We start from the raw sequence: 72,089 nt of genomic DNA, 5'->3' as shown, positions 1-72,089 counted from the left end.
ATGGTGCTTGGGTGTAGATCAGTTTGTGTGTGGGTGTTTTTTCTGCTTTTATGGGGATTTTTCCCACCCGCCAGGTGTGTGTTGCAGGCCTGGCGATGCTTATCGCTGATTTCCTCATCCCGCTTTGGCCCATCGCAGGTTTTTTGGTATTGGGGTTTGTGTTTTTATCTCCATCGAGGTGGTTTTATCGCAGACATTGTCCGCGGTTTCGGCAGACTATCGCATGCTGCCAGCCTTGTTGTGAATCCCACGTTGTCACGGGGTTATTTTCACCCGATGGGCTCCGATATTGGAAGTTGCGTTACGCTACTCTTGCGGTAGTTATCACACGTTCTTGTGAATATACCCCTCAATGCATGTACCTGTCGCGTACACAGACTCTCACAGCATACACTTGAAATGTTACTGATAGAACCTGAGTTAGTGCATCGAGGTGTTACTTTACATAAGTGGCCTGTTGGCCTCCACTCCAGTGGGCCAGATAAAGTTATCTAGTCACAGCTAGGGATTCAAAAAACACAGTACGATAACACCACCTCTCTCCAGGCTAAACGCACATCAGGGACAATAGTCCAATGCCAGTAAAATAAGGGCACATGGTAACACTTCTCCAGGTCATAGGACAGATCCAGGACCCCATTCATATCAAATGGCACGCGTAGGCATTTGCACGTACTTTAGATTAGCGCAAGCCCACCCTCAAGAGCAAAAACCAGGATATCAGATACTTGCAGTCGGGCACTCAGAGCACAGAAACACCAATGTACACCATGCAGGGGACATTCCCGTTGAGATCCTGCAATGGATGAATAAGCAAGAAATGAGGCGAAAGCTGAAGACTTTGGCATGAACGCAAACACGCTTTCTCATCTTCACTACTGTAGTCCTTCTAGTTACCACAGCAAGCAGAATCCACTTCCCAGAAAGGCTCTTGAGCCTGTAAACAGCAGATGGTGTTTGCTCCATGAGCCCTCATGGTTGAGTTAACCTTTAATTGGAGCCGGGCCTGCCCTTGTTGACTTTGCTATTTTCAATATTATAATTTAGACATGAGACTCTATCTTCAGCTTCACCTATTTGGGCTCTGCAAACACAGCTCTCACACTGCCAGATGTGGTTTGGACCAAGGCTTTTTTGGTCCCTTAACAAAACAGCAAAACAAGATGACTAATGCTACTGTCCCCAGGCTAACTCGAGAGCTATGAAAGGATCTTTGCCCTTTCCCTGTGTCACTGATTGTGATTGGAATTGGATTTATAAAGCACTTACTACCCCTGACAAGGCATTGAAGCACGCTACTCAGGAACCCAAAAAGGATTAGTGGTCGATTAGAATGGGGAAATATGTGTTAATTTGAGCGGTGGACATGTGAGTCTGTTACTTGGATTGAAAAGGATAGTGGAGGGATAGAAGAGGGAAGTCTAGAAAGTGTTATTTGGGAGATCACAGTAGTAAGATTCCACATCAGCTCTTATGTTATCTAGCTCCTGTAGAGCATGTGGCTGCCGCCAGTGTGGCATCAGAGTGCTCACATTTCAGGGAGAGATTACTGTAGGATTGGGTGGAGAGGGGTGTGGTTGTAGTATGTGCTACGTGGGAAGAGTATTAAGTCATGACACCTGATCTGCTTGTGTTGTGGCAAATGCTGAGGCGCCTGGAGTGGGACAGAGCGAGCTTCAAGCTTCATTTGTTCTGTATGCCTGGTTGATGCATCACAGCAAATCATGGAAGAGCATCCTCAAGGTACAGCATTGCCTGTTACGGACATGCTTGCAATATAGTATTGCCTGCTACGAACATCCTTGTAATACAGCATTGCTTGCTATGGACATAATTGCAATATAGTATTGCCTGCTACGGACATACTTGTAACATAGCATTGCCTGCTACGGACATGCTTGTAATATAGCATTATGCAAAAGAAACAATTGATGGACGGAATGCTGGACAATGCGAACATTCACCCCCAGTCACAAGGATCTGGGTTTAATCCATCATTCTTTTGCTCACCGCACCACCCCAGGTTGGACCCACCCAAATGCAAATCAGTCTTGACCCTGTTCCGTGTGGGAACAGTCCAGCCCGAACTGCCAAGCCAGGTCCTCCCTGGACTGGAAACAAGCATCCTGGAACCAGTTTCAGGGCATTACACTTCATCATCCAGGCTAGCTTGAATCCAGTGGTGTAGTGAGCACGGGACCCACGCCTGGGCATACACTTCCCACTTAGGGCGACAAATGCAAAAGAAACAATTGATGGACGGAATGTTGGAAAATGGAAACATTCACCCCCAGTCACAAGGATCTGGGTTTAATCCATCATTCTTTTGCTCACTGCACCACCCCAGTTTGGACCCAGCCATATCCAAATCAGTCTTGACCCTGTTCCTTGTGGTCAAGATTGATTTACATATGGCTGGTTCCAAACTGGAAGGGCATGGTGAGCAAAAAAACGATGGATTTAGGCCCAGATCTCTGTACTGGGGTGAATGTATGACATTGTTCAGCAGTCTGTCCATCAATTGTTCTTTTTTTAACCTCTTATTTAAATCATGTTTATGAGACTAGAAGAAACATTTTTTGTGTTTTGTAATCATTTTATTTACACATAATATAACCTATCGAAGACATGACAGGATTATGCAGAACGGAAGAATATTAATGGACCGCATCAAAATATAGTAAAGGGACAGAAGATAGTTAGGACCTATTTTCCATAGGAAATCTGCAACATTCTATTCCCAATAACTTTGGCGCCAGTTGATGAATCTTCGCGAAATTTTCAAAACTTTTGGCCAGCTCCGGTCCGCTCCTATCCTGAAAGTCTCGGGGTGATTAATCAAGCGGGGGCTGAGAAATAAGGGAGTCCCAAAACGTGTTTTCCCCATGCAATTTTCCATAGGAACCTTTAGTCGCAGCTACAGACCGAACTGCTGAACGGAATTACACCAAACTTGGCAAAACGGTAGCCCTTGGTTCAGAGTCATGCCTTTTGGTTAAATGGTGTAAATCCGTTCAGTAGTTCCTGAGAAAATCAAAATCACATATATATCTGGGCGGAGCTTAACCACACATCTCATAGTGAGGTCTGATTGGCTGTCAGCACTTTTTCCAAGAAGTGTTGGCAGCCATTTTGGGACCAATATACATGATAGCACCTCATTAAAAAGCATTGCAGTTAATAGAAGGTTTTAAGACTTTATTTACATTATAAATCATTTGCTGAGGATACCATACTCATTTTAGGAATTGTGGTGTGTTCTAAAGTGATTTTACCATGTGAAAAAGCCTTCTGCTGGGATATCATGAATCATGTTTGAGAGAAAACTATTTTCTCATGCTTTTCCCACAGAGGTTTGGAAGGTGATCTATAAGCTAAACTGAGAGCATATTTTCTGTAAATTCACATTATCTTTCTCAGTCATGTGAGAATGAAGTCTGACAGTCTGACATTCTCAGTAAAACATGTACATCCAACAAGGGCAGAGACTGTCAGTTGATTCCTTTGTGTTCTACTGCAGCTTCCCAGAGTGTTCTAAAGAACAACTAGAGCGCTAACAGTCCTACTTATGACAAACGTATTGCACACCTGAAGTCATCTTGATTAGAATAAAGTGGTAACTCTTAAAACATTTAATTTAAAAAGGAACAAAATGAGGGGGTTCCTTTTGCCATAGAAATTATGATTAGTGTTGAAGAAAGAAAAATTAGGGCACATTTTGAGTGACTTCTCAAATCCTCTTCTATTTCATTAAAACATTTTGACATGCAGACTTAAACATGCACTTTTAATACCAGCAGCAGACTTCCGTGGTGAGCAGTAGCTTTACTACAGTGATCTAATGAGCAACTATAGTGCTAACATTCAGAATTTATGGCAAATGTGTTACATATCTGAATACCTTCTTGATGGAAGCATTTCCTACTGAGGAGACTGCAGTAAATGAGGAAATTAGGAAACTTCATAACAAATAAAACTCCCAAGATGGCCACCAGAGACAAAAGAGCCCAAATGCAGCACAAATATCACCCAGATGTAGCCCACATGTAGCCCAATGACAGAAGTGTGCAAAACACTTTTTATTTTTTGTGTTTTTGCAGTTTTATATAGTGCAGACTTGTCAGGTATTGGAGCGCTTTACATGAGCATTGGTTACATCACACAAGAACAAATTCATTTTCGTTGTAGACATGGGGGAGATTAAGTGATTTGACCAGAATCACAGAATGTCGAGCTGAAGCAGAAACTCCAACTTGGTTTCCCAGTTGCAAAGTCTGCAGCTCTGGAACTTAACACCACATCCTCTCCCCTAAGTGCAACATTTAATCAAGTGGTCAACTGGATAAAAAAACATAAAGATAACAAATAATTTAAAAGTGCATTGTCGCTATTTGAAAACTCAGAAAATATGTCCTTATTTTAGTTTTTTAGAGCACTAACTATCATTTTGATGCAAATAAGACCCTCTCATATATGTCATTTCTAGAGGAAATGCTCTAGGTATTACAGTTTTGATTACATCAAGATGACGTCAGGCGTTCCACACTTTTGTAATAAATATAGAATGTTAGCAATCTAGTTGTTCATTAGGATACTGTTGAGAGGCAGAGGCCAGGGCACGGACTCTGAAAATTGAAGGCAGGTAGGAGGGTGCAGAGGCAACAATTTGACCACACTGGGCAGGCAGGAAGTGCAGTGGCAGCACAGCAGACTATGGAGGGCAGTGGAAAGGAGGGCAGGGGCAACAAACCAACAATACAGGACTGGCAAGAGAGGCTGTGGAAATATAATAGACCATTGTGGGCAGAAGGAAGAGGCAGTGGTAGTACAACCATACATGCCACCAGACCCGATTCAGGCAGGAAACGTCCAATGTTTTTAAGCTCAAATGGGCTTTTTTTGATCTGTCTCCTGTCTACAATCTCCTCTTTTTCAATGTACCTCAAAGGGAAAAATAAATACCCCAGTTTTTTTTCAAAATCTCCCTCTTACCAAGTTCAAAATGTTCGCAAGTATGGTACATTGGATCATGGAAGGCAGGAGGAATTGGGGTAGTGTGGTAAATAAAATTCCTTTACCGGGACTGAATTTGATACAGAAACATTATAAAATAGCTCAGTAAAATGAGAGGCAGAATCCGTGATATTAGAGTTTCGGAATGGGCTTTATTCCAGTAATCGATTATAATCGGATGCTTCAAGTTCCATCACCCCGGAGGTTCAGGAAGTGAATTACATACTTTATTGACAAGAAGTAACTTTTATAGGACATACATTACAATGAAGCGAATGCAGTAGGCGTAACAATTGATAAGGAAAATGACGAGTTGTCTGCGTAACCGAAAATGGGTGGAACAAGGAGTAAAAAGGAACATAATTGGTTATGATGTCATACATAGGTGGATCTATAAGATAATACTTGGCCTAGATGCGCGCGCAGCAGCATGACGTGTAATTGACGTGTAACTAGGGGGTGAAGGGGACTTGACATTTAGCTCTACATGTGGAGACGAAAAGTCTGGGGGGTCAAGTCAACCTAATCCCAAATCATATCTAACATCCTATGTTTAAAGAACTATGTTATCCAAGAAAGAAGGACTCTCGGACAGAATCTATTCTATACTGACTGTGCGTGCATGTACAAGCGTCTAAGTGTCTACACTGAATGCGAGGGGGTAGGAATATTCCATGGTAACAGGGCTATGAATTACTTGCATGAGGACAGAGAAGCCGGCCTTTTGCTCGGTAACTGGAAGAATGTTTACTTAAGCTACTAGGCAGGAATGCATCGGCTGAGGGGGAAGCAGATAATTCGAAGGTGAAATACAGTACTTGGCAGAGAATAGGCTGATGTCAGGCTTCGTGAGCCGCGCAGAGAATGAGACAAAGTTCATGGTCACAGATGCAGGCTCAGACTGGAGCTTTCAGAGGCATAAAGCAAGAAGAGTTTTGATGACAGAATCAGGGCCTACTTGTCTGGACTGTAAAATGGCATAAGTGAGCCATACAAAGCCGGTGGCCTTTCATATTTAGGAATGGAATATCCGGCCTATTCATGGCGGATCTGACAGAGGACATGTTGACGTTGGACGCACATGTATTTGCGTCTTCATAACTGGAACTGGAGGGAACATACATGTACTTGTGACACGCACACAGAACCGTTGGGGTCCAAGATAGGGGACATAACTGACCAGAAAAATCCATATTTCCACATTCCCTCCTTGTCCCCTACTTGCCCTTCAAGAGATATCAATCTTCATCAATCCATTGATCTGTTCATATAGCATCATTTGTTCTTCTTTCTTCTTCCGTGACGAATGAAATCTTGGTGGTGGAATACACGATGTGGCACACAGACCACAGATCGCTGGTCCACATTGTAGACATAGACAGCAACTGAATAGTAGGAGAAGGCCAATACCTAGGAAGGATAAAACTCTCCATCCCCAGGCTGATATCACATTCCAAAGCCAACTGGACCAAGTCCAAGTCCCTGGGTTCTGGTGTATCTGGCTTACAATCTTATGAAGGCGAGTGATGGCTTTATATACAGATGGCGAATTTTCTGGTATGAATACGCAGCAGCTTGATCCGATGACCCTACAAGCTCCGCCCCTATCAGCCAGGATGACGTCAAGGACAAGACGATTTTGAAGCACAACAATCCGCATAGCAGACTGCTCTTCTGTTAAATTGCCTAAGGCGGAAATAGTCTCATTCACTACTGCTTCAAGGGTTCTAGTTAATCTACGTATCAGCTTACTATTAGTAACGGTACCTATGTAGGGAAAGATGCCTTTATTAAAATCTACATACTTGTCCCATGCCGTCTCAGTGTAATCGACAATGGGGAGATCTCTCCGCTCTCTGTTGTGTACTAAATGAATATTTCTGTAATAATCAGGAGGAGCTAGGAAAACAGGTGGCAAAAGGAATGCAATGTAGCAGGTACCATCCCAATCTAGAGGTAAACGCATATATGCAGTCTGACCACATACAAAATAGGAATGGCGAGAAGCTCTAAATGAAGATTTGCCTTGATCACTGAATTCTACTGTAGTGGTGCATTTACTATGGCCCATATGTGTGGAACCAACTTTTCTTACACATAATTCACCCTTCGCTGGGAATACTGACATGGTGGGTAAGACTAGTTCAATTTCGGATACGACATTTAGAATCATGAGATTAGGTGTAAAATTACCTAATCCATATACTTCATTTTCTAGATCAGTTCCTGTTCTTTTGGGGCGACCCTCCTTGTCGCGGTAACAGACCTTGAGTAAAACTAGGTTCAGGTTTCCCCATACCCAATGATCTTGGTAAACTGCTGTGTCTGAGTCTATGGAATTGATTAAACTAAACCATGCTCCACAGGAGCCATTGTGTGTAAATGGGTGTGGAAAGAATGGCAGGACTCCTTCATAATTCTGATAGGGAGGGAGCCGACCACACACCCAACAATTAGTAGCATTACTAGTCTGATGGGAATGATGTAACATACTAATGAAAGTGTTATTGCGCAGCGCAAGTCTATAAGACAATTCATGTGGAGGTAAGTCACTAAAAGAATGTTCAGCAGCAATATTATAAACATGTCTAGAAATAGGGTAATATATGTGCAACAACATACTTGTAATAATTATTAAAAGACTTAATAAAAACAAGATTAATAATGTCACTATGCAGTGGCTACGCAGTGATTTACAATACGCCTGTCGTTTCAACATTTTCCGGGTATTTTCTCTACTCAGGTCCAAGGGATACATGTCAGAGACAATTCAACCGCTTCACCTTGGAGAGGACTTAAACAATCAAATTGCTCGACTTGTTGGGCCTAAGCTTTAGTTTGTAAAGTTCTGTTTCAGTCTTTTCAACCAAAGGAAGTTTTGAATCAGTCTGTGAGGGAGTGCAGGGCACAATGTCTATATCCGAGGATAGTCCATGAAATTTCTTGATATGACTTGAATGAATCCAGCCCTTGCGGCCCTCGATCTTCACGGCTGTCCTTGTGGTCAGCAGGACCAACTTGGGTGCTTTCCACCTGGGCTCCAGCTGAGTCTTTCGGTCGAAATTCCTCACAAAGACCAGATCCCCTGGAACCACGTCATGGGGTTTCACCTCGGTGTTGTCGGGAAAGGCTGCAGCTACCTGTGAACGACAAGATTGTAGTGCAGACATCAAGGAAGCCAAGTAATCTGTCAGTATATTACAGTCAATATCAGTTATTTTGCGTGGTACAGGCGTCCCCCACATATTTGGTGGTCTACCGAAGATCACCTCATACGGGGATAGCCCTGTTCGAGAGTGTGCTACCATTCTCATGTAAAAGAGTGCAACTGGTAACGCTACTATCCAGTCGACACCTTTCTCTCTGCATATTTTGGACAATCTGATTTTCAGTATCTGATTATGTCTTTCTACGAGACCTGCTGCCTCGGGGTGTCGGACACAGTGGAATTTCCACTGATAACCTAACAGAAGTGAAACGTGTTTCATTAATTCGGATGAGAACGGCTGGCCGTTATCTGAGTGAACAACACGTGGTAAACCGTATCGTGGGAAAAATTCTCGAACCAACTGTTTGGCAGTAGTCGGGGCAGTGTAATCTGAAACCGGGTACGCCTCTGTCCAACGGGACAGAGCGCAGACAACTACGAGAACATATTTGAATCCTCGACATCGTTCCATCTGGATGTAATCCATCTGTAGGACTTCAAAAGGGTGATTAGGAGGATGAAATCCACCCTGTTCTACGGGAACACTTTTTCCTGGGTTAAACTGGCAACAGATCATACAGGTACGGACCTTTTGTTTGGCTGCTGCTCGTAAATGTTTGTTAAACCAAATGTGTTGAATGCTGTCTAGCATAGCTTTTTCTCCTAGATGTGCTGGACTATGTATTGTGTTAATTATAACTTGGACCATTGAATCAGGAAGGAACCACACAGACTTTTCCTTCATCATCCATCCTTGGTCCGTTTGGATCCCTCCTAATTCAGTCCATTTCTTTATTTCGTCTGGTGTAGCATGTGTCTGTATGTCAATCACGTCAAAAGTAGGATCTTTAACTGTCATACAATGTGTCGGTGTCGGGACTATTGTCTTCGTCATGTCGGGGGTTTGAGTTTGAGCAGTCTGTTTAGCTGTTCTGTCGGCTAGATCATTGCCTTGGGAAATGATATCAGTAACCTTCGTATGAGCCTTACATTTCATAATTGATATTGCAGTGGGTAGATGTATTGCATCTAATAAGGCATGAATGAGGGGTCCGTGCTGAATGTGGGCACCGTGGGAAGTTAAATAACCTCTCTCTCGCCACAGCACGCCGAAGTCATGTACAACTCCGAATGCATAACGTGAATCAGTGTATATGTTGACTTTTTTATTCGTGGCTTGAATACAGGCTTGTGTCAGAGCGATGAGCTCTGCGGCTTGAGCTGACAAAGTATTTATACGATTAGTTTCAATGACTTCAGTATCTGTTGTGACTGCGTAAGCGGCCACTAATTCTCCTGTACTTGTTCTCATACATGAACCATCTACATACAACGTCAGGTCTGGATCGGACAATGGAACATCGGTCAAGTCTTGTCTGGGTTTTGTCGTTACAGTAATAACTTCAATACAGTCATGGGCTAGTGGGTGTGTTCCGGTTACTGGCAAAAGTGTGGCAGGATTCAATGTGTTACAGCGTCTGATTTCTATATGTGGCTGAAACAATGTAAGTTCGTATCCTGTAAGTCGCGCTATAGTCAAGTGTTGTGTTTGTGTTCTATTTACAAGAACCTCTACTGCGTGTGGCACTTGAACTGTCAATGGATGTCCTAACACTATGGCATCGCTTTGTCTGATTGCTAAAGCTGTCGCTGCTACTGATTTCAGGCATGCAGGCAAAGCCTGAGCTACGGGATCTAGTGTACTAGAAAAATAAGCACATGGTTTGTGTGCTCCTGCTTGATCCTGTGTGAGTACTGACAAGGCAGTACCTTCGCGTTCTGTAACAAAGAGTGTAAACTGTTTTCTGTAACATGGCGTTGCTAAAACAGGTGCTTGACATAAAGCTTTCTTTAGGCTTTCAAAAGCTTGTGTATGTTCCTGAGTCCAAGGGAGAACAGTCGATGTGGCTGCCTCCTGTGTGGTTAACTGAATGAGTGGTTTTGCTAGAAATGCATACTGAGGGATCCACTGCCTACAATATGAAGTGAGGCCTATGAAAGCTCGTACTTCCTTTTGTGTCTTTGGCATTGGCATGTTAGCTATTAACTGAATGCGGTCGGGTGTAAGCTGCCTTCCCTCCTTGGACAGCGAGTGTCCAAGATAAACAACTCGCTGGACACAGAATTGCAGCTTAGAAGGGGACACCTTGTGCCCCTTTTCGGCTAGAAATTGTAAAACTGTCAGTGATGCTTTTTCACATTCTGGTTCGCTTCTCGCGGTGATCAGCAGATCATCGACGTATTGAAGCAGAGCAGTGTTAACTGGCATGTGGATACTGTCTAGTTCTCTTTTCAGTGCTTGGCTATAGATGCTGGGGCTTTCTGTAAATCCTTGAGGTGCGCGTGAGAATTTAAAGCTACGTCCATTTAAACTAAATCCGAACAAATATTGGCTTTCCGGATCTATTGGGACGCTGAAAAAGGCATTCTTGAGATCAATTACAGTAAAGAATGTTGCTTCGGAATCAATAGCTGTCAGTAATGATGAGATATCTGGGACCACAGGAAATTGTGGCACAATGCACTTGTTTAATTCGCGCAGATCAATAACCAATCGATATACTGGCGGGGCCTTTGGATCTGTTCGTTTAAGAATCGGAATTATCGGTGAATTACATATATTGGAGTCTGTTTCCACAACTACTCCTTGGGCAATGAGCTCGTCAATGATTTGTAGTAAAGCCACTACAGCATCTGGTGGTAACTTGTATTGTCGCATTCGTGGTAGCACCACTCCTGCCTTTAATGTGACTCGATATGGTGTAATATTCATGCAACCAACATCAGTAGGGCCTTGTGCCCATAGACGTGTAGGTAAAGTCTGCAGTCGGGGATCCATGTCTCTAGACACATAGTGACCTTTAAAATCACGTAAAAACAACCTTACTCCTTCCGGAGAACAACATATTATGGCTCCTAGAGCTTTCAACGTTTTAATTCCTAACAGATTTTCTGGACATGATTTAGTAAGCAATAAATCTGTAGTTCGGGTCAGAGGTCCTATCGTAAGTGGCAGAGGTTGTGACACTTCATTAACAATAGGTTTTCCTGAAAAACCAAGGGAAATATTCTGAGAGCCTGAGAGGGGTGCCCCTGGAACTTCACTACGTTTTATAGTTGTTCGACTTGCCCCTGTATCGAGTAAAAATTTTCTATCTTGACCTAATAATTCACTATGTACATAAGGTCCTTCTTGATCTACAGGAATCTCGATAAGGGGTAAATCAATTTCCCTCTCTAGGCTAGTTCATGCGTAACGCTGATACTCAGGATATTCATACTGTGCGGTCTGATACATTTGTCGTGTTGTTGTCTGTGTGGCAGCAACAGGCAACGGTGGTGCAGCTGGCACAAACTGTATTGGCTGTTGTGCGGCTGGCATGGCCTGGGCATGCTGCATAGCTCCTTGTTCATTCTGATCTTGTCTGAGTGGCCGTGATCTTTCTTGTGTTTTACCTATGGCGATATTATGTTTTAAAACTGGACAATCGTGTACGTAATGACCTGGCTTCTTACAATAATTGCATGTCCCTTTTACAGGTCCTGCTGAATCGGAATGTGTCATACCCTTTTTATGTCCTTCAGCTGGAACAGTCTGGGAAACTAGCATTTTCATTTTCGTGTCTTTCATGCGTCTGTGTTCATGTTCTTGTTCTTCTCTAATTCTATTGTGATGGTACTGTAACATTTGTAACATTTGTGATGGAGTGTTACCTTGCCAGGTACTCTCGAATTTTAATACTCTATTCTTTACTGGGGGCAGGGCATTTTCCACTAACTTTGTTACAAACAGATGTGGGTATGATTCGCTACTTGCTTTTATGCCACTATTTATACCAAAACATTTTTCAAATCGGGCATAGTAATCACTAGTGTCTTCATCTTGCTTCTGCTTACAGGCTGAAATCGTTCCCCAATCTTCCTTTTTCGTAGTTAATAAACGTGGCAGTACCTGTACTAGTAAACCTGGTAATGCTTTAGTTTTATCCCCAAGTCCTGCTCCTGCAGTTCGGGCCTTTTCTTCCGCTTCTAACACTGACCATTCTATCTTTTGGTCTCCTACCTCCCACTCTTTTTCCTTGAGTTTTTCATAAATGCCAGCAGGCATCAACACCTTTAATATTGTCATAATGTCGGGATAGGTATACTCTCCCATGAGTAACATGTCTTTAATTTCTCGGTGAAAACCCGCTGGATCTTTGTCATGACTGGGTACCACTTTCTTCATTTGTAACAATTCTATTTTTGATATGGGCGTATATACAAATACGCGCCTAAACTCGTTGTCCTCGCCTCTTATTGGGTGCACTTCTCGTAAGGGATTCTGTCTATCCATGTGATACGTGGTTCTTTCCTTGACGGGCAATGAAACATGCTCTGAGCATACAAAAACAATATACTGCTTTCTTGATTCTAGAATTTCTTTAATTAATTTAGTACCTGGACCTCTCCATTTATTCATAAGCAATTCAGTCAGTATGTCAGGTAAGGGACCAGGGTCCGAATGCTGACTCCGATATAGTATAATGAGTTGTTGAATCATATAAATCCCAGCTAACCTCTGTTCATCTGGGGTGAGATTCAAAAATGTGCGTACTACTGTATCATCACTATATTTTCCGGGACTGTCCACCCAATGGACAGCTGCCCTGGCTAAATCTTGTTCGTCCATAGAATCGAGAAAATGATAACCCCTTCGTTCTTGGAGTAGTTTGTCGGCGGTTTGGAACGAATGCTCGTTAGACCTTATATTGATTATAGGTATTTGGAAATTCCTGTTATTATCTGGACATATCGGACGTATTGAGTCAGTATGACATCTAGTCTGATTCCTATTACAAGATCTTCCTCTACCTACATAGGCTATGGTGTCCGACTGTCCTGCGGGCAGTCCTGACCCTTCTTCCTCGCTTTGTTCGAACTCGTCTGCCTCTAATCTCTCTTTGTGTAGGCGTTCTATTTCTTTACGGAACTTTCGCCACATGGCTATTATACAATTTTGCTTGTCATGTCTCCCTTCTGATATATTCTGGCTCCATCTGGTAAGAATTTGCATTGCTTCCGGGTCTACCCCCGGTCGGTCTACATTTCTGATCACACAGTTTATGAGGAAACGTAACAGTTCCCCCTGTATCTCTACTTTCTGGTATTCCATAGCTCTGTAAATACATTCTGGATCTCGCCCTGTTTGGACAAAATGATATATTTCGTCTAGATGCGCAGTCATTCCTGGTAACTTCGCTAAATACACTGCGGCTCGTCTGATACGCAATGAGGCCAGGGTCATTTCGTCCTCTATACCGGGCACCGGGTCATATCTACAATCTACGAGAAGTTCTTTAAGTGCACGAGCACTTACGAATTTGGGTGTACGTGAATGCGCTGACTCTTGAAAGGTAAGTTTATTTATTCTAGGTGGCGTAGAAAAGATATTGGTAGCACCTCCCGTGGCCCCATCTGGGGCGTCGGGTGTGAAAGGATTCGTTGAACGTGACACAGCAACTATAGGTGTGGACACAGCTATAGAAGTACCTGTAGGAACAGATGCGGAAACAGATGTGCTTGCCGGAACTTGTGACTCGATTTGTTGCTGTAGGGATACGGGTGCTGGATCTTGGCGTGAGACCTCCCTGGTATGCGGCCTATGTGGGGCAGAATTTGCATACTCGGGGGCTGCGTCATCTAAATATGAGGAAAGAAAAACATCTTCTGCGGTTCTAGGATGCCCCTTAGGATGTACCTTGATTGGGAATAATGGGGGTGGCAAGTCTTTCGGTATCTCTGGAGTAGCCTTAGGTAATCCTTCGGCCAGAAGGGGATACATACCATTCATAAGGGCATTTCTTTGTCTGTCTACTTGTTCTGATTTCACTCGGATACCTTCCTCAATTAATAGATTTTCTTGAACTTTATTTGAACTTTCTTTACTCTTCTCTTCCTGTCTACGTGCTTTTTCTGTGCGTCTATGAGATTCTTTACGCCATAACTCAACGGCGTCCTTCTGTGACTGTCTGACTTTCCTTTTCCATAACTCTTCCTCGACTTTCATGATGCACTCTGCATCCCAGGTCCCCGCTGCGGGCCACCTCTGACTTTCTGGTAATCCCTTGGTGTAGTCTACCCATAAATCAAGAAATAATATAGCGTCTAAGCCATGTTTGTGATACATAAAGTGCCCTGGAGTGTCCCTAGGAGGAATAGGAACGGCTTCTTCGAGAACCCCTTTTCTCGTAGTGATCTGTCTTAATTTCGAAAAGAGCGGCATATTGAGAACTGACCTTATACTTGATTTTGACCAACTGACCTGATACTTGAATTTGAACAGACTTAATACAATAAACACGATAATGAACAGTCATTCATACCACAATATGCAGAACGTTTTTAAACACATTAAACATTAAAACATTAAACATTAAACCTTTAACTGAAACAACAATGATGATCGTCTGCATAACTAATCACCAAGCTTAATTTTTGACAATAACTAGATACTTCGGAATACTTGATATACTGCTAAACAGTACAGATACACTGCTAAAACAGTGCAGACCGGATTTGTGTACCCAAACCCGTCTTGACCGGCACAACCTATGTGCACGTCAGAAATGCCTCCCCAGTAATGGTACTCACCGGGTAGCTTCGGAAACGGAAGGCCTCGGTAACTTGAACTTGAACCGGACTGGACTCGACTCGTCTCGTCGGAAACTGGGCTTGACTTCGAACTGGTGGGTCTCTGTATACCTCGGATCTTGCTCTCTCAGCTAGGCTCTGGTCGGGATACTTCGCACTTCTCACCGCCTCGTCTGGGTGTTGATCGCAGTCTCAGTCGCCCCCGCTTGACCGGAGGGAGATACAGGAAATCCTGCTGGTACGCGTTATTGTCCGTCCAGCTGTGGCAGGAGACCGGGCCTGCAACTCACCGCCGGCGCGTGAGATGAGAAAGTGTCCCTGTTCGGGCGCCATCATGTGGTAAATAAAATTCCTTTACCGGGACTGAATTTGATACAGAAACATTATAAAATAGCTCAGTAAAATGAGAGGCAGAATCCGTGATATTAGAGTTTCGGAATGGGCTTTATTCCAGTAATCGATTATAATCGGATGCTTCAAGTTCCATCACCCCGGAGGTTCAGGAAGTGAAGTACATACTTTATTGACAAGAAGTAACTTTTATAGGACATACATTACAATGAAGCGAATGCAGTAGGCGTAACAATTGATAAGGAAAATGACGAGTTGTCTGCGTAACCGAAAATGGGTGGAACAAGGAGTAAAAAGGAACATAATTGGTTATGATGTCATACATAGGTGGATCTATAAGATAATACTTGGCCTAGATGCGCGCGCAGCAGCATGACGTGTAATTGACGTGTAACTAGGGGGTGAAGGGGACTTGACATTTAGCTCTACATGTGGAGACGAAAAGTCTGGGGGGTCAAGTCAACCTAATCCCAAATCATATCTAACATCCTATGTTTAAAGAACTATGTTATCCAAGAAAGAAGGACTCTCGGACAGAATCTATTCTATACTGACTGTGCGTGCATGTACAAGCGTCTAAGTGTCTACACTGAATGCGAGGGGGTAGGAATATTCCATGGTAACAGGGCTATGAATTACTTGCATGAGGACAGAGAAGCCGGCCTTTTGCTCGGTAACTGGAAGAATGTTTACTTAAGCTACTAGGCAGGAATGCATCGGCTGAGGGGGAAGCAGATAATTCGAAGGTGAAATACAGTACTTGGCAGAGAATAGGCTGATGTCAGGCTTCGTGAGCCGCGCAGAGAATGAGACAAAGTTCATGGTCACAGATGCAGGCTCAGACTGGAGCTTTCAGAGGCATAAAGCAAGAAGAGTTTTGATGACAGAATCAGGGCCTACTTGTCTGGACTGTAAAATGGCATAAGTGAGCCATACAAAGCCGGTGGCCTTTCATATTTAGGAATGGAATATCCGGCCTATTCATGGCGGATCTGACAGAGGACATGTTGACGTTGGACGCACATGTATTTGCGTCTTCATAACTGGAACTGGAGGGAACATACATGTACTTGTGACACGCACACAGAACCGTTGGGGTCCAAGATAGGGGACATAACTGACCAGAAAAATCCATATTTCCACAGTAGGGACATGGACTCGGATAACAGAGGACAGGAGGGACATGGAGAGGTGCACCAAACTGACCCTACAGGGCAGGCATCAGGGTTTGCAGCAGCACAATACACCACACAGGGCATGCGGGACGGGAGTGCAGCACAACAATCTATAGAAAGCAATAGGGAGGGGACAGGACCATGCACATGGACAACAGAGAACAGAGGGGAAAGCGGCAATGGTAGCTAGCTGACTATAATGGAGAGACAGGAGAGAAAGCTGCAGCATAACAGACCATAAAGGGCAAGAGGAACTGATCAGGGGCATTACAATGGAACAGACAAGCCAGGGAGGGAGGGAATAGGGGTCTGCACATGGAAACAGAGGGCTGGGGGCAAGGGGGCAGGGCAGGAGCAGCAAGATGACCATGGAGGTCAGGCAGGATGGGCACTAGAAGCAAAACACACCATGGAGAGCAACATTGAGACTATGATGGCATACACACAGACCATGGAGGGAAGATGGGAGGGGGTCAGGGGCAGCTAGCTGACCACACAGGGAAGGTGGGAGGGGCCGTGGCAGCACAGAAGACCATGCATGGCAAGCGGGAGGGTTAGTGGCAGCACAATGGCTATGATGGGCAAGAAGGAGGGTGCAGGGGCATGCACAAAGGACCATGGAGGATAGAAGGGAGGGTCAGGACCTGGGCACAGACAAGAGAGTTCAGGGGAAGGGACCTCACAACAGACCATGCGGGGCAGGCAGGAGGAGCAGTTGCAGCACAACAGACCAGGGAGGGCAGAAGGGTGTGGCAGTAAAATGGACCATGGAGGACAGGAAGAAGGGGATAGGGGCATGGAATGTGGACAGGCAGGGTGGAGGTGACAGGGACAGGTTACAGTCATCTGACAATGCTAGACAGGTGGGAGGGGAGTGGCAGCTCAACAGAACACGTGGCAGGTCCATGGAACATGGTGGGCAAAAAGGATGGAGCAGGGGCATGCACAAAGACATCGGAGGGCAGGGGGAAGGAGAATAGGGGCAACTGTTCAGAGAAGGCGGGAAGGCCAGTGGCAGAACAATGGCCACATAGGGCTGTAATAAGGGAGCAGGGACATGGACTTGGACAATGGATGGCTAGGAGGAGGGAAGGCAGGAGCAGCAAGCTTGGGTGGGGGCAGCACAATGCCAGGCCCTGCTTCCAACCCCCCACCATCCATTGTGATATGCATCTTACTTAACGTTAAAAAAAAAGGAGAAATTTGCTGAAAAAACTAAGATTACAGGGACGGTATAGTTAGACTCAGATTTCACTCATACACAACCAGTGAAATTCAGCAGTTATAGTTACCTGAGCTAACTATAACTTACGCCCCCGCAATGTACTGCTAATGACCTCAGACATTACATCATTCATGACATGGTCAGTTACAGCATTCATGACATCACTCATGACATCTCAAATGAGCTGTGAATGGAATGGAACTATAATTGCTAGAACTTTATTTAGGGATAGTCTGTGTATATTAACACCCCTTTTTTCCTTTTCTTTCGTGTAAGAACCATTATAATACGCAACGTGCCCAGATTAATATGGCCGATAGACTTTCACTTTAAAGTAATGTGTAGTCCATTGTTTATGTTGATGTTTGCAATTCTAAGTATGTTTATTATGAATAAGTCACGTTGACGAACATACAGGTATGGCGGTCACGGGGCAAGATATGCTGAAATGACATTGTGTGCATATTAACACTTGTTTTCTTTTCTTTATTGTATCAAACCCTGAATTTTCACATCGTGACCAGGCCAATATGGCCGCCAGCTTTTTGGATGAAAGTAATGCACTGCTGATGACGTCACATATTACATCACTCATGACATGGCCAGTGACATCACTGTTGACATCACTGATGACATCTCAAATGACATCACTGATGACATCATCTACGTGATCATCTGATGCACCTCCTCACACCCTAAAATACAGACTACCATTCTCGAAACCATAGACACACCAATACTAGTACAGCTACAATATTCTGTGCACTATGCATGCAGACCTCTAATCAGCTACATACCTTTGATACAGTCTTTTAAATACTCAGTTAGTACCTATGCAGTCTAGGAATCCTTCTGTCTGTCCCATGCACTTCTCCATTCAACCATCCAGCACTATCTACGTATCCTATCACTCTGCCAATACCTAAGCACTAATAAATTTAGCAAGCACTCTCTTTGTAGCACTGAAATTACTCCAGTTATTAGTCATATACTTAAGAAATGGCCTAGCCACTAACACAAGTGCAGGTACAATATTTTGTACACTATGCATGCAGACCTCTAACCAGCTACATACTATTGATACACTCTTCTAAATACCCAGTTAGTACCTATGTAGTCTAGGAATCCATCTCTCTGTCCCATGCACTTCTCAATTCACCCATCCAGCACTATCTACGTATTCTATCACTCCACCAATACCTAAGCACTTATAAATTCAGCACGCACTTTCTTTGCAACACTGAAGTTACTCCAGTTATTAGTCGTATACTTAAGGAATGGCGTAGTCAAAAACACAAGTGCAGGTACAATATTTTGTACACTATGCATGCACACCTCTAACCAGCTACAAACTATTGATACGCTCTTCTAAATACCCAGTTAGTACCTATGCAGTGTAGGAATCCCCCTGTCTGTCCCATGCATTTCTCCGATCACCCATCCAGCACTATCTACTTATCCTATTACTTCACCAATACCGAAGCACTTATAAATTCACTATACACTCTGTTTGTAATACTGTAATTATTCTAGTTACTAGTCATGAACTTATGGAATGACCTAGCTACTAACACAAGTACATCTATAATATTTTGTGCACTATCCAAGCAGCCCTTTAACTAGCTACATACTATTGATAGACTCTTCTAAATACCCAGTTAGTACTCATGCAGTGTAGGAATCATCCAGTCAGTCCCATGCACTTCTTTAATCACTTATCTACCACTATCTACTTATCCTATCACTCCACCAATACGTAAGCACTTATAAATTAAGTGTTCACTCTGTTTGCAGCACTGTCATCATTCCAGTTACTAGTGATATTCTTATAAAATGACCTAGGCACCAACACAAGTACACATAAAATATTCTGTGCATAATCCTACAAATCTCTAAGCAGATACATACTATTGGTCCACTCCAATAAATACTGAAGTAGTACTCATGCAGCGTAGGATACCTCCTGTCAGTCTCATGCAATTCTTCAATCACCCATCCAGCACAATGTTCTTATTGTATCAGTCTGGCAATACCTAAGCACTTATGGGGCAGATTTACAAGCACCCTGCGCCACCAGTACGTCACTTTTTGTAACGTAGTGATGGCGCCAGGCCCTCCTTCATAATTACAAGGAGAGGAAAAGCCACCCTGCGTGAAGGGGCGTCCCATAGGTGTTGCTGTGGGTGTTCCCACGCAACACCCATGGAACAAGACACATCTCCAGATTTATGAGAAATCGTAAATCTGGAGATGTGTGTGAATGCTGCGCCATCCTGGAGTTGGTGTAGCAAGGCGCAACGAGGAGAATTGTTTTCATTTCTCCTCATTTTTTCCTCTTTCAATGCATGCTGCATTCCACAGCATACATTGAAAGAGGAAAATGCCTTTACTGATTGTTTTAGTGCAGGAAGGTGGCCCTTCCAGCACAAAAACAATCTCCACACGACACAGACATCCTTGCGCCATGGTGCAAGGGTGCCTGTGTCACCGCATGGCTGCAGTTTGTGCAGCAGTGCAGAGGGAAGCACTGAGTTGCAACATATTCATGTACATATGTCACATCCCTGTGCTTCGGAAGTGCCACAGTGCAGTGCAGCTAAAGAGTTTGCAGTGTCACGCTGCAGTACTTCCTCATAAATCCTCACCTATAAATTCACCATACACTACTAATGCATTCTTTCAGTCAATCATGCTGTATACATATATTCAACCAAACTTTCACACATTACCTTGTAATTATAGTTCTTTCTTTAACCAGATAAGGTAGTTCTGATAAGAACTTGTTTTTTTTAACAATTTTGTATTTTGTTTGGTTTTTTCAAAAATTGAACAAAAAAAAGAACGAATAAAACAGGAAACATTTGGAATTACTTATCATTCCAAAAACGAAAAAAACTAAAATTAACAACGATGGTTGCGTTGCACAGCACAAACTGCATCCACCGACTGCTCACCGAAGCATATAAGTTTCTTACACTTCACGCAGTGTTTCTCGAGAAAGGCAAATTCTGGCCTAATGTCCATTGCAGGTGTTCCTGATGACGCTCCAGATGTACTTGCCACAGCAGGTGAGGGGTTCAAAGCAGCTCGCCCCATTTCCTCCCGAGCAAGATTGAGAGGATGTGTGGTCCGGAGATGCTTGTACATAGAAGCAGTGCCACAAGAGTATTTTTTTTCACTGCCTCTTGACAGGACTCAGTCACAAATTTTGCATGTCACCTTTCTCGCATTTACTTTCTTCTCTCCAGGTGGAAAAGTGAAGAATTTTCACACGACAGATTCTGGCCTCAGTAGACGTGGTGCTTCCTGCAAGAATTCTTCTTCAGAAGATACTTCCTCCTGCTGCTGCTGCTGTCCAGATGCCATTTTGTTTGATATTTTTTGAAAAACACCAAAAAAACAAGCAAAAAGGGTTCTTGAAGGAAAAGAGATGTCTCTCTAAAGATGCTCCAACAAGAATGATTAAAATGGGTGAGGTCCTTCAATAGTTACAGTGGGAAATGTTATGAACCAATGAAATCTTTTTTTTTTAGGTCACATGGGATCCGCTCAATCTGCGCTCACGAAGCACGCACCCGACGCGACTTCGCGAAAATATATTTAAAAATAATATAAGTTTATTATAAGTAGAAATATATTATTTTTATGAATATCTTAGATAGTCTCTTGCCCTAATATGTATATTAAACACACATACATATCATTTTAGAACATAAATTTGTTTTGCGGGAGTCGCGCACCCAGTGCGCCCAGCACGTATATGACGTCACGCGGGACCCACCACCGTGCAAGTATCGCGTTCCGTAATGCGCATGTGTCGTGAATGCATGGGAGCAGGAGTCGCGGACTGGTCGCATACCACTCGCACACATCACGTAATATTAAGGGGCCGATTCCGATCCTGTATTTTTTTTTCCCGTCCGACTCGTATCGGTAAATTTTTCCATACAAATCGTACAAGTCCCGTCCGACCCGTGAAGTACGATTCGTACGGGAAAAATACAACTTTTCCCGATCCGATTTGTACGGATCGGCCCGATCCTTCCAAATCGGATCTGGAAAAGTTGTACCAGATGGACCCGGACACTTTTCCGTACAAATTGTAAAAATGCAGTCCAACCGTACTAGTACGATCCGGACCAACTTTCCGATTTACGATTTGTACGGAAAACGTCCCATACACGGGGAATGCCATTACCCGCTACGAAGCGAACTTTGTACGACTCGTATCCCGGGAAAAGTTGTTTGCGGGGTGCGAGTCATACAGGGGTACGAGTCGTACAGGCATACACCCCATGCGTTGTGTATGTACGGTGCGTACCCCTACATCGCGTATGTACTGTGGGTACCCCCAACATCGTGTACCCCAACTTCGCATACCCCAACATCGCATACCCCAACATCGCATACCCCAACATCGTGTATGTACGGTGCGTACCCCCAACATCACGTACCCCAACATCGCATACCCCAACATCGTGTACCCCAACATCGCGTATGTACGGTGTGTACATACGCGATGTTGGTGTATGCGATGTTGGGGTATGCGATGTTGGGGTACGCGATGTTGGGGTACGCGATGTTGGGGGTACGCACAGTACATACGCGATGTTGGGGTATGCGATGTTGGGGTACGCGATGTTGGGGTACACGATGTAGGGGTACGCACTGTACATACACAACGCACGGGGGTGTATGCCTATACGACACGTACCCCTGGGGACTCTGCTTTTACAGCTGTTTTTGGCTCCCGTAAGAAAAGAGCAGTACGGAGTGCCGTAGGGACAAATCGTACTTGCTGGGCTGGAAACTGCTGCTTAGATACAAACAGACGTCGCATGCAAGCTGTTCCGGATCAGAATCGTTGGTTTATTTTAGCTGTATGGTCTTTTGTACGATTTGTATGAAAGGAGGCTTTCTGTACAAATCGTACTTCCTAGGTTGTAATAAAAGTTTACCGGGTACGAGTTGTACAGGAAAAACACTCCATACAACGATTTGTACAGCCTTTTTCCAGGATTGGAATCGGCCCCTAAATGTATATGATGTAACTGAAAAACACGCAGCCGTCGCACACCTTACGCGGATCCTTCATGGCGTTTCTAAAAGGGCGGCTCGAATCCGCACACCCACCGTGATGTGTACGCTTTGGGTGAGTGACTCCGAAATTAAAATAGAAATTAATATAAATATATTAAAATAAAAAAATAAAACAAAATAATTAAACACATTTTTTTTGTTGCAATTTTCAGAAAAATATAAAATGTTATTTAATGAATAACATATTTATAAATAAACAGTTAAAAAACTGTAGAAAATCAGTACAAAAAAATAGGTATAACTACTATTACACTTAAAAATTAGCATTTAAAAAACCTTTGAAATTCACTGAAAAAACCATAGGTTTCAGAGACGTTATAGTTTGAAATTAGCATTTAAAAAAGCTTTGAAATTCACTGAAAAAACCATAGGTTTCAGAGACGTTATAGTTAGAAATTAGCATTTAAAAAACCTTAGAAATTCACAGAAAACAACATAGGTTTCAGGGGTGTTATAGTTAGCTGGACATTTTACTCGTACAAAACCATAGAAATTCCTCCGTTATAGTTAGTTCTGCTAACTATAACTTGCGCGCCCGCAATGCACTGCTGATGATGTCACATATTACATCATTCATGACATGGTCAGTGACATCACTGATGACATCACTGACATCTCAAATTACATCACTGATGACATCACCCACGTGACAATCTGATACACCTCATTATACACTAGTATAACCTTTCATCACTCACTGTAAAATACAGTGTACCATATTTGAAACCATTGACACACCAATACTAGTTACTACGTACCCACTCACTGATTCCTAAGTCTACACACACAACTACCCATTCAACAACAGAATCACTTATACAGTCACTAATTAAAAGAACACTATCAAATGCACTTATACACATATATAGACATTGACACATCAGCAGTCATCTTAGTCGGTTATGCACTCATCCTACTCACTCATGAAAAAAATTAATCACACTTACATTTACTCACTTACACAATAATACACACAACACCTCATTTATTCAAACACATAGTAACTCATAGTTAATAAGTTAAAAAATCACCATTACAATTATACACTCATTCATATAGTTACTCTCACAATCACTGACTCCTATATATACTTATTTATATACACTAACTCTCACATACAATGCCTTTTATTTTTTTACTTTGGTGAAGATGTACAACTAAAACATATATTCGCTCACCAACACACAAATAAATTCACTCAGTCACCCAAACAACTGTTTCCACATGCACTCTTAAACCTATACACCTAGTCAATCAACCATTCAATCTTCTATGCATAGAGTTACACACACCCCATCCAACCACACTCAAACTCAGTGTCCCATACAAATACTCACCCAACTAATCAATAACTAATAAACACACTCATGTAGTTAGTGACCAACTGATGCAGCATGTTATACAGCAACACAGACAGTGATGCACACATTCACATAGTTTAGTTACTAATCCATGTATTAAGTGAGACACTTTTAATTACTCACTTAAACAGACAGTCAGACAGCTACTAAATCCTCCATCCAGACAGTTATATATCCACTCACTCTTCAATACAGATTGGTATATATATATCTAATACATATTTAAATTTCAAACTAAACCACATTTACTGGATGATGTCATCAGTGATGTCATTTGAGATGTCATCAGTGATGTCATCAGTAATGTCACTGACCATGTCATGAATGCATTGCATTGCGGGCGTGTGAGTTATAGTTAGCAGAACTAACTATAACGGAGGAATTTCTATGGTTTTGTACGAGTGAAATGTTCAGCTAACTATAACACCCCTGAAACCTATGTTTTTTCTGTGAATATATATATATACTACCCTATCCAAATATGTTCAGTGTGTCCTTGTTTCCTTCCTGAGGTTGGCATTGTCTGCCAGGAGTATTGTTGAGGCACCGGGGCTATCTACTAGAAATGATTATCTCCAAACAAAATTACATATTAGAAAAAGATCAGGTGTTACATTCAGCATGTTGTCAAGAATACAAGGACTTGGGACTTAGAGAGACTGGCTCCCACCCCATGGGTGTGCAGAAGAGCCACCCTCATGGAGGGACGGCAGAACCCTCTGCATACCACTGGCTTCAGAGGCCCAAGTAGCAATGTCTATATAACCTTAAATTCATGGGAGAGAATCCTGGAAGGGCCAATGCAGAGTTTCATCACTCCAAGGACATTGTTAAACACCATAGAGACAGGCTACATTGGCGCTGATTGCTTAAGTCCTAAGTTGGAATCATTTTTGCTACATGCCATTTATGTATTCACTGGACGAACATAACTGTAGAAGCGACATGTTAACCATATAGTTTGAACATACCCGTTTAAAGGACTGGGTGGGTGGCTTTTATGTGCAGTAGGAAAGAAAATCCTTGAATACTTAAATGTAATTCGGTGGTGCTGGAGCAATTTTCAGAGTGGAGGTCCTGTCATCAATGTTGCATCTCTGGAGTCATAGTGTGTGTGAAAAACTCAAGTGTCAAACAAAGAACAAGCATAGAAAACGAGTCTTGCCCAATCAGGAAGAGAGGTAAGGGTCTTCTATGTAACTGATGGTGCGTTCTGGAGCACACGGCAAAAATGTATTAAACCATGGTGAGGTAGTGCCCCGACACTTACAGACACAAAAAGAACAATTTGTGGACAGAATGCTGAGCAATGCCAAACATTCACCCCTGTACAGAGATCTAGGTCTAAATCGATCGTTGTTTTGCTCTCTATGCCTTTCCAGTTTGGACACAGCCATATGAAATCAGTCTTGACCCTGCACCCAATGGGAGCAGTCCAGCCCGAACTGTCAGGCCAGGTCCTCCCTGAACTGGAAACAAGCATCCTGGGGCCTGTTTCAGGGCATCACACTGCATCAGCCAGGCTAGCTTGCCTCCAGTGACATGGAGAGCATGGGACCCACGTCTGGGCATACCTGTCCTACTCGGTTTAAATAATGTAAAAAGAACAATTGATGGACAGAATGCAGAACAATGTCATAAATTCACCCCAGGAAAGAGATCTGGGCCTAAATCCATCGATTTTTGCTCCCCATGCCATTTCAGTTTGAACCCAGCCATATGCAAATCAGTCTTGATCCTGTGCCCAATGGGAAGAGTCCAGCCAGATCTGACAAGCCAGGTCCTCCCTGGACTGGAAACAAGCATCCCAGGACCGGTTTCTACGAATACTAGTAATTTTTACATCACCAAGTAAAGTGTCACGATTTGCTTTGAACCCATTAAAAATGTTTTTTACATGTCGCGTAGGAATTACAAAAAAGTGTCCATGTGCTTTCATAACTGCTTTTATAATATGAAACATTTGTGCAGTTCTTTTATAGGTATTTCCATCTTACAGCCTTTTCTTTCAAAGCAGCAAGATTGTCATATAGTTCACTCCTAGACATTTGACCTTTGCCTCTCAATGTAATGCAAATGTGACAAGCTAAAATGAACATTTAAAGTCATCTTCATTTCTCATCCATCTCCAGAACCCCAACATGGTTATTTTACAGGAGTTGCAGCATCCCTGTACCCCTACTTCTAGCGTCTATGGTAACTCATGTATGGTTTATAGAATGATTCCCTCTTTGTCACGATTTGTTTTATTTCACAATTGACATAAATTGACTTTGACATCACAGACACTGTTCTGAAGTTATTTCAGCAGGGAGCCAAGCTTTAGTAGAATTAGTTTGTTGAAGCTCTTTAATGTCCCATGTCTTCAATCCTAACTTACCTCCTAGTGAGACATGTACATGATGCACATTAAATATATTATACTGTTCGCCAGAGTAATTTGTAAACGAATGAGGTGCCACATAATTGTTGCAGAAACCTCATAATTTAGTCTGCTGCTCTGTATAATTTGTCCCTCCATTGCAACATAATTCCAGTGGCCATGGCTTCAGGGCGCCACTTAAGCAATGATGGTTAGGGTGTATTTACTGGCAGAGCCAGCTCCAGTAGATCCAGAATGTATGGAGAGGAAGAAATGTGAGGCTGAGAAAGCCTCAGCAGTGGCACAACACCCCCTGCATTCTGAGAGTTACAACACTCGCCTGCATTGTGAGAGTTACAACACCCCCTGCATTGTGAGAGTTACAACACCCCCTGCATTGTGAGAGTTGTGAAAGACCTGCTCACTATATGCTATGGAAAAACTAACAGCAATTGTTTGTGATTGAGTGGCCAAATTAGATGTAACATAGCACTCATTCACCACTTACAGACGGCGGCTACAAAGAGCGGGGAGGGCTCAACCAGGACTTTGAGGGCCTCTGATTCTACTCTATGCTGTAGGTCTTCTAAAGCGCATGACTACCAGAAGGCCTCCCAGCACTTGAAAAGTCATCATATGGACGCGATCATCAGAAGTTAGTTGCAATAGAGCCATGTTTTCCAATGACTTGCGAATGGAAAGCTTGCATGATAACTGGTGAATATCAAGAGGTAGAGCGTTGCACAGCCTGGGAGCCAAGTGGGAAATGGAGCGGAAACCCCAACGGATCTACTACATTTGGGAACCTGTAGAAAAAGAGCTGAGGAAGATCTCAACGACCTTCCCAGGGAGTAACAAGAGGTCTCAAAAGGGTGGGGCCTTTCTTGTGAAGAGACCTATGCAGAATGCATGCAACTTTAAATTGAACCTGCTGCTCGACTGGCAGTTGCCGTTCTTCAGGGCAGCTTTTGCAGATTGATGACGGGGAAGAGTCAAAAGAAGCCGAGCGGCAGCGTTCTGGGTAATCTGCAGCCTCTTTATCACATACCAATGAGAGCTCAGATACAGGACATTGTCACAATCACGGCAGGAGATGATAAGAGCCTGAATATTTATAACAGGGGTATGAGAGGCAATATATTTAAGAGCTCTGCAGTATGCACATCAAGTATAGAAAACTAATGAGTCCACGTCGTTGCTTGTATTCCTTAGTTGTTTTTATTTGTGATGCGCTTAAGGTTCAATCAATCAATCAGTCATTTATAAAGCGCGCTACATAACCGCGAGGGTCTCAAGGCGCTGGGGGGGGGGCGCTACTGATCGAACAGCCAGGTCTTGAGCATCCTCCTGAAGGTCAGCAGGTCTTGGGTCTGTCGTAGGCTCAGTGGGAGGGTGTTCCATGTCTTGGTGGCGAGGTAGGAGAAGGATCTCCCGCCAGTGGTTGTTCTTCGGATGCGCAGGACGGTGGTGAGTGAGAGGTCAGTGGCGAGTAGCTGGCGGTTGGGGATGTAGAAGGAGAGCCGTCTGTTGAGGTAGGCTGGGCCAGTCTTGTGGAGTGCCTAGTGTGCGTGGATGAGGAGCTTGAAGGATATCCTCTTGCTGACGGGGAGCCAGTGCAGCTCCCTCAGGTGGGGAGTCATGTGGCTGTGGCGTCGTACGTCAGGGATCAGTCGTGCCGAGGCGTTTTGGATGCGTTGTAGTCGTTTGATGAGCTTGGTCGGGGCTCCCGCATAGAGGGCGTTTCCGTAGTCAAGTCTGCTGCTGACGAGGGCCTGAGTAACTGTCTTTCTTGTATCTGTCGGGATCCATCTGTAGATCTTGCGGAGCATGCGGAGGGTGTTGAAGCAGGAGGAGGAGACGGCGTTAACATGCTTGGTCATTGAGAGCGTTGAGTCAAGGATGATTCCCAGGTTGCATGCATGGTCGGTGGGTGTTGGGGCTGCTCCCAGTGGCGTCGGCCACCAGGAGTCGTCCCAGGCTGAAGGGTTGGAGCCGAGGATGAGGACCTCCGTCTTGTCCGAGTTCAGCTTCAGATGGCTGGCCTTCATCCAGTCGGCGACGGTCTTCATTCCTTCGTGGAGGTTGGCTTTGGTGGGGATGGGGTCCTTGGTGAGGGAAAGGATCAGTTGAGTGTCATCGGCGTAGGAGATTATGTTGAGGTCGTGATGTCAGGCAACGTATGCGAGCCAAATGTGTAGTCTACTATTCATAAAGCACAACTAAATAGTGACTTCTTTATTCAGTGAAAGGTTGGTGAGAAAATATAACAGAATTGTGTGTAAGAAGGAAGGAGACTCATTTATAGGTGAAGGGGTGACTTAATTACCTGGTGAAAGGTTAACGAGAAATCAAAAATGAGGCGTAAGGAAGAAAGAGACCCATTATTTCAGAAAAAGCGGCGAGAAAGGTGAGAGAACCAGTGCTAGCCGGTGGTGGATGAAGAATGTTGTATTTACAGGTACATCTGTCGTTGAGTAGTGCAAAAACAAAAAGTGGTCACAAAAATCCCAAGAATGAGCGAAGGAAGGGCTTAATTAGAAGAGGTAGCGCTTACCAAGGCAAGTAAAAGTCGGAGCGCCTCTGGTTAGGTATACGTCAACGGTTTGTAAGGTCCGTGCCGTGACTGAGAAAGTATGAGCTAAAGAAACCTGATGAAGTATGGGAAAAAAAGATTACATCAGAATAATGTTCTAATCAGTAATCGTGTACGATCATAAGAGCGCAAAAGAGCACACTAACCTCTCAGTAGTATAACTGAGGTGGTCCAAGGTATAGGAGGACACGGTGATCTGCCTCCTTTGGGCTAATCCGTGGTAGGAGTATTAATATCTACGAGGAAAGTGAAGCTATTTAGAAATGAAAAGGACAGGAATGGCTAATATAACATGATATACGAACCGACATGGGTGCTGAAGTGGGTCCCTAGAGTAAACAGTTTCGTGTTCCATAAAAACGGCAGGTTTGCGAAAAATGGAGAGCATCAATTCTGGTTTAAAGGTACTGTGGCGCCAAAGTGAATGGTATTCTACATAACTTCCTTAAAATAAATCAGTGGGTAAAAGTTAGATGACCTGCTTAATTAACGATTGTAGCGCTGGGGCCCTAGGTAGGCAAGCACCTAGCGTGCCAAATAAGTATGGGAAAAGTAAATTCTATGTCGATATTAAAGTAAAAGTTCCCAAAAACAGGCAAAGCTGATTCCCCCTAAAGCGGGAAATGTGCATGGGTACGGGGCTTGGTGTTATAGTTACAATTAGTGCAGTAGCAACCCGATTGAGTAGCCCATAAAGAGTCTAGCACAGGCAGCAGTCCTAAGGCTTACTAGTTTAAGAAGTGAAGTTCTGTGTTCGGGAAGTCATCAGCATCGGTCCTTCCTCGTAGGTAATAGGAGTATGTGTGCAGTGTGTGGAAGCCATTCTTAAATGTTGTCCCGGTTAGGTGCTTCCGGGTTGAGGGTCAGTTTCTGGTGACGGAAGACTAGACCGTTACCCACAGCACCCAGTCTTCCATGTTGCTAACATGCTGGGTCCTAATTGGTTGGGAGTTCCGATGAGGTAAAATGACGTGCTTACGCTATTCACGTAACCATAGTGACAAGCAGGAAACGTATGCTCAATCGTTTCGGGTTAGGAAGGCCATGTAAAAGTCTGTGTCGCCATGTAGAAATAACGCGCGTACTAAGAGCATGTGTTAGCATGCATAATAGTACTGAGAAATAATGTTATGAAGTGAGCTGGCTTACGATCAAAAGCGTGTGCCGAGATGGCAGAGGAAAGAAGGCTTTTAGAATATTCCTGTTAGCAGGATAGGGAGTGGATAGAGGGAGATCAAAGAAAAGGAGTGACATAAGTAATATCAAAACGTTCTGTGTGCCATTAATACGTTTGCGGACAAAAATAAAGATGTTTCTTTTAAGACATAATTGTACTCCATATTTTCTAGTGACATTGTTGTTCCTTCTGTAAATTAACAGACAGGTGACTTAAGTATATTATAATGACAGTGTCGCTAATCATGCGTTGTAGTCGTTTGATGAGCTTGGTCGGGGCTCCCGCATAGAGGGCGTTTCCGTAGTCAAGTCTGCTGTTGACGAGGGCCTGAGTAACTGTCTTTCTTGTATCTGTCGGGATCCATCTGTAGATCTTGCGGAGCATGCGGAGGGTGTTGAAGGAGGAGGAGGAGACGGCGTTAACATGCTTGGTCATTGAGAGCGTTGAGTCAAGGATGATTCCCAGGTTGCGAGCGTGGTCGGTGGGTTTTGGGGCTGCTCCCAGTGGCGTCGGCCACCAGGAGTCGTTCCAGGCTGAACGGTTGGAGCCGAGGATGAGGACCTCCATCTTGTCCGAGTTCAGCTTCAGATGGCTGGTCTTCATCCAGTCGGCGACGGCCTTCATTCCTTCGTGGAGGTTGGCTTTGGTGGTGATGGGGTCCTTGGTGAGGAAGTGGATCAGGTGAGTGTCGTTGGAGATTATGTTGAGGTCGTGATGTCAGGCGACGTATGCGAGCGGGGCCATGTAAATGTTGAACAGAGTCAGGCTGAGGGAGGATCCATGGGGTACGCCGCAGATGATCTCGGAGGCTTCAGATCGGAATGGGGGGAGGCGGACGCTCTGGGTTCTACCGGAGAGGCAGGAGGTGGTCCATTCCAGAGCCTTGTCTCGAATCCCTACGGCGTGGAGGCATGCGCGTAGTGTGCGGTGGTAGACGGTGTTGAAGGTGGCGGAGAGGTCTAGGAGGATGAGTGCTGCGGTCTCACCGTTGTTCAGCAGGGTCCTGATGTCGTCGGTGGCGGTGATGAGGGCGGTCACAGTGCTGTGGTTGCTGCAGAACCCTGACTGGGAAGGGTCCAGGATTCTGTTTTCTTTGAGGTATCGGGTTAGCTGTCTGTTGACGATTTTCTTGATGACCTTGGCCGGGAAGGGGAGCAGATAGGTGGGCCGGAAGTTCTTGAGGTCTCTTGGTTCAATACAACCAACGAGTTTTGCCCAGACATGGGCTTCTTCAGGGCTGTAATGTTTATACAATAAAAACAATTTATTTTTAGTTTAAAGTCAAATGTGTAGTCTACTATTCATAAAGCACAACTAAATAGTGACTTCTTTATTCAGTGAAAGGTTGGCGAGAAAATATAACAGAAATGTGTGTAAGAAGGAAGGAGACTCATTCATAGGTGAAAGGGTGACTTAATTACTTGGTGAAAGGTTCATGAGAAATCAAAAATGAGGTGTAAGGAAGAAAGAGACCCATTATTTCAGAAAAAGCGGTGAGAAAGGTGAGAGAACCAGTGCTCGCCGGTGGTGGGTGAAGAATGTTGTATTGACAGGGACATCTGTCCTTGAGTAGTGCAAAAACAAAAAGTGGTCACAAAAATCCCAAGAATGAGCGAAGGAAGGGCTTAATTAGAAGAGGTAGCGCTTACCAAGGCAAGTAAAAGTCGGGGCGCCTCTGGTTAGGTATACATCAACGGTTTGTAAGGTCCGTGCCGTGACTGAGAAAGTATGAGCTAAAGAAACCTGATGAAGTATGGGAAAAAAAGATTACATCAGAATAATGTTCTAATCAGTAATCGTGTACGATCATAAGAGCGCAAAAGAGCACACTAACCTCTCAGTAGTATAACTGAGGTGGTCCAAGGTATAGGAGGACACGGTGATCTGCCTCCTTTGGGCTAATCCGTGGTAGGAGTATTAATATCTACGAGGAAAGTGAAGCTGTTTAGAAATGAAAAGGACAGGAATGGCTAATATAACATGATATACGAACCGACATGGGTGCTGAGGTGAGTCCCTAGAGTAAACAATTTCGTGTTCCATAAAAACGGCAAGTTTGCGAAAAATGGAGAGCATCAAGTCTGGTTTAATGGTACTGTGGCGCCAAAGTGATTGGTATTCTACGTAACTTCCTTAAAATAAATCAGTGGGTAAAAGTTAGATGACCCGCTTAATTAACGATTGTAGTGCTGGGGCCCTAGGTAGGCAAGCACCTAGCGTGCCAAATAAGTATGGGAAAAGTAAATTCTATGTCGATATTAAAGTAAAAGTTCCCAAAAACAGGCAAAGCTGAATCCCCCTAAAGCGGGAAATGTGCATGGGTACGGGGCAAGGTGTTAAAGTTACAATCAGGGCAGTAGCAACCCGATTGAGTAGCCCATAAAGAGTCTAGCACAGGCAGCAGTCCTGAGGCTTACTAGTTTAAGAAGTGAAGTTCTGTGTTCGGGCAGTCATCAGCATTGGTCCGTCCTCGTAGGTATTAGGAGTACATGTGCAGTGTGTGGAAGCCATTCTTAAATGTTGTCCCGGTTAGGTGCTTCCGGGTTGAGGGTCAGTTTCTGGTGACGGAAGACTAGACCGTTGCCCACAGCACCCAGTCTTCCATGTTTCTAACATGCTGGGTCCTAATTGGTTGGGAGTTCCGATGATGTAAAATGACGTGCTTACGCTATTCACGTAACCATAGTGACAAGCAGGAAACGTATGCTCAATCGTTTCGGGTTAGGAAGGCCATGTAAAAGTCTGCGTCGCCATGTAGAAATAACGCGCGTACTAAGAGCATGTGTTAGCATGCATAATAGTACTGAGAAATAATGATATGAAGTGAGCTGGCTTGCGATCAAAAGCGTGTGCCGTGATGGCAGAGGAAAGAAGGTTTTTAGAACGTTCCTGTTAGCAGGATAGGGAGCGGATAGAGGGAGATCAAAGAAAAGGAGTGACATAAGTAACATCAAAACGTTCTGTGTGCCATTAATACGTTTGAGGACAAAAATAAAGATGTTTCTTTTAAGACATAATTGTACTCCATATTTTCTAGTGACATTGTTGTTCCTTCTGTAATTTAACAGACAGGTGACTTAAGTATATTATAATGACAGTGTCGCTAATCATGTTACAATAGAACGGTGCTCAAAGGTAAAAACAAGTGTAGATGAACAATAAATTAATCTAAGGCACAGCCTTAGTCAATATGGAGTAAAAGTTTCAAAATGAGCAGCTCTTGTGTTAGTTGTTACAGAATACAGCCAGGATAAGGTGATATTTGCAGGTACATTGATGACGTGAAGGCAATCTCATTAGTGGTTGGGTGAGAGACACATGAAATAACACAAAAGAGTCCATAATTAAAACTTATGAGTGGGAATACCTAAAGCAGTACTCACATTATCAGAGACAGCGCTACAGTATTTCCTACGTATCATAAGGGATAGCAGTGGTGTTATGGCTATGTATTTAGAAAAATGGCTACATAAAGTAGTGCATTTCATTATCACCGTTGAGGCGCAAAGTGGCTGACCGAAGAGTACAAATCCACCTGGCTTCTAAGTGTCTGAGGGTCAATTCTCTGTTTCCACCCCTTTTGGCTGGCAGCACCACATCAATGCCATGGAAGCGAAATTTGGATCTGTCTACATCATCCCTGCATTCGTGTGAGACTAGGGCATATGAGGTGTCCCCATTCAAAACTGCTCTGCGGTGTTCCTGTATGCGGGTTTTGAGTTGCCTCACTGTACTGCCCACATATATTTTACTACAGCCACAGATCAGTATGTATATTACAAAGCTTGTGAGACAGTTGATGAAGTGACGTACCTTGTGATGTATGCCAGTGTTGTATCTGAAGGTGGTGGTTTTATTGCACCCTAGATTACAAATGTTGCAGGTGCTGCAAGTGTAGAATCCCAGAGGTTTGTGTAGCCAGCTCTGTTGTTGGGGTGTTTTGGATACTGTATAGCTAGGGCACAAACTGTCCCTGATGGTTCTACTTTTCTTGAAAGACCTGGAAGGTTTCTGAGAAATGATGTTGTTCACTCCTGTTGCCCCCTTAAGAAGTGGCCAGTGTTTGTCCAATATCTTGAACACCTCATGATTAAGTCTAGAGTGTGTCGTGATGAATGAGAGTCTCTCTTTGCCCATTCTGTGAGCCTTGCTACTGTTCGTGCTACAATTTCTACGGATGCGTACTATTTCCCCATATGGAATAGCCTTCTTCGTGGATGTTGGGTGGGAGCTAGTGTAATGTAAGATGCTGTTTACTGCAGTGTCTTTCCTATACAGGGTACTATGTATCCTGTTGTCCCGGACATAGAGTTCAAGGTCAAGAAAGTGTATGGATGATGGTGACATTTCCATGGTAAAGGCGACATTAAGTGTGTTGTGATTGCTTAACAGCATTGAGGTATTTCATGATCTGGTATCTAAAGACCTTTACTGTCTGGAAGACAAGCTACAGAGGCACTCTAAGAAATACACTAAGGACAACCTAACATGGGAATAGAGAAAAGCTATATACAACCTTAGCAACAACGACTCCATAGTTATCAGGGAGGCAGACAAAGGGGTTAACGTGGTGGTGATGAACAGGGAAGACTATGAGGGTGAGGTACTGAGACAACTTAACAATACCACACATTACACCAAACTCGCCAACAATCCGTGCCCTGTAGCCACTACTCTAATCAATGGCCAACTCCTACATTGGAAGGAGGTCGGACTCCTGTCTGACACCGAGTACAATTTCCTCTCAATCCAGAATCCCAGCTACTCATGTATCTATCTTCTACTGAAGAAGCAACCCTTCCCTCCTGGACGTCCAATCATTTCGGGCATTGGCTCTATGACTGAAACCATGTCCAATTTTGTTCATACCTTCCTACAGCCCTTAGTAACCAACCTACCATCTTATGTCAGGGATAGCACTGACATCCTGAATAAACTTGAAGACCTTGAGTGGGAGGACAGGACGTGGTTCGCCACGCTAGACGTTGTCAGGATTTAACGGGACCTAGAGCGCCTACCTAGGTGCTAAACTACAATCCCCAGGAGGCATGCAGGTGGGAGGAGGCAGCGTCTGTAAAACGATGCTGCACGCACACGGGAGCGTGCGTAATTCTGAATCTCGTTTGTTTGGTTATTGGAGGCGGGAGATGCGGTAGCGAAGAGCCGCTTTTGAACCAGCTCAGCCGAGCTAGTTTTCTCTGTTTCTGCAAAGCACCGAAGACGCCGAACATCGGAAGGGTGAGTGCTGGCATCTACTGCAAGCGTGTAGAGACATTCATTCAGTGACGGTGTTTGCACCGGACGGCGAACGTGCGTCACTTTCAGTGGATACGAGCAGCAGTTATAATACCGCGAATCAGGGTGGACTTTTGTTATGGTTGTTTCCTGTGATCTGGAGTTAGACGGCGTTTGCACCAGACGGTGAATGCGCGTCTAAGTCGCAACAGAAGAGGCAGCGGTGGACTTACCGCATAGAAGACTGGCGTTTCCCTGTGCAAAGACTATGCATTTGTTCAGGGCTTAAGCGGTTTGGTAACGGACTTTCTACAGTAGGTAAGAGCGACATTGGGGGATACTTTGTTTTGCTTAAATTTCTGAACCCTCAGCATCTCAGCGCTCATACTGGATGTTTTAGAAAGACTTCTAGTACTGCACTAAGTAAATCAGCTTCTCTGGACTCGAGACTGTCTTGATGGTCACAACTGTTTTAGATGTCCTCATAACAGAACCGGTGAGCAGAGATACAGGAGCCCTATTGGCCACACACACCTACGTAGCTGGGTGGAGGCTAGACCTGACAGTGAAAGGGGGTACTATAGCCCATGTGTGTTCTGTTTTATAGGATTTGGAGGCTATTGTTGGAGTATGAGAGGGCGTTCTATGCGCGGTTGGTTAAGGTAGTTATTGACTTTAGCGAGACTTTATTGAGAGTAGTCATATATTTGTGTGTGTGTTTTGATGCATGTCATCTTGTCTTACAGGTTCTCATCCCTGCTGTTCCCTACCTTACCTTTCCCTCACTTGACCACCCTAATGCTCTGTGACCAGGTATTCAGAGTTTGGGGAAGTCGAGGGGTGGACCCTTTATAGCATCGTCCGGATCCTGAAGAGTACAGAACTTGACAGACGTGGTATCTCTATACACTTGCATCAGGAAGGACCTCGGAAGAATAGCCACTGACTTCTTCCTTGGCAATAGACAGGCGATCCTTTTTGACCACAATACCATGCTACTGACCATGATTGATCTCATCTTGGACAACAATCTTCTTTTTGTTCAACCATACTTGGTAGAAACAGGAGCAGGGCACCGCGATGGGATCCAAATTTGCTCCTTCGTACGCGAACCTCTTCATGGGGTGGGTGGAGCATACTCATGCATGGTCACGAGCGGCTTCAGTATGGACTCGACATATCCAGTTTTGGGGCCGTTATATTGATGATATCATCATCATATGGACTGGCACTGGACTTGAGCTGACAGAGTACTTCAACTTTCTCAATCACAACACACTTAATGTCGCCTTTACCATCGAAATGTCACCATCATCCATACACTTTCTTGTCCTTGAACTCTATGTCCGGAACAACAGGATACATAGTACCCTGAATAGGAAAGACACTGCAGTAAACAGCATCTTACATTACACTAGCTCCCACCCAACATCCACGAAGAAGGCTATTCCATATGGGGAAATGGTACGCATCCGTAGGAATTGTAGCGAAGATGACAAGTTTGAAGCCCATACCACTCTCACTATGGACAGATTGCACAGGAGGGGATATGAACAAAGCGTCTTGTACAAGGCTAGGAACCGGGCTAGGAAACTCAAGAGAGAAGACATACACAAGAACAGTAGCAAGGCTCACAGAATGGACTCTCACTCATCACAAAACACTCTAGACTTAATCATGAGGTGTTCAAGATATTTGACAAACATTGGCCACTTCTTAAGGGGGCACCAGAAGTGAACAACATAATTTCTCAGAAACCTTCCATGACTTTCAAGAAAAGTAGAACCATCAGGGACAGTTTGTGCCCTAGCTATACAGTATCCAAAATACCCCAACAACAGAGCTGGTTACACAAACCTCTGGGATTCTACACTTGCAGCACCTGCAACATTTGTAATCTAGGGTGCAATAAAACCACCACCTTCAGATACAACACAGGCATACATCACAAGATACGTCACTTCATCAACTTTCTCATGAGCTTTGTAATATACATACTGATCTGTGGCTGTAGTAAAATATATGTGGGCAGTACAGTGAGGCAACTCAAAACCCACATACAGGAACACCGCAGAGCAGTTTTGAATGGGGACACCTCATATGCCCTAGTCTCACACGAATGCAGGGATGGTGTAGACAGATCCAAATTTTGCTTTCATGGCATTGATGTGGTGCTGCCAGCCAAAAGGGGTGGAACCAGAGAATTGACCTTCAGACACTTAGAAGCCAGGTGGATTTGTACTCTTCGGTCAACCACTTTGGGCCTCAACAGTGATAATGAAATGCACTACTTTCTGTAGCCATTTTTCTAAATACATAGCCATAACACCACTGCTATCCCTTATGCTACGTAGGAAATACAGTAGCGCTGTCTCTGAGAATGTGAGTACTGCTTTATGTATTCCCACTCATAAGTTTTAATTATGGACTAATCTGTGTTATTTCATGTGTCTCTCACCCAACCACTAATGAGATTGCCTTCACGTCATCAATGTACCTGCAAATGCTTAGTGCGCACGTTATTTCTACGTGGCGACACAGACTTTTACATGGCCTTCCTAACCCGAAACGATTAAGCATACGTTTCCTGCTTGTCACTATGGTTACGTGAATAGCGTAAGCACGTCATTCTACCTCATCGGAACTCCCAACCAATTAGGGCCCAGCATGTTAGCAACATGGAAGACTGGGTGCTGTGGGTAACGGTCTAGTCTTCTGTCACCAGAAACTGACCCTCAACCCGGAAGCACCTAATCGGGACAACATTTAAGAATGGCTTCCACACACTGCACACGTACTCCTATTACCTACGAGGATGGACCGATGCTGATGACTGCCCAAACACGGAACTTCACTTCTTAAACTAGTAAGCCTTAACACCGCTGCCTGTGCTACACTCTTTGTGGGTTACTGCCCTGATTGTAACTTTAACACTTTGCCCCGTACCCACGCACATTTACCGCTTTAGGGGGAATCAGCTTTGCCTGTTTTTGGGAACTTTTACTTTAATATCTACATAGAATTTACTTTTCCCATACTTATTTGGCACGCTAGGTGCTTGCCTAACTAGGGTCCCAGCGCTACAATCGTTAGTTAAGCGGGTCATCTAACTTTTACCCACTGATTTATTTTAAGGAAGTTGCGTAGAATACCAATCACTTTGGCACCACATTCTCTTTAAACCAGACATGATGCTCTCCATTTTTCGCAAACTTTGCCGTTTTTATGGAACACAATACTGTTTACTCTAGGGACTCACTTCAGCACCCATGTTGGTTCGTATATCATGTTATATTAGCCATTCCTGTCCTTTTCATTTCTAAATAGCTTCACTTTCCTCGTAGATATTAATACTCCTACCAGTGTTCAGCCCAATGGAGGCAGATCACCGTGTCCTCCTATACCTTGGATCACCTCAGTTATACTACTGAGAGGTTATTGTGCTCTTTTGCGCTCCTATGATCGTACACGATTACTGAGTAGAACATTATTCTGATGTAAACTTTTTTTCCCATACTTCATCAGGTTTCTTTAGCTCATACTTTCTCAGTCACGGCACGGACCTTACAAACCGTTGACATATACCTAACCAGAGGCGCTCAAATTTTTACTTGCGTTGATAAGCGCTACCTCTTCTAATTAAGCCCTTCCTTCGCTCATTCTTGGTATTTTTGTGACCACTTTTTCTTTTTGCACTACTCAAGGACAGATGTCCCTGTAAATACAACAGTCTTCACCCACCTCCGGTGAGCACTGGTTCTCTCACCTTTCTCACCGCTTTTTCTGTAATAATGGGTCTCTTTCTTCCTTACGCCTCATTTTTGATTTCTCGTTAACCTTTCACCAGGTAATTAAGTCACCCCTTCAGCTATAAATGAGTCTCCTTCCTTCTTACACACATTTCTGTTATATTTTCTCGCCAACCTTTCACTGAATAAAGAAGTCACTATTTAGTTGTGCTTTATGAATAGTAGACTACACATTTGACTTTAAACTAAAAATAATTTGTATTTATTATATAAACATTACAGCCCTGAAGAAGCCCATGTCTGGGCGAAATGCGTTGGCTGTATTGAACCTTAAGCGCATCACGAATAAAAACAACTAAAGAATACAAGCAACGACGTGGACTCATTAATTTTCTATACTTGATGTGCATACAGCAGAGTTCTTAAATATATTGTCTCTCATACCCCTGTTAAAAATATTGTGATTTGTGGTCATATGGCAGCTGGCCATCTGAGGCGGGCAATATTTAACTACTATTTGTGACCTGTCTTGGCGGTGCAGTCCTCTGCAACCCAGCTGCTTGTTTCTCGTACCAATAGCCTGAATATTTAGCCTCCTAACTACAAAAGGAAGATTTAGAACCTTCCTTAGTAGTCTCCAAAGCAGTTGGCTGCAAGTATTTTGGCTTGGTGCTCCATCGTAAGACTCTAGTCTAGTAGCATTCCAAGGCTCTTTATCACTGTATTTGGACTGGGCATCCAGTCTAAGCATTCGGGCACAGGAGAAAGAATTCTTTAGTTAAAATTGTTACCCAGTAACATGCACTCAGTCTTGTCATCATTAAGCTTCAAATTGCAGTTGAGCATTCATGTGACCACTTCCTGAAGACACAGGACCAGACTAAGGTGAGTAGAACTGAGATCCGGGAAGATAGAGATCACTAACTGAGTGTCATGGGCATAAGAGACCAACAACATGACTGATAAGAATGATATATTCTCTTCAGACACAGAAGGTGGCTCATCAGGAGCTGAACACCAGAATTGATTGATATAGTTCATTGGGGTCTGTTAGAGGGTCCTCTGGCCTTTCTTTGTACTTTTTATGTGGGGTTATATTAAATCAGCGGCTATTGTCTCTAACAAGAGTATTGGCGTTGTGCTACCCGTAGTTTAATTTTCACACTGCTTCATCCGAAAATGTACTGTGTGTCTTACTGTTTTGTTTAAAATGCAAAAGAAATTGTCAAAAAAACAAAAAAGGAAATGGGTACTTGTGCTCTGTGAGGCCCTACATTAAAATCCTGACCAAAGCCTTACGAAAACCTCTAACATATCTATGCATAGCTAAGGGCATTCTCCCTTTAGCTTCTGGAGATCCTGGTAGATTAACAAATACATTGATGAATGAAACAAGGTTGTAGTCCGGTGGAAAATACTGGTCATTGCAAATCTAAAGTACTATAGGCTTATCTGCAGCTGACAGTCAGAGGGGCATAATATAGACCCATGATGAAGCAACATGAGCAGTGCAACCCAGTGCAGTCCTTACTTTGCTCTCTAGAAAATCCAAGTTAAATGTATGTGCTTTTACACTGCTTTTAATGCAAGTCCCACCTCGGCTCCAAAATTGTGCAGCAGGTGACAACATAGCCGCAAAAGTGTGATATAAAGCAATGTATTCAAAACAAAAGAGAAGGAATGGGAGTTCATTAAGGGGTTTGAAAGTTCATTTTAAAACTATGCCATTTTCAGGAAAATGCTTTTTTTTTATTAAAAAGGGTGTGAAAATTCCCACATACAAAATTTTCACAGATGGAAAAACAGCAAAAGCTAATTTTGTCGGAGAATTCTAATTCCAAAATCTATTGCAAAAAAACTTTTAGCAGAAACTTCTATGTGAGATCAGGTTGTGTAAAGTTGACCGGTTTCTGAAGTGACAACATTTCCAGCTCTGTCAGCAGGTGGAGACATTCATGCACTGAGCTATGTCACTGGCAGGAGGAAGGAGACTGTGATGGTGTCCTGTCATTTGAGCCAAAGAAGTGGAGTACAGTGATGAAGGACAGGGAGAATTGTGCTTCATACGGCTGCAAACTTTGGCATTTCCCATGCTTGGTTTATCATATGAGGGACTTCTTTCAGTGGCGCTTGATGCTTGCACTTCTGCCATTTCTAAGCACTATGAATTATAGGTGTTAGTATTAGGGGTGTGCATCATTTCCGTTCATCACAGAAGAAAAGACTTGCTTAGATCATGATTTTTGTGGAGCTTTATTTGCAGAGATTCCTCCCTTTGCAACGTTTAACACTAGGTGGTGCTGAAAAGGGACTTTGCAGTTTCTTGCATTATAACATTAAAATTGTTTCCCTGTGACTTTGAAAATGGTTAGATTTGGTCGATTTGTTTTTTTCTGATATTAGCAAGAAAGTGGCATCAAAGTCTGAATTTTCACGCAAGAATCCACACGCCAAGACCTTGCGATCCATGTGTGGAAATCATACCATTCACCAGCATCACTGGAATTAATGAGAGATAAGGTTTGCACAACCCTAGGAAGTACCCAGTTTAGCAGCACTCTGTTCTCCGAGCTCACAAAGGCAGAAGGCAGCTTTGACTCAGGATTTAATAATAGGCTCCATATCACAGTAGCAATTGTTTAACCCCCAGAGCTATCTTTAAGCTTGTGAATTATAAATCTTGTGTCAGAGCAGGCCTAAGAGGGAATGTGCAGGTTCTTAAGGAGTCAGTTGTGCCTCTCGGTTCACAAATGATGGAATCAACAGTGGAAGCTAGTAACTGAATACAAGCAGTAGAGAGGGAGGCTATGCCTGTCAGAGGGAAGGGTTTAGTCCTGCATGTGGTAGTCAAATGACAGTGCAGTACAGGCCTGGGAAGGAGACCCTGCCAGAGTGTTGGGAAAGACAGCGCTATCAAAAATTGACTGTGTGTGGATTGGTGCGCTGGTCTGATAGATAATCTACGGTGTGTCCTGAGGGAATATTCAAGAGCTGAGGCTGAAAATGTTCCAGATCATGTGCACAATCGAGTTTAAGGTAACGGTACCTCCTGCTGTTCCCACACAGTCCCCCCAGGATGAAGAGAATGATGCACTGAGGAAGACACAGGTAATGGCCAAGCATTCTGACCACTCTTCTGGGTAAGGTCTGCCGAGGAGGTCCTCTAGGTGCTGTTCCTGACCCCCAGGACATTAAACCAACCTGGGATAGTTCAAGTACACCAGCAGATGAGTAATCTTAAGAAGGGCGAGTATGTCCTCGTGCCATCTCCACCTACAACTGTCCTCCTGTCCAGCTTGCACGCAGTCCACTATCCTCTGCTGCCTTTGATTGTGTTCCCCCTATGCTCATTTTCTGCTCGTTTTTCTGCCTCTTTCCTGCTCGCTCCTGCCCTCTATTTTGCCTCTTTCTGTTAGTTTCTGACGTTTATTTTGCCTCTTTCTGCTAATTTTTCTGCCTTTTCTCTGCTCGCTCCTGCCCTCTGTTTTGCCTCTTGCTGCTCGTTATTTCGTCTTTCTGCTAGTTTCTCACCTTTATTTTGCCTATTTCCGCTAGTTTCAGACACTTTTTCTTCCTTTTTCTGCTCGCTCCTGCCCTCTATTTTGCCTCTTTCTGCTCATTTCTGACCTTTATTTTGCCTCTTTCTGCTTGTTTCTGATCTTTATTTTGCCTCTTTCTGCTCGGTTCAGACCTTTATTTTGCCTCTTTCTGCTTGTTTCTGATCTTTATTTTGCCTCTTTCTGCTCGGTTCAGACCTTTATTTTGCCTCCTTCTGCTCATATCTGACCTTTATTTTGCTTCTTTCTGCTTGTTTCTGACCTTTAGTGTGTCTCTTTCTGCCCATTCCCCCCTGTTCCAGTTGTTTCCCTCCTCCTTCTATCCAGGAACCCCCCCACAGATCTACTTAATGGATCCTGCAGTGTGACTCCATTGAGCAGGTCCTTGCGCCAGCTTCCCCAGCGACTGTCCTCCTGTCCAGCTTGACCGCAGTCTACTACCCTCTGGTGCCTTTGATTTTGTGCTCTGCTCATTTTTTGCCTTGTCTCCGTTCACATCTGCCCTCTAATTTTCCTCTTTCTGCTCGTGCTGCTCATTATTTTTCCTCTTTCCGCTAGTTTCTGACCTTTATTCTGCCTCTTTCTGTTAGTCTCTGACCTGTATTTTGCCTCTTTCTGCTCGTTTGTGACTTGTATTTTGCCTATTGCGGCTCATTTCTGAACTTTATTCTGCTTTTGTTTTGCTTCTTTCTGCTTGTTTTTTACATTTATCCTGCCTCTTTCTGACCTTCTTTTTGCCTCTTTCTGCCCATTTCCCCCCTCTTCCCATCCGATGGTCTAGATGTGGTGAAGGGGATTGAAGATTCCACTCTTGGTGTCAGTGATGGGCGGGGTATGGGTCGGTTGTTTAGGTATGGGCCTGACAATGGTCTACTACAGGGTATCCTGATTGATGAATGAGGCTCCTGTTTTTCCAGCTGGCTGCTTCAATGCGCTGGAAGGAGTCTGTTTTTTAGGCATCTTCTATGTCTGCCCATAGTTTACAATTTCTCTCGTCCTTGTGTTGAAACCCCCTCACTGGAGGCAGCAGGAGTGCCCACCTTTCATACAACTTCACAGTTATTGATGGGCCAGTGAACTGGCGGAGCTATAAATATCTGGTTCTCCTGGTAACTGCAAACAAACAGCTCATCCCATCGTTAACGTTTTCATCTCTATTTCGTATAAAATCCTCATTCTTTACGTTTTTTTACAATGTCAGCACAGTTAAAACTCTCCCTCCGCATTATATATCGCTACATTGATTGAAACAATATTTTCTGGCACTTTTTGCCCCGCTGTTCCCTGCCACACAGGAATTGATGAGGGTTCATATTCTGAGTGGCTGCACAGCCCTCCCCATGCCTTTCACATGCACAGGAAAGGTTTTTCTGGTGTAAGTAGTTTTGTGCCTGCTGCCTACGATTTCCCTTTCTTGGGGCCAGGCACTGGCTATTGTAGCTTTTTATTCACTCTTCCCAGGCTGACTCTAACAGGAACCTGTCACTATCACAGCCTCAATGGTGTCTGGCATCTCTAGTCCTTCTTTCAGTTCCTGTCTGTTTCTTAATAGGTCCTCCTGCTCCTTCCAAAACATCAAAAAGCCTGCAGAAAGTGGCACCGATGTCCTTCATGTGTTCACACCATCCAGTGGACATTGGCTGGTCAGAGCTTCCAAAGACGAGCTGGAATCCCACTCTGTGTATCTGTGTGGTGTTTTCTAACTTGCCTTCCCTGCGACCGTGTGCTATCCGCTCATCGCCGGGTGACCGTGTGAAGGGAGCTGATAGTGGGTGACATCTGTGAGTTAGCAGGTCTATCTCGCCTCACTTGTGTACTGTCACATTCAAATTCTCATCACTGTCCACTTTTCTGCCTTAATATTTGGATGGTGTTTTTTTCTGATCTGAACTCAATAATCAATTCCCGCCACCCAACCCTTGGTCCAGAAAATTGGCTTAGAGGCGATGACACCCCTGCCCAGTGTTGACTTCGGGGCGCCAGAATCATGGGTGTGGTCATTGGCTTCACTTCAGTCTGGTGGTCTTTGTGGTTTGGGGGGATTAGGATTGCTGGGGAGATGACGCCTCCACTGTGGAGAAACAAATATTCTTTTGTGGCCATCAGAGCTACGGTTTGAGACAGGAGTGCCAAAAACGATCATTTTGTTCTATAGATAGCCCTTTTCACGAAGGATGCCGCCTCGTGCCAAGAACCCCTAACACCTCCTTTTCATTGTGCCTGGTTGGGCACTGTTCATGTTCCATAAATTGCTACTCTGCCGTCTACCAGTAAATTGAATGAGCCTCTATAATTAGCATGAAATTGACCCCAAGCACAAAAGTATGTTTTTAGGGGTTTTTAAGTGCTTTAGAAAATATGAGGAGTTAGGAGGATCCACACCACATTAGCCACCCAACAACAATGGAAGCTTATGTGACTGCATTGATTTTAGTACCAATATATCTTTCAAAATCCCCATCTCAACCACACACACAAACAATATTTGCAAAACTCGATGAGTCATCTAAGTAGAGAGGGAGGGCCAGGAAGAAAAGTGAAGCCGCAAGACTCTAAGATGGCATGGGCATTGGGGCCGTGGGGACTGGCAGAGCCCCAAACTATACCTTTTGTTTCTGTAGCCATTTTCCAGCTGGAGATGCACCATGACAAGACACTGAGAGTGAATGTTCACAACAGCAATGAGAACAATTTCCTGGGTCATTTTCAAGGTGACTTACAACCATGGTCTTCTCAGGGCCACTGAGCCTCTGCAACTCACAAAGGAGTGTTGACAAGGTTACTCTTTGAATAAGCAGGTTTGGCATGCCCAAAAAGATGCTCTCCGTGCCTCTTAGAAGCAGCTGCACACCCTGATCTGTCACCTTGATCCATCCACACGCTTTATCCTAGCCCAACCACAAAGCAGCAGCATACTCTATAATGTTCCCGCCTTGTTTGCTAGGTAACTAGGTTTGCATTATGTATATCCACACACATCCATACACAACTGACACAAAATGTTAACAAAATCACTTTCTGCTTTAGTACGATTCAGGTCAGTGGCGTAATGAAAGTTTAAGTTAATGTACACGGAGAGGCCCCCGCTCTGGATTTTATTCAGAGCGCTTAGACCTGAGTACTGTGCTGAGGGGGCCCCTGCAGCTGGGGGCCCCCGCGCTGTGGGGCATGCGGGGGCCTGTGTTACCCCCCTGTTTCAGGTGCAGCAGTATCTCCAGTTGGGAAGTTGGGATACCAGGGTGCTGTATCCCCGGGTGAGATACCACCCAGCTTGATCATGAATGAACCAGAGTTCCCAGACCAATTGTTCCTGGGAGCAGGATCACCAGACTTGACTATACCAGGGGGAAATTCCAGCCGGTAATATCGCATGAGGTGTTCGTTGCACTAGAATTCGGCTGTTATGGTTGTCAACACACACAACACATTCCATAACGTCTGGAGTCCTCCATGCTCACTACATCAGTTTGCCAAAGGCACACAGATACAAACACAGTTATAAAGAGAACAACATGTTGGGTGGTGTAAGGTATGGTGTATGTTGTGTGTTTTGGTAACCATTTAGTGAATTGCAGTGGCTTTATGTGTTTGAGCCAGAACCAAAACTCAGTTGTAACAGTGTTTTTTCAGTTAATATAAAGAAATCTACCACTGCTTAATGTTTGACCCTTGTAACCACTGAATAGCACTTAAACACATCATTCCTTACTGGGAATATTTGAGTCAGTAGGAATTGTAGTACTGAATTGACCACAAGATCCAATAGTGGGAGACAAAACATTAAAAGTCATGTGGTTAGAACAAGGATATATAATTGATCTTGAAACACGTGAACCAACAGGTTTAGACCGTGGGGAGGAACTGAATGTACATTTATATTTATCATACTTGAAGATTGTTGCTTTGACTTCCTAGTTTCATTTCATGATTCGAATTGTTTGTGAGCTTTAGCTATTGACGATAAAAAAAATGAACACCAGGAGCTCACCTGGTCCTCGATTTGAATCTCAGTGATTGTAAGTCATAGAACTGGACTGATGATTTAATGGCAAATATGGCAGTGATTCTTGTGGTTAATTTAACTTAAAATATTGTTGGATACTTATTAGTTAATGTTTGTAATGTTTATGAATTTGAGTGAAAGTAAAATGGATTGTCCATGTTGAAATTAGTAGCAATCATTAACTTGATTGTATAATTAGAAAAACAGACTGTGGAACCACTGTGGTTAGGTCTATCTTTCCTTTCACTCTTCACAGGATGGGAGCTACAGTAAGCGAGCAAGGCTCTGAAATGCGTAGGATAGTTCTTGCCTTTGCGGTAAATAATCACATGAATGTGTAAGTTCCCCCTTCTATATGGGACTATCTAAAGCAAATATGTTGGATAGTTTTATGATTGCCTTAAGAATTCCATTACAATTTGGCATGTTCTCTTAACTATTTAAGGGATCCCATCTATAGGATGTGCATGGTCTAGGATTCTGTAAATGGGTCTTTGTCAGTGTCCACTGAATATTTATCTATCTTAATAATAAAGCATTGACCTTAATCCCTAGAAGATCTTCTTACATGCCAGGCTTGTGTATATAGGGCCTTCTGCTCAGATCTTTTCAGACTTCTGTTTACTAAGAATGTATGCAGTGGATTTGTTCAGCTGTTCAATGATATTACTTCATTAAACTGAGGCATCATAGCATCTTAGACTATTGTCAGGAAACCTTGGATGAACCTACCCAAGCCCTGCTGCAATTACCTCACCTTGGAGGCTGTTCTGGATGCTGACTGCGTTTATGGCTAAACTGTTTACCATAGCTACTAATCTGAATGTTCTGTTTAACCTTTAAACTGTTGTGTATAGTATTTTTTTTTACCGCAAATCATTCATTTCTTTTTTGTTGATTCTTGTCCTTTAAATATTTATATAAAGCTATCAGGTTTGCGCTGAACACACATAACTATTTTTAACTGTTTTATTTTCTAGCTCTTAAATGTGTTGTGTATACCTGCTCTGTATTTCCTCAGTGTCGTCAATGTTTTCATAACAAGTTGACCGACACTCAACTCAGTATTCTAAAAGTGAGTTAGAGAACAACATCGGGGCCAGGAGCAGCTCGCCATTATAGACGTCGGTTGGGGCTCTACATGCTTTGTTTTCTCTCAATATTTTACTACACCAATAGTGAATAATGGAACATTATTCACTATTAGTGTAATAACAGTGGAGTACAATTAGCTGGAGTATTATATTCCCTGGCAGCTGACGTAAGTAAACAAAAAAAAGCTTTGAAATGCATGATGTGTACAAGCTTGAGGGTGAATGTGAGTTTACGTAAGAGAATGTGTGTAAGTGTGAATAAGCGTAAGCATGTGTGGGTGAATGAAAATGAAGGTCAAAGGGCGTATGATGTCACTTCTATTACCCCTGGTATTCTGGTAAATTGACGTTCATGGTGAAAGGCATGGGGAGGTGGATGCCTTATCTCATCCAGTAGCAATAGAAGAAGGACTTGATGGAGTTTACACCCACCATTTTGGTAGTTCAGTTTTGCGCCATTATCAAGGAATAATTTCCTCAACGGATTAAGGGAGCACAGACCAAGGTTAATGTTAAAGAATGGTTAGAGTTAGCACCCAAACAGAGAAGGATAGGACACGACTTGTTATTTCAGTAGAATGGGCTTTTCATTCCAAATAAGGCATTGGGGAAAACGCGTCCTCTTATAGACTAACAGTATACGAAATGCACGTCATTTTCTTTTGCATGATTATGCTAAATTTTGAAAAAATGACACAAAACTGTGCAAAATGCAAATCTGTCATTTAGTGCTATATTTTTTATGTCAGGATGCATTTCATGGGGAAAACACAAGTGAAGCGAGCAGCAGCCGCACGTGTTCTGGCCATTCATGTTACTCATGCATGCGGCTGGAAAGTTTCTCTGCTAGTGGGATGTAATTATGTACTGTGCCGTAATTGTGTAATTTCAGGACTTTTACATAAAAAGCATAACACAAATCCCTGCAATTATGTGAGTCACGCTGCATCATTTACATTTCTGCAGGGCCTATTTTGGACTCATGCTTCCCTAGAAGCAGTGCATTTGGGAATCGCCAATGCTTTGGATTTGGTATCACTCAACTTTAGGTGGGTTTGTGGGTGGCTCACCATGAGACAAAGAGGGTCAAAAACAGAGAATCCTGGGTCAGGGACGATGGACCTAGCAAAGTACCTCCTCGCTGCAAACTAGTAAGAAGGTGCCTGGCAGCTTCCTGTTTGTTGTATGGCTCTCAGTCCTGCTCAGTTTGTCACTGCATTGTGTCCTTCACATGTGTTGCTTCCTCCTTCTAGAGTGGGTGAATACTGTCATGAAATGAATGACACATCTAATGATTGTTGGTGAGACAGTAGTGGTGTACCATCCTTTTTACCTGCACCACAGTTAGAAATAATGGGGCATATTATCAAGGACGGCCTTAAAATTATCGCCACTTTAGCGGCAGAAAACTGCAGCTAAAGCGGCGATAATGGGCTTGATAATATGCAGCAGAGAATTCCCATAGAAGCCCATGTTCTGGTGTCAACCTGGGCTTCTATTGGAACTCTCAAGGGCATATTATCAAGCCTGTTATCGCCGCTTTAGCGGCAGCTTTCTGCCGCTTTAAACACCGTGCTTGATAATATGCCCCAGAGTGGCATACTTACAAGCCCCTAGCACCACCGGAGCGACACTTTTCTTGCTGCTCTGGTGGCGCTCTATGAAGGCCATATTTACAAGGCCACGCTTAGCCACTTCGCGTGGCTTAATAGCGTTGTAAATATGGCCCTCTGAAACGCAGTTTTCTGCGGCAAAGGGGCGTGCAATGGGTGCTGCTTTGGGCGCTCCCAGAAACACCCACGGCTTTTTGACGCTGCTCCAGATTTACATGGATCTGTAAATCTGAGGCAGCGCCAAAAACTAACGCCTTTCAAAAAGAGGCGTTAATGTTGTGCAGTGAGGAGAAATACTATTATTTCTACTCACTTTCTGTGAGTGCTGCATGGTGCATAGAAGGAGCAAAACGCAGTTAATGATTGTTTTAGCGCACAAAGCTGTCCCTTCCTGCACAACAACAATGATCCCTGCAACTCAGGACCCTTGAGCCATGGTACAAGGGTGCCTGTGTTTGCATAGGCAGGTTTTTTAATGCTAGTATAAGGGCAAGCACAGGGATTTGCCGTATTCTTGTTAATAAGGGGCATCCCTGAGTTTTGACAATGCCGCAGTTCAGCGCAACAAAATTGCTTGCGGCACCGTGCTATGCCATTTTCATTTAAATATATCCCCATATCTGCTATCCATGACCAGATCTTTTTACTGCTCCAGAGTATAAGAGAGAATGTGTGTAGCATATATATGAGGTGAATATTAGTGGCTGGGGTGCTCCATGTTTGTGTAGCCGAAAGAGGGTGGGCTGCATAAATTGAACTGTGTAAGTCCAGAGATCACTGTGTTCCCAGTTTGCCTACAGGCTCTAGTGGCAGACAGCCCTCTCCCTCACCCTGCCCAGGCCCTTGAGGGGAGGTGGTTGTGTCCGGTCCCGATTCACAAAACTCTGTGTGCTCACCCCACTGGTCCAGAACATTTGATTCAGATAGGACCAGAGCTCAATGTAAAAATATATTAGTGCCAGGGCTCTAGTCAAGAGGCCACTGCAGCTTGCACCACACATTTCCCTTGGTAGTGTTGCCAGTGATAGTAAGAACACAACTATCAATCATTACACTCCTACAAGTGTGACAATTCAGACTATTTCAGGCCCCCAAAGCTATAAGATTGGCTTGGGCGGCCAGTAATTGTAATTTTTTTTATTTATCCTGAATTAATTAACTGTTGTTGTGTTCATCCCTAAATTAGTCAGACAGCGCCACCTTGTGGCAGACTATCACAAGCACTGGTGTTGACAATTAAGTGCTGATGCTGAGCACCAGAAACCACCGGCTCAAATTAAGCACTGGTTCAGTCAGTAGTCTGATAAGAATCATCACCTTTTTAAAGGATGTGGACAAAGACGCAGCCACTGCAACACCTGAACAAAGATGATGGTCCCCATTCTATGCCCATCCCTGCCAAACATCCTCCTACCTTCCCTGCCTCATGTATAGGTCGAGCAAAGTCAGTATTGCTGCCAGATTCATCATCTGGAAAGACATTGCCAACCACTGGGAAAGGCATTGAGTCTATCCAGGTCTGCCATGGTGTCCTGCATAGAGAACATTCTGGAAATGTCCCCCACATGCAAGGGGGAAAACTCCCAGCTCAGTGGGAAAGTTAGTTATATGTTTTTTCCTGAAGATGGGCATTTGCTTTAGACGTCTGTATTCACAAAAAAACGTAGCACTGCCACCCCAGGAGAAAACTGATGTCACCTAAGCAGACATCTGGGGTGGTCACAGCTGGGCTGGCTGTCATGTTCATCTTTAAAGGGTGCTATTGTACTTTACGTCACAGTAATCGGAGATTTCTTTGACAAATACCTGTCACAATAATTTGAGAAATACGTGGCAGACTTTGGAATCAATAAGTAGGAAAGTCTTCATTGTTTCTAAACCTGGTACTGGACCACACATCTAGAGACAAAGAAAGGAGCTATCAGGTCCCTGACAGCAGTTTAACGGTTGCCGAAAAGGTCTGCTGAAGATCACACACAGAGTCAAACTCAATTACTGCCTGGTAAGAAGTCTCTTAATCAAGAAATGGGACATTGAGGGGGGCAGGGCTATGAAACCGACTCTCTGCCCAACAGCTTGTTGTTATCTGCGTATGGTAAACCTGGGCAGGGGGCGCACAGTCATTCTTTAATTCTACTACACATTTGTTAGACTGAAAAAGAAACAACCAGAAAGGTAGACTGGGAGGTGTTCTGTCCATTACACAACTGGGGAAGGCTTCTTACACTGATTCAGTGTTGGAATGGGCAAAGGGCAGTTATGGTTGATGGGTCTTGGGTCCTGTTTATGACTGGCAGAGGTATTCTCTGTTGGAATGGGCAAAGGGCAGTTATGGTTGATGGCTCTTGGGTCCTTACAACTGGTGGAGGCATCTTACACAGATTCAGTGTTGGAATGGTCATTGGGTAGTTATGGTTGATGGGTCATGAGCCCTTTGCACAACTGGCGGAGGCGTCCTACACTGATTCAGTGTTGGAATGGGCATAGGGCAGTTAGGGTTGATGGGTCTTGAGTCCTTTGCATGACTGACAGAGGTATTTAGTGTTGGAATGGGTAAAGGGAAGTTATGGTTGATGGCTCTTGGGTCCTTACAACTTGTGGCGTCTTCCACTAATTCAGTGTTGGAATGGTCATTGGGCAGTTATGGCTGATGGGTCATGAGCCCTTTGCACAACTGGCGAAGGCGTCTTACACTGATTCAGTGTTGGAATGGGCATTGGGCAGTTAGGGTTGATGGGTCTTGGGCCATTTGAACAAATGGCGGTGGCGTCTTACACTGATTCAGTGTTGGAATGGGCATAGGGCAGTTATGGTTGATGGGTCTTGAGTCCTTTGCACGACTGGTGGAGGTATTCAGTGTGGAAATGGGCATAGGGCAGTTATGGTTGATGGGTCTTGGGCCCTTTGCACATCTAGCAGAGTCGTCTTACACTGATTCAGCGTTGGAATGGTCATAGGGCAGTTATGGTTGATGGGTCTTGTGCCCTTTACACATCTGGCGGAGGCGTCTTACACTGATTCAGTGTTGGAATGGGCATAGGGCAGTTATGGTTGATGGGTCTTGGGTTCTTACAACTGCTGGAGGTGTCTTACACTGATTCAGTGTTGGAATGGGCATAGGTCAGTTATGGTTGATGGGTCTTGAGCCATTTGAACAACTGGCGGAATCGTCTTACCGTGGTTCAGTGTTGGAATGGGCATAGGGCACTTATGGTTGATGGGTCTTGGGTCCTTTGCACGACTGGCAGAGGTATTCAGTGTTGGAATCGGCATAGGGCACTTATGGTTGATGGGTCTTGGGCCATTTGAACAACTGGCGGAATCGTCTTACCGTGGTTCAGTGTTGGAATGGGCATAGGGCACTTATGGTTGATGGGTCTTGGGTCCGTTGCACGTCCAGCAGAGGCGTCTTACACTGATTCAGTGTTGGAATGGTGATAGGGCAGTTATGGCTGATGGGTATTGGGCCCTTTGCACATCTAGCAGAGGCGTCTTACACTGATTCAGTGTTGGAATAGGCGTAGGGCAGTTATGGTTGATGGGTCGTGGGTCCTTTGCACAAATGGTGGAGGTATTCAGTGTTGGAATGGTCATAGGGCACTTATGGTTGATGGGTCTTGGGCAATTTGAACAACTGGTGGAGGGGTCTTACACTTGTTCAGTGTTGGAATAGGCATAGGGCAGTTATGGTTGATGGGTCTGTGGCCGTTTGCACATCTAGCAGCGGCGTCTTACACTGATTCAGTGTTGGAATGGTCATGGGGCAGTTATGGTTGATGGGTCTTGTGCCCTTTGCACATCTGGCAGAGGCGTCTTACACTGATTCAGTGTTGAAATGGGCACAGGGCAGTTAAGGTTGATGGGTATTGGGTCCTTATAACTGGTGGAGGTGTCTTACACTGATTCAGTGTTGGAATGCGCATAGGGCAGTTATGGTTGATGGGCCTTGAGCCATTTGAACAACTGGCGGAGGTGTCTTGCAGTGGTTCAGTGTTTGAATGGGTATAGGGTGTGAGAAGTTAGCCTGGAATATGCTATCCACTAGTTATAGTGAGCACCTTGCACCAGTCCAAACAACCCTTATTGATGATAGGTTTAAAGACAACCTTTATTGAAAGCTATTCTAATGGTAGCTATGGGGAGCAGCCTTCAGGCTAAGTCTTGAAGGAGAGTAAAGCAGTTTGGTTTACCAGATTATAACCTCTTGAATAACTAAATGAAAGGAGAACCACACATGGTATATATATAAAATATATGTATTTATTGCTAAATACTCTCTACTAATCCCTTTATGAGATTAGAGAGCAAGGCACACAATAATACAGTTCTAAAACGACAGTAAATAGCACAATATACAATAGGCCCTAGGGGCGGACCAAACCATATATTAAGAAAGTGGTATAAGAACCACGACTTGACTAGACACAGTGCCTAGAGCACGTAGAACCCCAAGGAACCACCCAAGGTAGTGACACAGGAGACCCACGGGGGACGTGTGCAGTGTGAGAACACAGCCGCGAGCCCCGTACTATTCTATGGGAAAGTCATGGTTGGAATTTTAGAAGTTAAGGACACTTAGGAGAGGACTTTGAGCAAACCCCTTTAGACTTAGGGTGTTATAAGGCTAGCACCCAAGGGAGCACTGGAGTACTCGAGTCACCTCACCCAGGGAAGCCAGGTGCATAGGTGTCAAATGGTGTCGGGAATCGTCGTTGATTTTAATGACGATCTGTTGCAAAGTGCTGCTGTCGGGAAGGAGAGAAGTGTCCGGTGTGATCCAAGCCTGGATCGAAGATTAGAAGAACCTGAAAGCAGAGGGGACAGAGTCTGGGTCACTTGCCAGTGACCAGGGGCACGATAGACGAATGCCCACCGATGTCGGGTGTTTCAGGTGCAAAGAGATGAAGCTTGACTCTGCAGCCACGAGGACCAGGAGGCGTCGACGACAACCAGGAGCTGGATTCAAGCTGTCCCATGAAGGATGTCGAGTACTGTGGTGTTGGTGCTCATATTGAACACAACAAGCCTTGGCAATAGCAACCCACGCAGCAACAGAAAAGATGCTTCGGCGCGGACCAGCAAGGTCCTGGGGACTCACCAAGCAATGGAGAGTCAGGGCACATCTGGTGCAACCAGGTAAGCCCAATTAAAGTTAGAGTTGCCTTCACAGGGACCCATCAGTCGACGGACCAGGGATCCCGAAGGGACCTTGAGAGAAAAAACAAAGGGCCAGCTCACGGAACACTCGTGGAGTGGAGGCGGGCAATCTTAGGTGGAATTGCTGCTCGGGGTCAGGGCTACTAGTAATCTAAAGCTCAGCTGCAGGAGTCGCTGGAAAGCTGATGCTTCTGCAAAGTGACGCTGTGTCCAGGGGTTCTGGTTGCACGGCCTACACAAGGGATATGGGACTCAGACTTGCTGTGGGCACTGATCGACCGCTAAGACCACGGAAACCCACCTACTGTGTTGCAAAGTTCTTCAGAGTCCTCAGGAGCTTTGGAGATGCAAACCGGTCCGATGCGTCTTTGGTGCCTGCCTTGCAGGGGAGTAACTCCTTTACTCCAAGGGAGATTCTTCAGTCATCTAGTTCAATGTACATCGTCGAAGTTCTAGGATTATGTATCAGAGTTTCGTCCAGGTAAATCTAAAGTCCTGTAGTCAGGGGTTCCTTCTTTATACCCAAGGAAGGAGTTGGACATACTCTGGGGACCCACGTATGGGAGGGTCAGGAAAGAAGGGTGGCTACACCCATTTCCTTTGTCCAGTTTCGCACCAGAGCAGGGGCTGGTAGCCCCTGCAACTGGTTTGAGCTGGACTATGTACAGGGACACCAAATGTGCCCCCGTGCAGACTTCAAAGCGCTCTTGGAGTGCACCCACCCAGCCCTAATACACTAAAGCCTGTCTGGGAGGTGGTGACACCTCCCTGTGACAGGAAGCCTATTGTCCAGGCCTCCCCTGCTGGTGTTTCGTCCAGCAGCAGGAGGGCACACACGTGTCTGTGGCTGGCAGCATCCATTTTGTGATGCCAGGGCTCTGTTAGCTGGTACCGGGTATACCGGTGCTGTCATGTCTCTCCCTCTAGAATGGTGGGATCATACTCCCACACCAGTTACCGATGTGGGGGTATGATTCCAAGGTGTTTGACACCAAACACGTCATGCTTCCGTGCAGTCATCCCAAAGTTAGCATTTACCGTTTGGTTATAATGCACTTAAGAGTATATGGTTTGGCTGCATCACAAACAACCCCGGAATAAAGGTTCCGAAGGCTGCACAGGTGCTCTGCTCATGCATGGGCACCCTCTCACATAAAACCCAGCACCCTGTCTTCAGGATTAGTAAGGCCAGCCATAGGGGTGACTGATAGGTTTATATGTGCAGTGATATGGTGAGATATAGTGAACCTATATCTCAGTAAGGGGTGCATGCACCACCTCACTCAGGCTGCAGTAGCAGGCCTGTGGTGTCAATTTGGAAGGCTTCCCAGGAGTGGCATAATACATGCTGCAGCCCCTGGTAGGCCTCTGGGGTACCTATGCCCTGGGTATATACTATACCATATACTAGGGACTTATAAGGGTACCCCAGAATCCAATCTGGAGTGTACCTAAAGTACTGGTAATCAATTTAGAGAGGAAGCAGCTAGGCTGGGGTCAGGTTAGCAGGGCCCTAGCCAGACTAAAGTCGAAAAACAGTGAAACTCAGCAAAAGGTGGGGGTAACTATAAGAAGCAGATCCTACTCTCCTACATAGGGCACTTATGGTTGATGGGTCTTGGGTCCTTTGCACGACTGGCAGAGGTATTCAGTGTTGGAATCGGCATAGGGCACTTATGGTTGATGGGTCTTGGGCCATTTGAACAACTGGCGGAGGGGTCTTACGCTTGTTTAGTGTTGGAATGGGCATAGGGCAGCTATGGTTGGTGGGTCTTGGGTCCTTTGCACATCTAGCAGCGGCGTCTTACACTGATTCAGTGTTGGAATGGTCATAGGGCAGTTATGGTTGATGGGTCTTGTGCCCTTTGCACATCTGGCGGAGGTGTCTTACACTGATTCAGTGTTGGAATGGGCATAGGGCAGCTATGGTTGATGAAGTTTTGGCAGCTAAGGAGCCCACATAAGGACCCCCTCAAACCTCCTCCCAGATGTATTGAAACTATGGAGGTTGTGCTACATTGACAAAGTCTACTCTAGATGACTACAAATAAACTCAGTAGAAAGCAACAGAGAGGGCAAATATATAAAGTATCACAATGTTTGTCACGCCAGAGGGCTTGCCTAAGCAAAGGTGATGGATAAGTTGTGCCTTTACATTAGCTATCTTTGCACAAATGCGGACCTTCCCATGAGCCACCGGGTAGATCCCATGTCATAGCAGGTCATGTGCAGTGCATCCGTGGTTACACTACTCGTTCCAGAACCCTACTATAGCAGAACCTGAAGTCTCACAAACCTCATTGTTCACACTTCTAAACATGTATGGTGAGCAGTCGTGCAATTCATAGCACAACACGTGTGATTCCTAAAACCAGGTAGCAAGTGCCATCAGGTAAGGTGGCTTCTTGTCGGATTGCTAATTTCCCACACATCAATAGGTGTCATAGATTGCATACATGTGCTGACATGACACACCTTTATAGAAACAGGAAGTGTTTACATTTCATTAATGCTTGGGCACTATGCCATGCACAGAGTTGTACATAATTACATGATTATGTAAGCAGTACCATTTTCACAAATCGTGTTTGTCACTGAATGTCCAGTAACATATGTTTGCATTGGCCAATTCCGCAACACTTGAGTGTGACGTCATGCAAGAGGTTATACATAACTCCATGGTCAGAGTGCACTGCCCCACACAGTAACCAGAAGAACACACTAGCATTACAAACACTACATGTCTAATACACAGCTGATGGGTGCCCAGGGGCTGAAGATACTGTACTCTCATCCAGACATTCATTCAAAGTAACATACAACAATGCCCTCAGAAAGATGCTCAGCGTAATGGGGATGTTGGAACAGTGAGACACAGATTCTGATGCCTAAACTTGTGCAGAAGGATTGCGATGGACACCATGTTGTGTGAAGTGGCCGTGGTGTGTCTCTGGTACAGAGCCTCACAATACGAGGTGGCCAGGCGTCAACTCCTTCAATTCTGATGTACGCTACAGCCGCCCAGATCCACTTCTGGCTGAAGAAGGACTTTAGGAGTCTGACAAATACCACCAAGGGCCCTCAGAAGGTCTTCGCCTGGACGAAGAATGGTTCCGCTGCTTGGGTGCAGTCTTTCACACGAACACCTCTTCCTCACCTAGTTTTCATTGTAGTGCCCAAATAAAAAAACACAAAGATTACATTTGATGCAGAGATGCTCATTGGCCCCACATTGTGAAAGGAAATTATTATTTCGGCTAAAATGATTGCTCACGCTCCTAGAAGCCCAATGGTGTAGCAAGGGTGGCCTGGATCCTAATGCAAAGATGGAAAATGGGCACCCGTGCCCGATGGTTGGGTTGCAAACGGCAGCCATAACTGGGGGCCATGGTCACTTCACATCTGTGGGCCCCCATGACTCTGCACTTGCTGCACTGAAAGTTAAGCCCTTGTACAAGTTAAGCAGTGGGATGAATTGGAACCTTGGTCCCATTCAGGTTGAGCTACAGGACCGTCATCTGTGCTAGATTACTAAACACAGACCCCAAACACCACAATGGGATCCAATGCCAGGCAGCCAGGACGTGCCTTTATCTGACGAACCCGCGAACATATAGTCTTCACCTTGGAAGCACTTCACACGCTACCAGCAGACCACAGGGCTGACTTCTAGGTTCTGTACACACTGCAAAAAGAGGCCCCTATGTATATGTTTCACTAGGTGACCTCCAAAGAGATCGATCGGGGTACAGTGCTCCCGTGTGCCACTGAGCTCAGCACCTAGTAGATGTGAAGGAAGATCCATTAAGGCTTTCGGGCACTGAACATAGAAGAAGGAACACCCCCTCCTGGAGTGTCAGCAAAGCTACTGGGAGTTCAGATTAGCTTTGCAACCCACACTTTGCAGTGATGCCTCTAGGACTGGGATACCCCCTTGAGCGACTTGTGGACCAGGCCTCAGCACACAGAGGACACCAGACCGAGAGTGTGTAACTCTGACGCTCTCTCGGTGAGGAGCAACCAGGACTGCCAGACCGCTTCACTTCTGACCAACGATGCAGAAGACGCATCACAAAACATCCCCCTGGTGTGACTTGCACGGTTACCCTCCATCCTTGGACGCTTTTGCACCAATTGCCGTAGGTGAATCAAAAGGAACCAATTCATTTTTGATGGACACTTAACATTTCTAAATATCTGCACTGGCCTTTGCAGGATGTGCGGAAGAAACTGTTCACAGAGGTGATGACGTCCACCGGGTGGTTTCATGAAATACATTGAGTTGACCGACCATGCACCATGTTGAGCCACCAACCAGCACCATAACCTGGCATTAACGTGATGTATTACCACTATACGAAACCCCTGGGAAATGTAATACATTGAATAAAGCTTTCAAAAGCCATACACCAGGAAACAGATGGAGGAGATCATAGGTAACTAGTCAACTGGGATGTTAGGCAGAGCCTCAATGTAGCTGATTCATCACTTTCAGGTCCACACCGCCTTGCATGTGCTTTTAGGAATATTTGTAACCCCTTGCATACATTTGTGACCATGCTGACCCTTGTAATGTGGCACGTGGTGCTGAGTGGCAGTCTCAGCAGGAGATCCGGTGTCAGCCGCCCGCTCTACGTCACTACCGTTTCATCTGCTTTTCCTGTACAATTGACACCCGTGACATTCATAACATACACCAAAATGTGATGATATATGTCTTCCTGTAACTGAAGTGGCAGAAAGAAAACTTTCGGAGCTTGTATCAGCTGTTGGGGCACATCAACTGTTTTCACACATGTTTGATTTATTCTGTGTAACACGGAGCTCCTCTAAAAGGATTGCAAACGCAATGCAGTGCATTTTTCCACATTAACCACACATGTGTGCAGTGCTGGGAGCGCACGGGGCGCGCGCCAGCCTGTCTGATTGAATCCGCCTCATAACCCCCCATTCGTGCCCCCGCGTGCAATATACACTAAGGTGTGTTGTGTACAGATTGTGTGAGAAGTCGCGGGCTTTGCATGGGCCAATCGGGTGCTTTTTCCATAGTTTCTCACTGATATGTCAACGGTTTAAAGGCAGGAACCAAGGGCAACAAGAGGTCCAGCCAGTAACTGTTTGTGACCTGATGATTTGAGTCCTTGCTCCCCCATGTGCTCTGTGATTAATGCTGTGCTGCGTGTGTCACGTGTGTGGAGTGACCGGGAACATGCGCAGGGCCAATGATGGCCACAGATGGTGCTAGATGTGCCCACACAAGATGGCGCTTCCCCTTGGGACGGTTTCCATTTATTGTGGGCCTCAGATATATAAAATACTTTGCTAGCTGTCTGAAATGTGGGGAATTTCTCAGATCAGGTGATGAGTGTGGTCATACAACGTCATACCCTAGCTGTGAACAACAGTCTCCAAGGGGGTCCCACCTGTAAAACACAGGTTTGCTGCGCGTCCTCGGAGCATGCATGCCAACATTTTAGGACAGGGAAGTGGGAGACTTTAAAATAGAAATAGGGAGAATGTAATTTCCTCATTGACTTCTATTGAAGAAGATGCAATTTCAGGCGGGAGACAGTTAAAAGAAAGCAATTTTTTTGCTTGAAAAATCGGGAGTCTCCCGTCGAAATCCGGTCTATTGGCATGTCGGTTTTAGGGGAGGGGGGCAATGGGGAGGGTTGTGTGTTTGTGTCTGCCTGTGTGGTGTGTGTGTGGGTGGTGTTTGTGTGGTGTGTGTGCGGTGTGCCTGTGTGTGTGTGTGTGCGGTGGGTGTGTGATGTGTGTGTCTGTGTGTGTGGTGAGTGTGTGTGTGAGTGTGGTGTGTGTGTTGTGTGTGTGTGGTGTGTGTGTGTGATGTGTGGTATGGTGTGTGTGTGATGTGTGTGCAGTGTGCCTGTGTGTGTGTGTGCGGTGTGTGTGTGATGTGTGTGTCTGTGTGTGTGGTGAGTGTGTGTGTGAGTGTGGTGTGTATGTGTGGTATGTGTGGGTTGTGTGTGTGTGTGTGTGTGGTATGGTGTGTGTGTGATGTGTGTGCCCGCGCTTTTGGGGCCAAAAATGTGTATAATGTGCTTATCTTAAAACTGTAATGATTCCTTGTAGAACAAAAATCAGAGATTGTACCCGGCCTCAATTCTTGTACAACTGAGTGGTCAGGAATATTGTTTGGTATCTGAAGCTCGGGGTGAGCTGTGCCGCCTCCAAAAAGTGTTAAGTGCCCTGAAAATTTGAGAAATACATGCATGATGCTGGCAAGAAAGCTCAGCGAACGGATGCATTGTAGAGATCGTTCTGTAACTTGAGGGTTACAGGTTCAAGTCCCAGCTTGCCCACTCAGCCTTCCATCCCTCTAAAGTTGATAAAATAACTGGCATTGAGTTTGATAACAGCTAACACCTGATATTGGTGCATATGGATCAGACAAATGCTAAAAGTGTGATTTATTAGTGTAGTCATTTTAAATGATTATTATTTGATGGAGAAGCAGGAAGAGTTAAAAATGAAAGAAAGAATAAATTAAAGTGCTAAATTATTTAAAAAATCTAAGTGAAACCACGGGGTAGACGCAAAGGGGTATATTATCAAGAAACAGCCCTTGAGAATTCCCATAGAAGCCCATGTTCTGGTGTCAACATGGGCTTCTATTGGAATTCTCTGCGGCATATTATCAAGCTCATTGTCGCCGCTTTAGCGGCAGTTTTCTGCCGCTAAAGCGGCGATAAGTTTAACTCCGTGCTTGATAATATCCCCCAAAGTTTTTTGTCATAAATCTATAAGAAAATAAGAAGGGAGCAGGGCCTGGAGCCTATGATGTCATCTAAACAGTCAAAAATGTTAGTTAAGGCAAGAATAAATGTATCCCAAATGGAAAACGGCCTTAACAACGCGGGCTGAGCCACACGTGCAGTTTCCCCGCAAGTGTAACCACACTTGCTTGAACCATGCATATGCCTTACCCACGCATATGTGTAAAGTCAGATAGCGGTCTAGTGTTCAGATGAGCGTGGAGAAGCGTCAGAACAGGAAGCTCCAGATGTGGATAGGTAAGTAGGGCTGCTGCCAGGTTTGGGGGGTTGTATTTATGGGTGGCGGCGGTTTTAGGTATAACGGGGAGAATTGGGGTATTTTTTTTCCTGGAAGGGAGACAGGATTTTAGGGTTCAGAGCGGGGCGAGGGGGTCGGGGTACTTTTAAGGGCTCGGTTTGCGGGTTTGGACAGGTGCAGGGTTTTAGGCCCCAGGGCAGTGGAAGGGGTTGGGGTAGTGGAAAGGACAGCAAGAGGGTTTGGTTTAGGAGTCAGGGCGGAGGGGGCTTGGGTCAGGGTAGTTTACGGTAGGGGGCGGAGTTTTAGGCCTCAGGGTGGAGGGGGAGGAGAAGTGGTAGTTTTATGGGCAGGGCGGGGTAGGTTTCAGTGCCAGCGCAGGGGGGGTTTGTGGTAGTTTTTTAAATAGGAGTAGGGTTTTAGGCCTCAGGGAAGTGGAAGGGGTTGTGGTAGTGTAAAGGACAGTACAGGGTCTGTTTTAGATGTCAGGGCGGTGAGGCTGGGGTTGGGGTAGTTTACGGTAAGGGGCCGGGTTTTAGGCCTTAAGGCAGGGGAAGGGGTAGTTTTAAGAGCAGAGCGGGGTTGATTTTAGGCCTATGGGCAGAGGGGGGTGAGATAATGCGATAGGATTTTAGAGCTTAGGGTGGGGAGGGGGAGTTGGGGTTGTTGTAATCTTTAACACGCTTATCCCTTTACCAAGGGGAACAGCCATTACAACGCGGTTTTTACCACGCAGTGCAGTTACATCGCATGCGTTACAACGCATGCGATGTTACAACGCTATGCCATTACAACGCAAGTCTGTTTACAAATAGTGTAGTTTACTATCCCAACACCTTCCCTACTGTTAAGTGGACTGGAGTTGGAATAGTAAATTACACTTTTTTAATGTTAGCACGCCATCTAGCGCAAGTCGATGTAAAGACTTGCGTTGAAATGGCATAGCGTTGTAACATCGCATGCGTTGTAACGCATGCGATGTAACTGCACGCGTGGTAAAAACCCGCGTTGTAATATCATACATCCCTTTACCAATCATGTCTGTAATACGAAATTGCATGGTAAAGGAATGCGTGGTTTAGACACATTCGTGGTTAGGACAGCGTAGTAGAGGCACGTGTGGTTTAGCCAGGCGTGCCTCTGTCATACAACCATCCCAAATAGGGGCCTCATTACAAGTGCACCGTAGCTTGTCCCAGTAACTCCTCCCCTGAGCTTACTGATGTCTGGGGCATTGGTAACTCGGGGGTAGAGGGGTTGAGTTATTAAGTATTATATGTGGGACCTTGAGGGTCCCCTTAGAAATGAATATTACCGGGGGCTAGCGAATTCTGGTCCCTGGTCCTCTGGTTTGCCCTCATTTGCCACTGATACTTCATCTGGAGACCCCCTGCTCTTAGCAGGTGGTTTATATGGGTGAAAAACACCAGGGCCCGTATTACAGATAGCAAGCTCTGTCCTTGTTTTTGCATCTGCACACTTTTGTACAGGTGCGCCGGATGCAAACAGGGACAGTGCACCCCATTACCATTAATGCACAGCCATCAGGGCTGCTGGGAACACGCGTCAGCCTTAGGAGCAGCACACAGTTAGTGAAATATGGAGCTGCTGATTAAAAACCGCCTTGTGTGTCACAGTGCAAGCAGCATACTTCCTCCACTTTAAAGAAGGGAGAGAGATTCCCTAGCAGGCAGATGCAGTGAGTGACTGAACCTGCCTGCAGGGAGGTGTTTGGGGAGTCCCTGGCACCCTCTTTCGCCCTTCCAGAGGGCTGGTTTAAGGTATTGCGCCATCTTTTTGTGGCACACTTTCAGTGTTCCTCCGAAGGGCCTGTTTGCCTCTGCCCTTGTGTCTGTAATAGGGCGTGGGCGAGGAGGCAATAATTCCTTCATTTGCATGGGTCCACACCCACAAGCGAATGAGGGAAAACCCTCTGTTGATAGCGCTAGCGCTACATGCGCACCAGCGCTATCAGTATTACGGAAGGGGCCATACAGGCGTCTGCAGCCCCTTTTGTAATATCACAGTAGCCCAAAGCGGGTGCACATGCCCTTTGTGACCCCGAAGCACTATGTGTAATATGGCCTCAGGTGCACAGATGATGTAATTCTGATGCACAGGTAACTACTGTTACCGGCCGATCAGAATGACAGGGGACTGCTTAATGAGGGAGGGACGTCAAATGCTGTAAATGGAATGGAAGGGGTGGAATCCACTGAATTGATTTTGTGCAGCGGCATCTTTCTTGTGCACTTGCGTTCAATATACAAATACAGGAATGTGTGAATAAAGTGGGTTCAGCCTGTTTGGCGACACGTTTCCCTGTTAAATATGACATAATATTGTTGTGCCTTTTAAGGAATATTTATACAGTACAATTGACTAAGAAAATGGAAGGATAATGCAGTAAAGGGTAGTCAGGAGCAGAATGGTGTCACGTCTAATTTAAAATATGAGTTTAGTAGTGAAAAGAATGGCAACTTTAAGTTGCTAATAGAATATCTTGGAAAATTAGTGAGCTGATGGCCTGTGCCTTGTTTCAGTGAGAGTGAGAGGTCCAGCTCTGTGCCATGCTCTAAATCCGACCCTGGGGGCAGAACCGAGGCACGTGCTTCTTATGGAGAATCTGGGAAACAAAAGTACTTATGCAAACTTTCTACTAAAGGAGATTTGCCCAGGATACAAACTCGTTTGTTCATCTAAAGAGAGGTAAGTACTTGAACATTCAGAGGGGCATATTATCAAGGACGGCATCAAAATTATCGCCGCTTTAGCAGCAGGAAATTGCTGCTAAAGCGGCGATAATGGGCTTGATAATATGCCCTTGTGAATTCACATAGAAGCCCATGTTGACACCAGAACATCGGCTTCTATTGGAATTCTCTGCGGCATATTATCAAGCCCATTATCGCCGCTTTAGCGGCAATTTCCTGCCACTAAAGCGGCGATAATTTTAACGCCCTTCTTGATAATATGCCCCATAGTGCGCAAACAACCAGGGCATGCGAGCAGGAACCCAGTTACAGCAAAGAGGTGGCAAGGAAGTGGCGGGAGCAAGCTGTAAAGACTGAACAGAAGGATACAAAGAAAAAATAAAAAAGAAAGAAAAGGAGAGGAGAGGAGAGGAGAGGAGAGGTTACATGACTAAAGGAGAAAGTAAGAATGAAAAAAGAAAAAAGAAAGAAAGAAATGGAAAAAATTGAAATTTGCAACAACATGAGTACTCTGACAGCATATAAAAAAGAGCGAAAGCCAGGACAAAAAGTAATTTAAAATCAAATAAAACAAAAGAAAGAATGAATAAAAGCAATAACAAATAAAAAATAAGCAGATGAAGGGAAATGGGAGAAAGAAACAAGAAAAAGTAATTAAGGAAAATAAAAAAGGCAGAATAAAAGGAAAACAAATAAGTACAGTAGAAAGTATGAAACATTTAACAGAAAGGAGTAAAATACAAGCAAAAATAAGAAAACCAAAGGACTAAACTAAGAGCTACAGGACGAAATAAAACAATGAAAAAAATAATTATATGAAACCAATATTTCTGAACGAAATTAAGAATGAAAAAATAATTATAGGAAACCAATATCAAAAAAAGAAAGCAACAGAAATGAAACAAAGCAAACGAAACGATAGAAAAGGCAACACGTGGAAGAATATTGAATTACAGCCTGGAGACAAAATGTGATTTAAGAAAAGGAATTTTATGGAAGACACAACGTCAGGAAAAGAGGGAGATGCCAAGAAACCTTTTAGGGAAGAAAAGAAACCAGAGAAAAAAAAAACAATATGAGGCAATTCTGTAATAGACTGTAATGTTTTAAGAAATGAAACACAATTTCCATTTTTTCGAGAATGAATGAAATATTTGACGATACAGTTTTCCACTAATTGCTTTGGCGCAGGAAACATTCACTTGGGCCGGAAGGCTTCCCTTGGAGCCCTGCCGAGGCCTGGGAGCGCTCCAGCAGACAGGCCTGGCCCAGACAGCGCGGGCTCCGGGCGGGCCCAGCAGACCGCCGGCTCTCCTGGAGTCTGGTACCGGGGCCCCTCCACTGGGCCGGGCACAGGCGGCCTCTGTTACCCGTCATAACCAGATTAAGGGATTCCGAGCTGGGAAGGGTGGGGGCGGCTGGGAGCACTCCCCTCAAGGCTGGAGGGCAGCAGGGTCTCTCTGCGCTCAAGGGTGAAGCGCTGCTGTTCATTTTCAGGGAAGAATTCGGGGGGATTAGTGGGCGGGGCTCATAATGAGATGATTGACGGACTTTGGGATCAGCATACACCATCGCGTGACCTGGGCAGGCTCGAGCAACATCGCACTCTTGTACATCACACACATTATATTCTCGAGAATAGTTAATCATCTGATGAGCTGTGTAGTGCATGGGGCCCTCCTGCAGAATGTGGTGAGGGGCCCCTGTGCCTCCAATATCTTCATTAGACTCGGGCTGTAAGGGGGCCCTTTGAAGTATTAGGGGGCCGTCTGAAGTACTTGGGCCCCCCCTGTGCTGCAGGGCCTGCGCCACACCCCTGGCACTACACATGTCTGACCAGCGCTTAATTTGAGCGGTGCTTTCCGGTGCTCAGCCCCGGCACTTGATCATCAACGTTATAAACACTGGGGGGTAGCTGTTCCTAAGGTCGCAAAAGAGTAACAACCAAATTGTGGTTGAGAGAGGGAAAAATATGAGCGTGGTCAATCTCAATGAGGTTGGGTTATAAAGAGTGACGGGGGCAACCCCTCCTTTTGGATATAGTGCCCTCGCACACCCTTGCGAGTGTCATGCTTCAGCATCGGGTGTTGCTCCTCGAGGGGTGGCGCTGCTGTCCCCCACGGGCCCCGCAAGAGTGCTCTTTATCGGAAATCTTTTAAGGAGACGCCACAGTTGTGCATGTGGGTGTGTGGGCCTAGGGGGGTAGGTGTGAGTGAATTAAAATTACCAGTCGGTACCTGGAAGCAATATTTATTCGGGGGTCCGAATGGTAAGGTTAAAATAAATGTGGATGCTGGAGTTCTCTCAGGAACAAATATAGAGGGCGGATGAGTATCTTCCCGCCGCTCTCAGAATCCGTGCGAGTGTGTATTAAAAAAAACAACCAAGTGGTCAACATGTTTCGCGCTTCTCGTAGGTCCATAAGGGATCCATGGGCGCTTCGTCAGGACTGGGAAAAAAGTGATATGAAGGATAAAGAAACAGGAACATAGCAGTTGCAGCAGATAGCCACAGCACGTGGGTGAGCAGTGCAAACCGTAAAAAGTTATAACACACATAATTGTGCATGGATATGGGTGACATTTGTGGATGGCTGTCACCAATAATACTAGAGAGGATGTTGGCTGCACAGGTAGCCTCTGTAGCAAAATGTGGTGCACAGATTTGCCATCCTAGAATATCATTAGAGCTTGATAGTCAGGAAGGCCTTTTATAGTACAAGGTATTTGCATCCTAAAGAAGTACCGACCCTGGCTGTTTAGAGTAGGTCGGGGCAAAACTAATAGCAGTAAACACGACACTCAAATTTTCAAATGATTAGGGGTTCGTGGGTCACATGAGCAGTTTTGAGGTTCAAGGACCAGTAGCTCGTAGATTTTTTATGTAGAGGAGGACAAGCTTTTGTTGGTCGGATGTGTTGTTTTTAGGTCTTGCATACTAGACTAGACTGTACATATTTTGGGCTTTAGAGGAGCATACAGGTGTTTGGAGCCTGCCCATTGTTTATCATTAATTGGCTTTGCTTTCCCTCTCATTTACCTGCTTCTTATTCTCATCCCAGCTTGTCAATCTTGTGCTCGTCCCTCCCATGGTCTACAGCCTCTTTACCATGTCTTTTGATTGGCTGGCTTCTATGCTTCTATTGCATGCTTTACTGTCACTACTTTTTTCTTCTGGGTTAAGCACTTCATGGGAGTGCACGTGTCTCCAGCTGTCTCCCTCGTGTACTTCTCTCCCCCTGAACTCTGTGAGGGAGTCTTTCATCCATGTGCTACACAAGTTGTGCTTGCTTGCTTCCACACTACCCTTGTTGATTCAGCCCCATGTTGCCACCTCCCGTCTCTCATGTTGCTTCCACTCCCATTTACTTTCAGCCCCACCCACTTAAAAAAAAATGCTTGTGCACTTGTTTTTATCTTTTTAGTTACTGATCCAACTTGGATGGGTAACCACAAAAAGAAATCATCAGAGGATGCGCAGCACCATGGCTAAAAATGATAGGAAGAGCCAAACAGTTCTGAAGACGAAACCTATTAACTGTGCCAATGCTTATTTTAATACTGTGTGGGTGAATATAAGTCAGGAGTGTAGATTAGATTAGGGGGTGTGGTACAAAGATTTCCCAACTACCACTGCCATTAAAATGGAAAAATCGATGAAAATAGTCTTAAATTTAAAAGGCTTCTCTGCACCACAAAAGGGCTGTCCAGTCCTTTGTTTATTGTTGGCTTGTTTTCAGTGGCGGCTCGCAATGAAAGTGCTGCGGGGCGGTAAAGCAGGGCAGGGAGGGGCAGAATGGGGGGGGTAGTCGAGTCGGACATACGAAACCCATGCAGCGAGCGCAAGGTAAATAGTTTTATTTATTTATTTATTTTCTTTACTCCTGGCCGTTGTATGTCCGACTCCACTACCCCCCACCCTGCCCCTCCCACGCCTCACCGCCCCACAGCACTTCCACTGCAAGCCACCACTGCTTGTTTTATGTGAGAGAGAAAAGGAGGGGTGGTTGTATACAATATCTGGAAAGTTTATGGAGACGTGTTGTGCTATGTGAGCTGGCACTGCTAATCTAAATGGAAACCCGACCACAAACAGTACTAGTCCGACTGTAGGCCCCTGGACCCAACTACACACACCAGATTCCATTTTTAGGGGGTGTCACACCCCAAACCCCCCCACCTGGAGCTATCCCCCTGGCCACCGTGTGACAGTTTTGTACTCTCCGGGTTGAAGTAGGACCCTCCATGTCAGGAGGACATTAACAAATAGAGTTGTGGATCGCAGCATCCATCCCACCCTGCTGGGGAGGTTCTCATCTGAAGGCTAATCTGTTTACTCTGCCCACAGTGATCTGTGACACAAGGCGAGCACAGCAGCAAAGAAGGAGGAGAATGTATGCAGCGACAATGCACCCAAAAGCAGATACTTCTTGTAAGCACCTTTTTCTTTAAAAACAATGAGTAATTTAATGCCCAAAGGCACTTGCAACTGTTAAAAACTTTGAATGAGTTTATTTATGGATTTTACTCTGAAGAAAAGGCACCATACTAGTATATAGTGCCCATGTGCGAGGCAGCAGTGCAGTACTGGCTAGGGCAGACTTAGGTAACCAACATTGCTGGAAGTTGGGTTGAAAGAAATGAGGGTTCCCTTAGTCTGTACCACAATGGGTTCTTACATTCAGTGAGGGAGTCTCTCATCCAGCTGCTTGCACCTTTTCCACAGCTCACTTGTATTCTACCTGCACTCATGGAACCTAGTGTTTACAACCTAGATTGTTCCTTGGCCACGTGCAGGTCAGTGGGGCCGCAGGGTAATACATCCCGCCAGATGTTTACTTCTCTCCAGCACGGAAAATGTCGCAGGAGATGAGAGGTCAGTGGATATATCGAAGAAAGAAAACCATTTGTTCCTCCCTGATCTGGTTCCAATCTCTAGGCCACGGCTGGCTCTTTGTGTCCGGTGACTGTCTTACATTAGGAGAATCATCTAGAATACTATAGCCAGGAGAAGCTCATCTGACTCAGGTATCGGTTATCACGCCTGGTAGTTACCACAGGGAGAAAGAGTTGTACAGAGTCCTGTGTTGAGGGGCTTTCTCTCTTATGCAGAGATAGAGCGGAAAAAGTGCTTCTGAGAGGTTGTTCTGTCTAGGCCTAGAGATTGATGTCATGAGCAACACCTAAAAGATCAGAGATAAAGAGCCAGGTCTTGAGTGTTTCTCAGAAACTCAAACTCGTTATCCATGGATTTAATGTCCAGAAGGAGGGCATTCCACAGCTTGGCTGCGTTGAAGCCAAAAGACCGTCCTCCTCGTCTAGCTCTTCTGACAGCCTGGACAGTGGCTAAATGAGAGTTGGTGGATCCAAGAAGCCTTCTGGAGTAGTAGGGGTAACGAGTTAGAGGGAGTGGGGGGGGGAGGCGTTCACAAGAAAGGATCTGTGCACCGTCTACAAAGATTTAAATTCGATCCTTTGGGCAACAGGCAACCAGTGGAGGTTTATTAGACCCTGTCTGGCAGATTCATACCTATGTGTTCCTAACAGCAATCAGCCGCATTGTGCACGACTTGGGGTTTACAAATAACTATATTATACAAGAAGGAGGACCAGAGAAAATTTAAAGACCAGCAGAGGCTGATTCCCCACTCATATAACTAGAAAACACAATAGAAGGTCCCTGGGTCTCATTAGTCATTGAAGTGCTGAAATATCTCTTTCTTAGGCCGATTCCCCTCACCCACCCTACGGTGGCATGCTTCACCATTGGGGATCTCTTCGCACTATGGACCTAGTTGTAGTGCGGGCTACAACCCCCTCACTAAGAGGGAGGAGCTCATGGATGTTGTATTAGTGATGAGGAGGTATACTAAACCTCTTGATGAGGAGTGTTTGGTGAGAGGTAGGTGAAACAAAAGTGTAACTGAGCTAAAAACTAACTCTATGATATGCTGGAAAGTTGTAATGGGGCATTCATAGCTCAGGGTCTAAAGGTATAACTAAGACAGACGATAATTCAATCTGTCAAAGAGTTGAGAGGGTTGACATGTTTCAGCCTGACAATCCCCGTAGAGATGTAGCGGCTTTCTTCAGGACTAAAGTGTGTGTGTGAACGTGAAATATCCACTTATACCTCCTCGAATAGGTGGAAAAATATAAATATATACAACCAGTAGGTGGAGTGAAAAGACCACTCAAACGTTGATTATACTGGTCAGCATACTCCCTAGAAAGAGGAAAAAAAGGTGCATTTTCAAAATCAAAAGCACGCACTCACAACATAAACGGCTCAGATTAGAGCCCATATTATAATCTTAACCAACACAATAGTAGTGTAAGTGACCTATCCCAATCGTCGAGTGAGGAGGCGGATACCTGAAACCTTGGCATGTGTTACTCAAGGCGGCATCCAAAACCTGTATAAAAACATATAGGTGGTGATAAAATATTTATTTATTTATTTATTTTATTTATTTATTGCAATTTTTAAAGCGCGCAAATACCCCTACGGGTGTCTCGGCGCTAGTGTTTACAGAGCTCGCTGATGGTGTGACGGGGGAGTTTAGGACAATGAAAACAGCCATGTTTTAAGGCTCTTTCTGAATTTGAGGAGCGTGGGGGCAGTTTTAATATGAAGTGGTAGGGTGTTCCACAATTTGGCCGTGGCGGTTGTGAAACATCTGTCTCCCCAGCTGGCCTTTCTTGTCCTAGGAACGTTCAGCAGGTAGGCAGAGGAAGATCGAAGGGTCCTGCATTGTTCCAGTGGGCGGAGAGCTCTTTTTAGAAACTGTGGTCCTGCATTGTTCAGAGTTTTATAGGCTATGCATAGAGCCTTAAATTTAATTCGGCTCCTAACCGGAAGCCAATGTAGTTTCTTGATATGAGCTGAGATTGAAGTGAACTTAGGAATGGATAGTAGGGTTCTGGCCGCCGCGTTTTGTACTGTCTGGAGCTTGTTGAGGACCTGTTCTTGGGCATTCAGGAGAAGAGAGTTACAGTAATCGGTTCTCGAGAACACTAAGGTGCTGATGAGTGTTTTACCCGCGGACTGTGGTAGGTAAGGAAGTAATTTTTTTATTTTTTTTAGAGTGTAGAAGGCAGATGATACAACAGCGTTGGCGTGGTGTATGAAAGTAAGTTTATTGTCAAAAATGACTCCGAGGTTTCGGACCTTGACCACCGGTTGGGGGGGGGAACCCATCTGAGGTGGCCACCACTGAGGGGACCATGCTGGGCGCAAGCTCCCGAATGTCATCACCTCCGTTTTATCGGAGTTAAGTTTGAGGCAGTTTGATGACATCCAGGAGCTTATGGCCTTCATTCCCTCCTGAAAGTTGGCGGCGATAGATGCTCCGTTGTTGTGCACTGATAGTACTAATTGGGTATCGTCGGCGTAGGTTGTCAGGGCAATTCCATAAGATTTTATCACCCTCGCTAAGTCCGATACATAGATATTAAAAAGCGTTGGACTTAGCGAGGAGCCCTGTGGAACGCCACATGGGAGGGAGAAGGTCTGGGAGGTGAAATTACCCATCTTGACAGTCTGGGGGCGATTAGCTAGGAAAGAGGCAATCAGATCTTTAGCTTTGCCTCTAATTCCTAGGGCTGAGACACGGTCGATCAGAGTGACATGATCGACCGTGTCGAAAGCCGCAGAAAGATCTAGGAGTATTAGGACTGCCGCTCCTCCCATGTCCATTGTCGTTCGAATTTCGTCGGCGGCCTTTAGCAGTGCTGT

The sequence above is a fragment of the Triturus cristatus genome, chromosome 6, assembly GCF_964204655.1.
Source record: "Triturus cristatus chromosome 6, aTriCri1.1, whole genome shotgun sequence".
Classification (NCBI taxonomy): Eukaryota; Metazoa; Chordata; class Amphibia; order Caudata; family Salamandridae; genus Triturus; species Triturus cristatus.
The sequence above is the reverse complement of the archived record's forward strand: the minus strand, read 5'-3'. Positions refer to the sequence as shown.